The sequence below is a fragment of the Bos mutus genome, chromosome 21 (genome assembly GCF_027580195.1).
Source record: "Bos mutus isolate GX-2022 chromosome 21, NWIPB_WYAK_1.1, whole genome shotgun sequence".
In the NCBI taxonomy this organism is placed as follows: domain Eukaryota; kingdom Metazoa; phylum Chordata; class Mammalia; order Artiodactyla; family Bovidae; genus Bos; species Bos mutus.
In genome coordinates, this window is record NC_091637.1 from 44006599 (window position 1) to 44067546 (window position 60948).

The 60948-nt window shown below is 42.3% G+C and overlaps 3 protein-coding genes, 2 non-coding genes and 1 pseudogene across 5 annotated transcripts in view; 1 reads left to right on the top strand and 5 right to left on the bottom strand.

The window, feature by feature from the left end:
• The window catches only part of SPTSSA (serine palmitoyltransferase small subunit A), a 19225-nt gene extending 17409 nt beyond the window's left edge, over nucleotides 1-1816 (bottom strand). Inside the window, exon 1 of the mRNA XM_005910627.3 lies at nucleotides 1656-1816. Within this exon, the coding sequence (XP_005910689.1) occupies nucleotides 1656-1758 (103 nt within the window). The 5' untranslated portion in view covers nucleotides 1759-1816. The remainder of the gene's footprint in view (nucleotides 1-1655) is intronic.
• Nucleotides 1817-20886: 19070 nt separating this feature from the next.
• LOC106701603 (large ribosomal subunit protein uL23 pseudogene) lies at nucleotides 20887-21368 on the bottom strand (annotated as a pseudogene).
• Nucleotides 21369-32151: 10783 nt separating this feature from the next.
• On the bottom strand, nucleotides 32152-33125 carry LOC102266431 (small ribosomal subunit protein eS25-like). Its single transcript, XM_070358206.1, is given in 4 exon segments — nucleotides 32152-32409; nucleotides 32411-32434; nucleotides 32436-32588; nucleotides 33118-33125. Coding segments are annotated over 4 exon segments (399 nt in total). The 3' UTR covers nucleotides 32152-32195.
• A 3107-nt stretch (nucleotides 33126-36232) lies between these two features.
• On the bottom strand, nucleotides 36233-52452 carry EAPP (E2F associated phosphoprotein). Its single transcript, XM_005910628.3, has 6 exons — nucleotides 52294-52452; nucleotides 49137-49318; nucleotides 47950-48042; nucleotides 46541-46658; nucleotides 43806-43919; nucleotides 36233-38252 (listed from the first exon to the last, which is right to left on the bottom strand). The coding sequence occupies exons 1-6, from the start codon at nucleotides 52389-52391 to the stop codon at nucleotides 37976-37978; spliced, it is 882 nt and encodes a 293-aa protein (XP_005910690.1). The 5' UTR covers nucleotides 52392-52452; the 3' UTR covers nucleotides 36233-37975.
• A 3942-nt stretch (nucleotides 52453-56394) lies between these two features.
• Nucleotides 56395-56558, bottom strand: LOC138984467 (U1 spliceosomal RNA). The gene has a single exon (XR_011461762.1). It is a non-coding gene; the product is annotated as a U1 spliceosomal RNA (small nuclear RNA).
• Nucleotides 56559-60308: 3750 nt separating this feature from the next.
• On the top strand, nucleotides 60309-60472 carry LOC138984478 (U1 spliceosomal RNA). Its single transcript, XR_011461772.1, has one exon. It is a non-coding gene; the product is annotated as a U1 spliceosomal RNA (small nuclear RNA).
• Nucleotides 60473-60948: the final 476 nt, after the last annotated feature.

The window sequence follows — 60948 nt, forward strand, 5'->3', positions numbered from 1 at the left end:
TAATTTATTTCTCCACATCAAGCCCCCAAAGCCATCATGGAGCTATTTACAGGACATTGTTACTATTGCAACATAGTACAAAAAAGCCTTAACACCACTGACACTGTAGCATTTATCTATAGGCCAAAAAAGCCTTCAAGAGTAAAATCAAGAGTGTAGACTCTGATAGTGGGGCATTACATTCAACTTCTGATTTCTTAAAGAATTTAAATTTACCACAACACTGTTTAAACTCACTTTTTAGTCATTTTAACTAAGTCAAGAGATGGTCTCTATTTTACTATACACTTTACAAGGATGACCTCATGCACTCCAACCTACAGAACTTAGAGTGAAATTAAACTGCAAAAAAAAAAAAAAAAAAAAAAAACTAAACTACAGCTACAAGTAAATGGTTCAGGAAACTAGAGCATGCTTTACATTCAGATTTTACATCCAAAATATGCATTCTGGTTCTTAAATTCCAGGTTTGAAAAGAAATGCCAACAGTAATAAAACTAAATGTCCTTATAGAGCAGCTAAGATGCCTCAAAAGTGCTGAAACAGAAGACAGCTCTGAGTACAATCTTATGCTAGTTCAATACAAATAAACACTTTTAAGGCTTGGAATGAAATTATCTCACTCTACCACAATGCAACAATGTATTCGCAAAGTTGTTCTGAAGCTACTTCAACTAAAGCTCATTGAAGAGGAGCGGCCCTCCATGGGGCATGCATGCTTTGTAAAGTATTTGTCTCATATTGGTCCTCAAGTTCTTTTTTAAAAAGTTCTATCATTATTAATATTTATTCTGCAAGAATTATATCAAGGAATGTCCATACAGATTCAGGAACCCTTTCTTCACAATCATGAGTTATTCATTGTGGTTATTAAAGTTAAGATGAGTTAAGATACAGGAAAAGTGCTTAGCCCAGTTGTTTGGCTGGTAGTAAACGCCCAGTAGTCATTAACAAGTAGTTATTAGCTATCTACGAAAACACAGTTTCAAACACTATCTGCAAATAACCATAAATTCCTTTTCGGGCTCTACTGTTCCGGACTGTGCAAACAGAAAATTAATGAGTAAAACACACTTTTAAAACTAACCATCTTGAAGATCAAAAAAGGTACAATTAACAGAGCTGCTTTCAAAAACTGAATTGGGATGCCATAACACAAATTCACAATCTCACTTGAAGGCTGATAAACTAGTTAGCATTCTCATTAGGATCGAAGCCAGCTAAATCAGGGACAGTTAAAGGTCAAAAGCGCCCAAGCCGGGAGCGGTCTGTTTCACTACCCGGTCCCCGCCTCCCACAGGAACAGGAGACCGAACCGACGGCTGGCGCGACCGAAGAGCAGGCGAGGGCACACCCGGTAGACGTCTCCCTAGGGGATCTCCTCCAGTAATAAAGACGCCTCTATCTCGGGTCTGGAGACTCACCCGCGACCGCTGATCTCAAGAGTTCTCGCCCCCCCGGCCCGCTCCCAACCGCAGGAACGCCACCCGCGCAGCCCCCACACCTCGGCCCGCGTGTCCGTCGCGCAGAGGCTAGTCGGCGCGCAGCTCCCGCGGGGCCGGCCCTCCGCCCTTCCGCCTGCCAGGCCCGGAGCCCGAAAGGATGCCGCCCCGGCCCTCCGCGCCCCCACCGGCACCGCGGCCCGGGCAGGATACTGAACACAGTCCGCTCCCAGGGCTCCAGCATGTAGAGCGCCGTGACCAGCAGGTACTGGTAGTAGAACCAGGACATCTGCTTCCAGGCCCGCGCCAGCGCCATCCCCGCCACGCGCCTCCCGCGTTGCAGCCAAACGTCAGTCTGTCCGGCCGGCCTCCCGCTAGCGTCCTAGAGCCCCCCGGCCGTCAGGCCCGCCCGCCCGCCACCCCGCGCCCATTGGCCGGCCAGGCCCGGAGCGTCACCCGTGGGCACGCCCAGCCCCGCGCGCTCCCGGGCCGCCGCCAGCGAGCCCCGCCCGGCCGCGCTCATTGGCCAGGCCCAACCTCGCGCGGCTCCCGGCCCTCCGCGCTTCCCACTCCCGGCGCCGCGCCCACGCGAGCCCGGGAACTGTCCCCGCGAGCGCGCCCCGCCGGGCCTCGCCCTGAGGCCGTTGGTGGGCGGGACCGTACTGCCCGCCGGCTTGAGCGCGGGGGCGGGCGCCCCTACTAGGGCCCAGAAACGCCGGTTGCAGAAATATCTGTGGCATAGCAGTGACTCCTTAGGCGTCCTAATGGGCTCGGGCATTACAAGTTGAATAGAAACTTATTAGGGTGCTTAACTCGTGCAGTTTACGATCTAGAGAGGGAGACAGGCATTCATCACACCAATGCAATTAAAGCTGTGATCGGTGCTGCTGCTGCTACTGCTAAAGTCACTTCAGTCGTGTCCGACTCTGTGCGACCCCATAGATGGCAGCCCACCAGGCTCCCCCGTCCCTGGGATTCTCCAAGCAAGAACACTGGAGTGGGTTGCCATTTCCTTCTCAAATGCATGAAATCGAAAAGTGAAAGTGAAGTCGCTCAGTCGTGTCCGACTCTTAGCGACCCCATGGACTGCAACCTACTAGGCTCCTCCATCCATGGGATTTTCCAGGCAAGAGTACTGGAGTGGGGTGCCATGATCGGTGCAGAGGGAGAAAATAAGATGCTCCGAGAGAGTGTAGAGGCGAACATCCCCCACTCAAGGAGGTCATGAAAGGCATCTGTGAAGAAGTTGTCTGCCCACCTCTCTTAGTAGCTGTAGGTGCCCTGTAGGTCAAGGCCGGGAGAAGGACGGTGATCTGGTTGGTTCTGCAGATGACAGATTGCTTGAGATCCGTCGGTGGGGCAGATATTTCCTGGAGATGCGCTCTTAAATGTTCAGATTTTCCCACTAACAAATGGGCCCCGACGTCACACACACCTTCAGGAATGAAGATGCAGGATTAACATGTGACATGATACTATTAAATGGCCTGCTATTTAAATGTTAAAAGGTTTATATTAATAGGTTAAGTAGTTTTCTGCTACACTTTAAAGCTTTGATGGTTGACAACTATTTATTTAGAAATATTAAGTACTGTTCAAGAGCTAACTAGTGGGTATAGAAAGCCAGATAGACTGAGATCTGCCTTCATAAAGTACCCAGTAACTACCAGGGAAGAGAAGCAGGTTAATTGATTACAGTGAGATGTAGTAAAGGGTATTTTTATGTTTTGTGTAGGATGCTATGATAGCCCAGGAAAAATCACATTGGGATTGTAAAAGCCTTTGGGGAAATGGTGCTTGAGCTGAGTATTAAAGGACAAGTAGAAATGGGAGGATGAATGGGGTGGAGTGGATATTACAAACACTGGACTATGGATCCCCTATATGAATGCCTGGTGCTTTTAAAGAGCTGGAAGAACTTCCCTGAAAAGAGAAAAAAGAAAGGCTGAAAAGAAAAGGAAAATAGTGTAGATAGCAGCAAGAGGTAGATAGTAACCAGGGACTATAACCTAAAACACCTTGTTTGAGGAGCTAAAGAATTTTTAACTTACTGTCCAAAAGTTAAAATAACCAGTAGCTTAGTAAGATTTGCTTTTGGGATAAGACATGAGTATTAGCAGTAGACTGGAGGAAAAGAAGATCCAGTTGGAGACCGTAAGAGGTAGAAACTATAAAAGTATACTATAAACCACACTCACTTGGGGCCTCCTTATCCTTGAGAGATCTGAGTACTCTTGTCTCTCCCACTTCTGAATCTTCCTGTGTTGGGCTTCTCTCTCTCTCATCCTGAGCTATCTCTTCAGATCTGTTTGGGCAGGCAAACTCTGTTCCTTTCTCTTTAAGAACCCCAAGTATTTCAGCCCTTGGTGATGCTTGGTTAAGTTTATACAAAGTTGGAAGCATTATAGCTACCCTTCCCAATGCCAGGTCTCTAAGTGCCATTCCTACCATGTGGTCCTCCCTACTGTATGTAGCTCCCCAGTCCACTGCATCTCTTCAGGAGAGCAGCCCCAGCAAGCCAATTTCCATCCCTCAGCTTCCCCAGGATTCCAGTGAACATAACCCCCACCTCCACCCCATCTCTGTACAGTTGATGACTGACTAGAAGTGGTGAAAACAGGCTGGGATCCTGGATAATGATAATATTCACAAAGAGTCCAAGAGGAAAAGTCTGGCTGAAAAGACATGAATGCTGTTAGGAAGAGGCTGAATCTGAGGTACCTGAGAGACACTTAAATGGAGGTATACAGGGGGCAGTTGGGCACATGGGTCCGGAACTCAGTAGAGAAGCCTGAACAGAAGCTAGAGGCATGTGGATTTTCAGTACGTGCTGGTAATTGAAGCCATGACTGCAGACGGGGCAGCCAGGGAAAGCAATCAGAGTGAGAAGAGCAGACTGAAGCAACTCTGCGTTTAGGAGATGAAAGTCCAAAGGGACCCAATAAAGGGAACTCAGAAGGAGCTAACAGATTTGACAGCAGAGGACTAGCCAAATAGGCAAAGCCAAAGGAGGAAGGGACAACCAGCAGATCAAATAGCTCAGGGAGGACAAGAAAAAGAGGAAGGGACTTACCAATTTGTTTTGCCCACATGGGGCTCAACTGATGACTCATTGATTGTGGAGTGATAAGGGCAGAAACCAGATTAGAGAGGGAATGAGAGGTAACAAAAGAAGAGATAGGATCAGACTTATCTTTGCAGGAAGGAGAGAGAGGATGATGAGGGTTTTTTGTTTAGTTTGATTTTCAGATGGGAAAGTGTGAGGAAGTTTATGAGCTTAGAGTAAAGATACAAGTGAAAATGGTGGAATGGCGGGGGCAGGGAGGGGGGCACAAATCTACAGCCTTAATAAACAGGAATTGGTAGCTCTTTTCCTAAGAGAGGAAAAAGGGAGCCAGATGGACATGAACATGGAAGAGTAAGTTAAGGAACTCTCTACTTGACAGCCTCAGTCTCAATCAGGCAGAAAGGACTTCTTAGAGCCTTAAAGTAAGGCTTCTGTAAAGAGTGAGCAAGACGTTGAGGTAAACAGTTGGAAAAGGAAAAGGGGGAATGGGAGAAATTTCCTAAACCTGCGGAGGGATCATCGGACAGAAAAAGCACATCAGTTTCACCATCAAGCCACAGGACCCATGGATGGAACCAGAGAGGATGAATTAGGAGTCTTGCTCCAGGGTGGAGTCTGGCTGACGGAGTACAAGCGAGAGACAAGGAAGCAAGAAGGTTGGTGGGAAGGGCTGTGAGAATTGGATCAGAGATGGAAGTAAATGCAGAATAGTAAAAATTCGATTGTCAAGAGCTGTGCAAGGTTGGGAACTGTAGGAGTACACGGTGGGAGAGCTTCTGTCCTGGAGGAGACATCCTGCCGAATATCCTGCCAAAGCTTGAGATCATAGAGATGAGCCAGACAAGGCAAGGAGAGGCACGAGCTATAACCATGGGACAGGCAGCCAGAGTAGGGCGGAGGGGAAGGGACTGTCATCACCAACAGTGTTGGCAGGACTGGGCACACGAAAGTTGAAGTGGACACATGAGGTCCAGGATGGTGGCAGGACTAAGGACAGAGAGGAAAAAACTGGGCAAACATCAAAGACTTCAGGGAGTACAGAGAAAGCTCAGAGAGAAGTGAAATGGAGGGGGCAAAGCCCAGTGGCATGTGGTCTCTCTTAGGAAGCAGTAAGAAGGCCAACCCGCTCTGCCTCCAGTAGAGGGGAGATAGGCTCTTCCACAGAGGGCAGAAGAGAGGTGGAGTGCTCACGATGAGGTCAACAGTAGACTTTGTTTATATGCGAAAGGAGAACCTGGCCCAAGAGAGGGTTGGCAAGGAGGGCTCAGTGCAGGAATGTGTCTGGAAGAAAGAAATGTCAGAGCAGAATGGGAAGGTGGGAATTGGTACCCTAGGGAGGTAGTGCTAACAGCAACATGGGCCAGGCTAACCTCCAGATCTGGCTTCCAGAAACATCAGTGTGGACACAGCAGGACTGAAGTGGTGTTGAGGTACTTTGATCTCCAGGCCAGAAACTATGTACTAGTTTTAATACCCTTGTCTTCTCCCCTCCCCAAACCCCCAACTTCTCTCCCTAAGAGTAATATGGAATCATTCTACCAAGCATCTTTTTTTTTTTTCTTGAGGAGGGGTGGTAGGAGGTGGAGCTGCACAGCATGCGGGATCTTAGTTCCCCGATCAAGGAGTGATTTCCTGCCCTCTGCAGTGGAAGCTTGGAGGACTCACCCCTGAACCACCAGCAAAGTCCCCGTTTCAGTCCCAAGTATCTTAGATTTGCTTCCTTTGGTAGGATCTGCACACAGTCTCAGTCTTATGATGATGAGCTGGTCATTGTCATCCAAACTTTCCTTATCAACTACCATTGCCTACTTCGGCTTGAAAACTTTTCATTCTGAAAATACTTGCAGCCTATGAGAAGAGAATGGCAAGAGAAGAGAATTATCAAGAACTTGTTTGCATCCTGAAAGTTTTCACTTAAACCATCTTTTCAGTTAAAATGACTCGGTAGTTCACCAATCCATTCACTGACCGTCCATAATATGGCAGCTGTGCCAATTCTGGGTTACAGAAAGACCAATGCAATGTGACCTCTGCCCTCAAAGTTTATCATCTAGTGAGAAACATTTCCCTGTGCCCCATGGAAAGAATGTTACAATTTTGTTTAAAACTGCAGTGGGTGCTTTCTTCCCCAGGGGCTGTAGAGAGTGGCAGGGCAGGTCACCTAGAGCCACACATGGCAAGGAAATGTGGGATTCATCCTGCTTGCTAGGTTTTCACAGTATTTCTGGACCAGTAGCCACAGTAACTTCCATGTTCTGGACCCAAGCCCCTCCTCAGGGGCTGAGCAGAGCCTCTGGTGGCTGAGCTGTGCCAGGAGCAATGAGGTTATCATCTGTGCATGAAGGAGAAAGAAAATGAGAGGATGAGAAGCAGAGGCTCTGGGGTCAGCAAAGGTGAGAGCTGGTTCTGAGGGTAGAGAAAATGCTGGTCTGGTGGCTTGGTGCAGAGAGGAAAGGGGTCGAGCAAGGCTAGTCAATGAGTATAAACTAAGGAAAACCCTCCAAACATGTTGCACAATGTCTCAAAATACAGCAAGGGCTTGGTACAATTCTTGTGCATTTTCACTATGGCAAATACAGAGCAGCACAAAGCAGAAAGTTCACATTCACAATAGAATGACTACCAACACCTGCTCCATACACAATTTGTTCACATGGATTGTTTTTATGGAATAAGAACAGAGTTCAGCAAATTCATTTGCTTCCAAATGGGGTAGAATCCACTTCGGGTTTCCCTCAGGCCCTGGTGGCTCAGTGGTAAAGAATCTGCCTGCAATGCAGTAGACCTGGGTTCAATCCTTGGGTTGGAAAGATCCCCTGGAGAAGGGAATGGCTACCCACTCCAGTAGTCTGGGCAGGGAGAATTCCATGGACTGTACAGTCCATGGGGTTGCAAAGAGTCAGATACAACTGAGCAACTTTCACTTTCAGCAATGTTATATGTAAAGGCAAATACGCTTTACCAATTGGTTTAAATATGGCAAGTAATTTGATTCAACAGAAAGAAGCTACAAGAAAGCTGATTTAACCATGACATTTTTTCATTCATGCATACATTTGGCAAATCCTTATGGAATTCTTACTATGCACTAGGTATCAAAGACTGATTTCTAACACTCCCATCTTTTTTGGCACTAGTAATGCCAAGGAGAGGATGCAGTGGCCCTAGTAGATCAGGAACCCTGGCATTAGCCAACAGGAAGTCCAGAGCCAGCGCTCTCCGTGATTTCCTAGGAAATGAACAGCAGGAAGCGAGGGGCTTATTCCACAAACACAAAGGCTGCACCGTCAGCCCCATCCATCCCCACTATGACCTCAAGTCCTCAAGGAAACGAAAACCTGCTCTCTTTCAAAAGGCACACCTCTTGATGCTGTTGCAGGAAAGTGGGGTGCAAGAGGATGTTGGATGAGTCCTGGGATGGGCCATCAAGTGAGGGTCCTTGGCTTGTCACAGGAAAGAATTTAAAAGGGAGCCAATGTAAAGGGACAACAAGTTAATCTGTTAGACAGAAACACACTCCACAGGCAGAGTCTGGGCAGTCTCAGAAGGCCGAAGGTGTGGAGATGGTTAGTTTTTACGGGCTGGTTAATTTCATACTCTAATGAGTGGGAAGATTACTCCAACATTTTGGGGAAGGAGTAGGATTTCCAGGATTTGGGCCACTGTGCACTTTTTGGTCTTTTGTGGCTGGCCTAGGAACCGTCTTGGCACCTGTGTGTATGTATTTAGCTTATGCTAATATATTACAATGAGTGTATAATGAAGCTCAAGGTTTACTGGAAGTTGAATCTTCCACCATCTCGGTCTTAACCAGTTCTAACCAGTTTATGTTGTATTCTGTTCGTAATGGTTGTGTCATTCTTTTAATGGTTGTGCCTGCTCCCTTCCTTCCTGTCCCAGTGCTGTCCACAGGTTTGTGGGACTAGAAGGATGATACAATCTTACCTTCCTCCACCCAGAGGTCAAAGAGTTCATCCAAATACCCAGACCAACCAACCAATTGTGTGTCAGAACAGGTAGAAGGGGCCTGAGGGAAAGAGACCCAGACGGTGGAAGGAAATGACCTCAAAGGAGACTGCACCTTGAGAAGTTTGAGGCTGAGGAAGCAAGGAGACTGGGGATGTGGAGAAAGCTGAGGAGATGGAGGTACATAGGTTGCTGGAACACGAGAAAGGCAGGGAGCAGTGTCGAGCTGGAAGGGAGTGGTTCTGAAGGTAGATCCAAAAACAAGAGCCAAAAGTACTCTTTCGGCTGCCCAGTGTTGCAAACCTGCAAGTCTCTTGAGCAAATGAACGTAAACCAGAGGCCCTACTTAAGTCTCACATTAACAGTTCCTCAGTTCAGTTCAGTTGCTTAGTCTTGTCCCACTCTTTGCAAACCCATGGACTGCAGCACGCCAGGCTTCCCTGTCCATCACCAACCCCAGAACTTGCTCAAACTCATGTCCATCAAGTCGGTGATACCATCAAACCATCTCATTCTCTGTCTTCCCCTTCTCCTCCTGCCTTCAATCTTTCCCAGCATCAGGATCTTTTCCAATGAGTCAGTTCTTCGCATCAGGTGGCCAAAGTATTGGAGGTTCAGCTTTGGCATCGGCCCTTCCAATGAATATTCAGGACTGATTTCCTTTAGGATTGACTGGCTTGATCGCCTTGCAGTCCAAGGGATTCTCAAGAGTCTTCTTCAACACCACATTTCAAAAGCATCAATTCAGCACTAGACTTTCTTTATGGTCCAACTCTCACATCTATACATGACTACTGGAAAAACCATAGCTTTGACTAGATGGACCTTTGCTGGCAAAGTAATGCCTCTGGTTTTTAATATGCTGTCTAGGTTGGTCATAGCTTTTCTTCCAAGGAGCAAGTGTCTTTTAATTTCATGGCTGCAGTCACCATCTGCAGTGATTTTGAGCCCAAGAAAAGAGAGTTTCTCACTGTTTCCACTGTTTCCCCATCTATTTGCCATGAAGTGATGAGACCAGATGCCATGATCTTAGTTTTCTGAATGTTGAGTTTTAAGCCAGCTTTTTTGCTCTCCTCTTTCACTTCCATTAAGAGGCTCTTTAGTTCTTCTTCACTTTCTGGTATCATCTGCATGTCTGAGGTTATTGATATTTCTCCTGGCAATCTTGATTCCAGCTTGTGCTTCATCCAGCCCAGCATTTTGCATGATGTACTCTGCATATAAAGTAAATAAGCAGGGTGACAATACACAGCCTTGATGTACTCCTCTCCCAATTTGCAACCAGTCCATTTTTCCATGTCCAGTTCTAACTGTTGCTTCTTGACCTGCATACAGATTTCTCAGGAGGCAGGTCAGGTGGTCTAGTATTCCCATCTCTTTAAGAATTTTCCACAGTTTGTGTGATCTGCACAGTCAAAGGCTTTGGCATAATCAATAAGCAGAAGTAGATGTTTTTCTGGAATTTTCTTGCTTTTTCGATGATCTAGCGGATGTTGGCAATCTGATCTCTGGCTTTTCTGCCTTTTCTAAACCCAGCTTGGATATCTGAAAGTTCACAGTTCACATACTGTTGAAACCTGGCTTGGAGAATTTTGAGCATTACTTTGCTAGCGTGTGAGATGAGTGCAATTGTGTGGTAGTTTGAACATTCTTTGGCATTGCCCTTCTTTGGGATTGGGATGAAAACTGCCCTTTTCCAGTCCTGTGGCCACTGCTGAGTTTTCCAAATTTGCTGGCATATTGAATGCAGCACTTTCACAGCATCATCTTTTAGGATTTTAAATAACTCAACTGGAATTCCATCACCTCCACTAGCTTTGTTCGTAGTGATGCTTTCTAAGCTCCTACTTTCTCTAATCCAATCTACTTTCCAAGTACAAATAGAATAATGATTTCCCACTTAGTTTCCTTATATTGCAAATAAATATCCATCCTTGTCAGTGGTGTCATTCTATGTAGTCTTTATAATAACTCCCTATATAAATATAGAAATACAGTTTTAAAACCCTGCTGTATATATATGCATGCATACTAAGTCACTTCAGTTGTGTCTGACTCTTTGTGACCTTATGGACTGTAGCCCACCAGGTTCCTCTGTCTATGGGATTCTCCAGGCAAGAATATTGGAGTGGGTTGCCATGTCATGCTCCAGGGGATCTTCCTGATCCAGGGATGAAACCCTTGTCTCTTACATCTCCTGCATTGGCAGGCGGGTTCTTTACCACCTGGGAAGTGTGTGTGTGTGTGTGTGTGTGTGTGTGTGTGTGTGTGTATACACATATGTAAACAAACATAATTTTATTTCTTTCAAACTCCAATCCAGGGGGATCTGTCAAATCCTTTCGTGCTAGATGTGAGGTTACTTAATATCTTGGCCACATTCCAAGGTTTTCTTGTCATTTTTGTTTGTAGAAGAGTCTAAAACTGAATTATTTTGACAGGTGATCATCATTTTAGGGCCTGAAATTTTCAAGTCTAAAATTCACAGGCAGGGACTTCCCTGGTGGTCCAGTGGTTAAGACTGCATGCTTCCAATGCAGGAGGTGCAGGTTTGATCCCTGGTCAGAAAACTAAGAGCCCATATGCCACATGGCATGGCCAGAAAATAAAACTTTAAAAAAGTAATATTCACAGGCAAGATATTTGGCTACTTAGGGAGATATTTAAACTGACCAGCAGTTCACCTGTGAGGCAGAATTCTACAAAATAATCATTTTGTAAATCCCCCTTATATGACTCTGAAAATTGTCAAATAAGTTTTGAACTGTGCTGTTCATTCCAGACATAAATAAATCAACTTAAGGTCCTGGAAAAACTTGTCCAAAGCTTAAGGTGGATGAGGTTTCCAACTCTTTGCTTAAATTGCACATCTGCTCATTAAAACTAATTAGTATTTTCTGTCATTAATGCTAGAACATCAAGCTTCCTACTGATGAATTTCAATCCCATCTGGAACATATATCACACAGGCCAGGGATTCAGAAGCAGTTGCCCTGTATCATTATGTCACATTACATGTTATCTCATTACAATTTTATAAATTACATGTATAATAAAAGCTGGGTTGATAATCTGACACTGCCCTAACAAGTTCTAGGAATCGGTATCTCTGGTATTCTCCTAAAATAAATCTGCTAGCCAACTACTAATACTGAAATTCAACCAATGTCAACACACTCTGAAGACCTGTCAGAGTTCTCTCAGAGTCTTCAGATAAGCAGAGTAAGATAAGAAAAAAAAAATCTTTCTCCCAGTATTCAAAAATAAGAAAGGCTTCAGAGATTCATAAGAAATTTATTTTAAAAAATAATAAAATTTAGGATACTGATTTAGGGCTGTTGTATTTTTATGCAAGGGATGTGTTCCTAAAGATTTTATATAATTTAAAACATTAATTTAAGACAGAGCCTGACCAAGTGTAGCCTTTATTTTTGCTTATATCATAAAGAAGAAATGCCATGTAGCAATGCTTAAATTAAGTTTACAATTTACTAACTCCACTGAAACAGGGGGGAAGGGGCAGGGCACAACACTTAAAGAATGACATAGCTCTTGAGGATACAGCATATACTGGTTAGAAACCACTAAGCCCAGGGTAGTGGAAGATTCAGCTTCCAGTAGATCTTGAGCCTCATTACATGCTCATTGTGAACATTAGCATTTGCTAAATACACACCTACAGGTACCATGACAGTTCTGAGGCCAACTATAAAAGGCCAAAAAGTGGGCAGTTGCCCAAATCCTGCAGATCCAGCCTGTTCCCCAAAATAGTTGGAATAATCCTCCTACTTGTTAGCCTATGAAATTACCCAGCCCATAAAACTAAGCACTCCGTATTTTGGGGCCGCTCTCGCCTTTTGAGCAGGACAGCATTCTGTCCTTCTCAAATTTAATGATTCCCTGTTCTTTTAAAATGTAGTAACAGCTGCAGTGTGTGCCAGCCGCAGGACTCTTCACTTGATTTTTCTCTCACATTTTGGGTAACATCTTCACTCTGATCACTAAGAGTCCTCCCTAGCCCCTTTCCTTTCCCCACCATCCCAGCCTAATTCCCAGTCTTGCTCCCTCTCTACCTTGCCCCTCCAGGCCTTCCAGAGGCAATAATCCTGGCCCTGAACACCACCCTCACCTGGCTTTCATTTCACTTCTCCCTGGTGCCCACCTGTTGCTACTGCCAGGTGCCAAGAGGCTCAGCCCCCTGGCTGGGCCCCTTCACACAGCCTCCTCCTCGTGGGCTCTGGCTTCCAACCTTCCCAGGCAGATGTAATATTCATGACCACATTTCTGAATCCTCTATAATTCAACCAAATGGATTAAACTTCTGCTAAATCCAGGTGTGTGAATGATGGTGACTCGAAGGTGGGCAGGTGGGGCCTCCATTAAAAGAGTGCATGGTCTACTGGGGAAAACAGTGTGTAAGAGGCTGTGACTCTCCTGCGTGGGGTGTGAGGGTGTCAGGAAGGCAGAAGAGGTGACATTCCAGCTTGGCCTCGAAGGGTGTGTCTGACTCCCCAGTTAGAAATGGGGAGAAGGGTGACACATGGAGACATTCCAGGCAGAACACTGCCTGGGTCGGAGGCACGGAGGACATAAAAGGCTTTGGTCTCTTCAGAATACCAAGCACACCAGTGCTGTTAGAGACTGAGTTCTCACTAAATGTTTCCAATTATGAAATGTTTTCCCCATTCTAGGTAAGGGAAGAAAAGATTTTATAGGACAGAACTTGAGTGTGTGCTCACGCAGATCCTTACCAAGGGTAAACCTTATCCTTGAAAGTATTGAACAGATCCTTTTTGTAAATATCTCAAAGTCAATTTCAATCAGAGGACAATCCAGTCACTCATGTGGGTTATCAAACTGGTTCATGCTCTAGGGAAAAAGTAAAAATAGATGACCCAGTGAGTCTCTTTCATGCTCTACGGAGTAAAAAAGTAATGAAACTGATCTTCTTGGCCTCGTAAAGAGACCCAGAAGGCAATTTTAAAAGCTAGTGACCAAACTGGAAATATAGCAATTATCCTAGACCACTCCTTCAGCCTCTACCTTCACTGGAAATTACTAACCAAGATCTGTAATCATTTGCCTAACCACTGAATGACTCCATTGTCCTGGCCACCTTCCTCCTTTCCTTCTCAGCCCCTACCTCAGGTTAATTCTCACCTGATGGGCCAAAGGTGCACCGTGACTAACAGGTTATTTGATGGGGCAGTGATGGCGAAACCAGGTTGTCATTTTCTATCTTGATGAGAAATGTTCGACTGTTATGTTCCTGTAGAACATGCGGAACTGTGGGCTACATTTCAACATGCACACATACAGTTCATGTACTGGACAGTTACCACACTGCTGAGAGTTGTAAGTGTGTACAGGATACACACTACTGTATATAAAATAGATCGATAACGAGGTCCTACTCTATAGTACAGGGAACTATATCAATACCTTGTAATAACTTACAATGGGAAAGAATCACATATATATATAATTACGTGTATATATTTATGAACTGAATTACTATATTGTACACCTGAAACTAACACAACATTGTAAATCAAGAACACTTCAATTTAAAAAAGAAAAAGTGCCTCTAGTACCTCTAGGAACTCAGGGAGGAGGGGCATATTCCCTTGAGCACCTCCCACCTCACTGCCCAGTTTGTGCAGAGAAGTACATTAGCCTCACACCTCATCTTCCTGTTTTGTCCCGGAAGCCAGTCCTTCCTCACTACTGCCAGAATCCACTTTCCAAGAACCTTTCCACAACCTTCTTCACCTCAGCATGGTAGGCAAGGCTCCTCCCCACCCCCAGCCCCCTGAGCCATCCCTGCTCTCTGCGGCACTCTCTTCTCACTCCCTCCCTACATAAAAGCATTTTTATCTGCTCTGCCAGGAGGCATCTGAGCGCTCACTCCTGCCCCCCTGGCAAACTCCAGCTCACCATTCAGCGAGCAGCTCCACAGCTTCCTCCGGCAGGCGCCCTCACCGGCTCCTTCAGACCCCCAGCAGCCCTCTCGCCCCACAGGGAGCCAGCACTGTACTGCCCACCAGAGCACCTGCTACCTGAGCTCACTGTCCACCGATCAGTGAGCTCCTGGAGGACAGCCCTAGGCGTCTTCATCTTTAGGTGCCCAGCAGTGTTTGGGACAAAACAGATTCTCAACAAATGTTTGAGAAGGAATAAACAGAAGAATGAAGAGCTCTGAAAATATTTTAGCAACAACAGCATCAGAAAAACACACACACACGCACGCACAAACACAAAAAGACAGAGAGAGAAATAAGCACACAATTTCCCAAACTCAGTGCTATTAAGAATAAAATTATTTTAAAAGATAATGGCATGGCATACTTATATTGGATATTGCAGGCAGAAAGTCATGCTTTGACTTTTTTTTAATATAAAAGTTTCACTGATATCATCTCCTGATTTTAAAGATATTTAAAGTGTGTTATACTTAAATAAGGGCTTCCCTGGTGGCTCAGAGGTTAAAGCGTCTGCCCCCAATGCGGGAGACCCGGGTTTGATCCCTGGGTGGGGAAGATCCCCTGGAGAAGGAAATGGTAACCCACCCCAGTATTGTTGCCTGGAGAATCCCACGGATGGAGAATCCTGGTAGGCGACAGTCCATGGGGTCGTCGGACACGACTGAGCGACTTCACTCACTCACTCATACTTAAATACGTAATGTGCTCAGTTGTGCATGCTCAGTAGCTCAGTCGTGTCTGACACTTTGCAACCCCATGGACTGTAGCCCACAAGGTTCCTCTGTCCATAGGATTTCCCAGCAAGAACACTGGAGTGGGTTTCCATTTCTTTCCCAGGGGATCGTCCCAACCCAGGGATCGAACCTGCGTCTCTTGCATCTCCTGCATTGACAGGCAGATTCGTTACCTGGGATGCCCCTAAATATCTAATAGTCATGACTAATTAAGCCAGAAATGGTCACTTTCTTCTCCTTGTTCCAGCTTGAAATAAAGATATAAATCAGAAGATACAAAAATTTGGTGACTAGCAAATGCAAAAATCTGATGTACGGGTATCATTCTAAGTACTTAAAATATACATCAAATCAACCAACTACAAGGCATTTTTTGCCTTCTCTGCCAGCTTTTTCGCCTCCTTCTCAGGTCAGTCCAGCTAACAGCTCATGCAGTGAACTTCATCAATGTGTTGTGCGGGCACTGAGCTCGATGATCCCTACACCCACCCCTCCCCAAGTCTGAGGAACACTAGGTCTGGTCTGAAGACTTCCCTGGATGTAACTGCCCAGATGAAGGGCTCTTCCCATTCCAACCAAGAGCATCTTGCCATTTTCCTGGGCATGATTTGCCCATCCCCAACTTAGAGCCTCCATAAATGCTGTCCTCTGGAAAGCTTCTCTCCCAAGAAAGCCAATATATCCTCCTCCTGTCAGTCAGTGGTTCCCATTCAGGGGTGATTTTGCCCTCCAGGGAATATTTGGCAATATCTGGAGACATTTTTGGTTGTTAAAAGTGTTGCTCCTGGTATCTAGTGGGTAGAGGCCAGACATGCTGCAAAATATCCTACAATGCACAGGACACCCACATATACAGACAAAGAATTATCTGGCCCCAAAATGTCAAGAGTACTTAGACTAAGAATCTCTGCTCTAAGTTGAGCTTTAAATTCATCTGTTTGAATTAGGAAATATTCCCAAATTAACCACACCCAACTCTGACCATGCGCTTGTTTTGCATAACCACAGAATGTACAGAGTGATCTACAGTAACTTGGATGTGAGGTTGAGAATCATAGAGTCTCTGGATAGAATAGGACTTCAAAAGTCATACAGTCTAACCACTTCCTTGTCAACACTGCTTTGTAAACTCCATTTCAATTGCTGTCTTTCTTCAAAAAATTATAAGCAACTGCATTAAAAACTCCACGTCCATTCACTCTGCACGTCTTAAGCATCTGCTATGAAACAAGCACTATTCTAGGCACTGAGGACAGTGATAATTAGACATTATCTATGCTCTTGTGGATATTAACTTTGGCAGGATAGATATTTTTTTAATTATATAACTTCCATAGTGGTAAGTGCTCCAGTGGGAAGAACATGGTTTACCTGATAACAGGAGCTCCTTAAACTGATCTGTGACACCCGACAAGGCTTCCCTGAGGATGGCACATTTAAGCACCTGGTAGGCATTCAGTCAGTATTTGCTGAAAAAATAGAGGTGAAGCATGAAAGATGAATAGAAGTTATCCAGATAAAGTGTGCAGAGTTGGGAGGAAAGAGAAGGGGAGCTGAGTAGCCACAATGGGTTTAAGATGCCAATGAAACATCAAGATAGAGAAACCAGAGCCCAGATAGGAGGGGAGTTTGGGGGGAAATGGATAAATGTATATGGACGGCTGAGTCCCTTTGCTGTTCACCTGAAACTATCACAACCTTGTTAATCAGCTAAACCTCAATACAAAATAAAAAGTTTAAAAAGGAGAGAGAGAGAAACTGCTTGGTCTGTTGAACGTAATTGTCTGGAGCCCAGAAAAAAAGGCTGGGATCACAGCCAGGGGACCTCCAATCCAACATGTAGGTCAGGAAGAGGAGGAAAAATCAATGAAAGACTAGTAATGAGAGGCCAGAGACACAGGCAGAAAACCATGAAAGGCTGTGTCATAGAAGGAAACTTTTTAAGAAACTCAATGCTGGGTATTGAGCAGTCTGTCCTGACTATAACAAGCATCCTACAGGATGAACTAACCACTGTTTTTTATTTTGAATTAGCATAAAATCTCTTCCTGATGAATTTCTACTTCAAGTTTAAACATGTTGATCTGAGTAGCAATCAGAGTTCAATTTTGTGGGTGTTTTCATTTATGACACTCAAATTATTTAGACCTTAGGGTTACAATGCTCTCCCAGCTACAGTATCAAAGGGAAATAGTTTGGAGCCAGGATTTCAGTGGCTTAATAAACAAAAGATGTATCTAGCAACACACAATTAGATCTTGATTATCTGCGCCAGTGAGAGGTAGGAATATATGAATAAAATTAATGGAATCTAAAACCCCAAGTTCAACCTTTTTTGCAATTAAATCAGATCAGTCACTCAGTCGTGTCCGACTCTTTGAGACCCCATGAATCGCAGCACGCCAGGCCTCCCTGTCCATCACCAACTCCCGGAGTTCACTCAGACTCACATCCATCGAGTCAGTGATGCCATCCGGCCATCTCATCCTCTGTCGGTCCCCTTCTCCTCCTGCCCCCAATCCCTCCCAGCATCAGAGTCTTTTCCAATGAGTCAACTCTTTGCATGAGGTGGCCAAAGTACTGGAGTTTCAGCTTTAGCATCATTCCTTCCAAAGAAATCCCAGGGCTGATCTCCTTCAGAATGGACTGGTTGGATCTCCTTGGAGTCCAAGGGACTCTCAAGAGTCTTCTCCAACACCACAGTTCAAAAGCATCAATTCTTCAGCACTCAGCCTTCTTCACAGTCCAACTCTCACATCCATACATGACCACAGGAAAAACCATAGCCTTGACTAGATGAACCTTTTTGGCAAAGGAATGTCTCTGCTTTTGAATATGCTATCTAGGTTGGTCATAACTTTCCTTCCAAGGAGTAAGCGTCTTTTAATTTCATGGCTGCAGTCACCATCTGCAGTGATTTTGGAGCCCAGAAAAATAAAGTCTGACACTGTTTCCACTGTTTCCCCATCTATTTCCCATGAAGTGGTGGGACTGGATGCCATTATCTTCGTTTTCTGAATGTTGAGCTTTAAGCCAACATTTTCACTCTCCACTTTCACTTTCATCAAGAGGCTTTTTAGGGTATTCTTTCTGCCCCCTTCTGATGCCTATGTCAGAAGCTTTCTCTATCTCCTTTATACTTTAATAAAACTTTACTACACAAAAGCTCTGAGCGATCAAGCCTCGTCTCTGGCTCCGGATTGAATTCTTCTCCTCCGGGGGCCAAGAATCCCGGTGTATTCGCGTGATTCAACAACAACCTTTCATTGCCATCTCTTAATATTGTCTGCTTCTGTTAGGTCCATACCATTTCTGTCCTTTATTGTGCCCATTTTTGCATGACATGTTCCCTTGGTATCTCTAATTTTCTTGAAGAGATCTCTAGTCTTTCACATTCTATTGTTTTCCTCTTTCTTTGCGTTGATCACTGAGGAAGGCTTTCTTATCTTTCCTTGCTATTCTTTGGAACTCTGCATTCAAATGGGTATATCTGTCCTTTTCTCCTTTGCCTTTAGCTTCTCTTCTTTTCTCAGCTATTTGTAAGGCCTCCTCAGACAACCATTTTGCCTTTTTGCATTTTTTTTCTTGGGGATGGTCTTGATCACTGTCTCCTGTACAATGTCACAAACCTCCATCCATGGTTCTTCAGGCAGTCTGTCTTGATAGACTAGATCTAATCCCTTGATAGACTAGATCTAATCCCTTGAATCTATTTGTCATTTACACTGTATAATCGTAAGGGATTTGAATTTGTAAGGTCCAGTGGTTTGAATGGTCTAGTGGTTTTTCTTACTTTCTTCAATTTAAGTCTGAATTTTGCAATAAGGAGTTTATGATCTGAGCCACAGTCAGCCCTTGGTCTTGTTTTTGCTGAATGTATAGAGCTTCTTCATTTTCAACTGCAAAGAATATAATCAATCTGATTTCAGTATTGACCATCTGGTGATGTCCACATGTAGACTCTTCTCTTGTGTTGTTGGAAAAGGGTGTTTGCTATGACCAGTGCGTTCTCTTGGCGAAACTCTGTTAGCCTTTGCTCTGCTTCATTTTGTACTCCAAGGCCAAATTTGCCTGTTACTCCAGGTATCTCTTGACTTCCTACTTTTGCATTGCAGTCCCCTATAATGAAAAGGACATATTTTGAGGGTGTTAGTTCTAGAAGGTCTTAAGAAAAAAAAAAAAAAAGAGGCTTTTTAGTTCCTCTTCACTTTCTGCCATAAGGGTGGTGTCATCTGCATATCTGAGGTTATTGATATTTCTCCCGGCAATCTTGATTCCAGCTTGTGTTTCTTCCAGTCCAGCGTTTCTCATGATGTACTCTGCATATAAGTTAAATAAACAGGGTGACAATATACAGCCTTGACGAACTTCTTTTTCTATTTGGAACCAGTCTGTTGTTCCATGTCCAGTTCTAACTGTTGCTTCCTGACCTGCATACAAATTTCTTAAGAGGCAGATCAGGTGGTCTGGTATTCCCATCTCTTTCAGAATTTTCCACAGTTTATTGTGATCCACACAGTCAAAGGCTTTGGCATAGTCAATAAAGCAGAAATAGATGTTTTTCTGGAACTCTCTTGCTTTTTCTATGATCCAGCGGATGTTGGCAATTTGATCTCTGGTTCCTCTGCCTTTTCTAAAACCAGCTTGAACATCTGGAAGTTCACGATTCACATATTGCTGAAGCCTGGCTTGGAGAATTTTGAGCATTACTTTACTAGCGTGTGAGATGAGTGCAATTGTGTGGTAGTTTGAGCATTCTTTGGCATTGCCTTTCTTTGGGATTGGAATGAAAACTGCCCTTTTCCAGTCCTGTGGCCACTGCTGAGTTTTCCAAATTTGCTGGCATATTGAGTGCAGCACTTTCACAGCATCATCTTTCAGGATTTGGAATAGCTCAACTGGAATTCCATCACCTCCACTAGCTTTGTTCATAGTGATGTTTTCTAAGGCCCACTTGACTTCACATTCCAGGATATCTGGCTCCAGGTCAGTGATCACACCATTGTGATTATCTGGGTCGTGAAGATCTTTTTTGTAGTTCTTCTGTGTATTCTTGCCATCTTTTCTTAATATCTTCTGCTTCTGTTAGGTCCATACCATTTCTGTCCTTTATCAAGCTCATCTTTGCATGAAATGTTCCTTTGGTATCTCTGATTTTCTTGAAGAGATCCCTAGTCTTTCCCATTCTGTTGTTTTCCTCTATTTCTTTGCACTGATCACTGAAGAAGGCTTTCTTATCTCTTCTTGCTATTCTTTGGAACTCTGCATTCAGATGTTTATATCTTTCCTTTTCTCCTTTGCTTTTCGCTTCTCTTCTTTTCACAGCTATTTGTAAGGCCTCCCCAGACAGCCATTTTGCTTTTTTGCATTTCTTTTCTATGGGAATGGTCTTGATCCCTGTCTCCTGTACAATGTCACGAACCTCATTCCATAGTTCATCAGGCACTCTATCTATCAGATCTAGGCCCTTAAATCTATTTCTCACTTCCACTGTATAATCATAAGGGATTTGATTTAGGTCATACCTGAATGGTCTAGTGGTTTTCCCTACTTTCTTCAATTTAAGTCTGAATTTGGCAATAAGGAGTTCATGGTCTGAGCCACAGTTAGCTCCTGGTCTTGTTTTTTTGTTTTTTGTTTTTTTTTATTATAGTGAAAACTTTTATATTTGGAATTAGCCAGCTGGACTCAGTTTAGATGATGCCAATTTTGTTGGCAACATCCAAAGCATCATAGTCAGGAGCCAGTCAAACATATGCCTTCTTCTCTCCATCAGGCCTGATCAGAGTATTGACCTTAGCCACGTCAATGTCATAGAGCTTCTTCACAGCCTGTTTAATTTGGTGCTTGTTGGCCTTGACATCCACAATGAATACCAGTGTGTTGTTGTCTTCTTCATGGCTGACTCAGTGGTGAGGGGGAATTTGATGATGGCATAGTGGTCAAGTTTGTTTCTCCTAGGGGCGCTCTTCCAAGGATATTTGGGCTGCCTCCTGAGCCGCAGTGTTTTGGGCCGCCGGAAGGTGGGCGACGTCCGGATCTTCTTTTTTTTGTGGCTGTGGACACCTTTCAACACTGCTTTCTTGGCCTTCAAAGCCTTTGCTTTGGCTTCAGCTTTAGGAGGAACAGGGGCTTTCTTCTTCGCCTCCAGCGCCATCTTCACAAAAAGGCCCTGGTCTTGTTTTTGCTGACTGTATAGAGCTTCTCCATCTTTGGCTGCAGAGAATATAATCAATCTGATTTCGGTGTTGACCATCTGGTGATGTCCATGTATAGAGTCTTCTCTTGTGTTGTTGGAAGAGGGTGTTTGTTATGACCAGTGCATTTTCTTGGCAAAACTCTATTAGTCTTTGCCCTGCTTCATTCCGTATTCCAAGGCCAAATTTGCCTGTTACTCCAGGTGTTTCTTGACTTCCTACTTTTGCATTCCAGTCCCCTATAATGAAAAGGACATCTTTTTTGGGTGTTAGTTCTAAAAGGTCTTGTAGGTCTTCATAGAACCGTTCAACTTCAGCTTCTTCAGCATTACTGGTTGGGGCATAGACTTGGATTACTGTGATATTGAATGGTTTGCCTTGGAAATGAACAGAGATCATTCTATCGTTTTTGAGATTGCATCCAAGTACTGCATTTCGGACTCTCTTGTTGACCATGATGGCCACTCCATTTCTTCTGAGGGATTCCTGCCCGCAGTATACTTATTCTTTAAATTACTAAATAGCAGACAAGTTTAGAGTAATTTCACTGTCAGTTTCCTTTTACCCTGATCTGGAAGAGATGAAACCACTGAAAAGCCATCTAGATGAGAGTAAATTAATAACATGCCAGATAACCTAGAAATTGAAGAATCAACTCCTCAATAATGTTACCTCTTATTGTTTCAGGTTGGATCTCCAAAGAGTGCTTCTGTTTCTAATTTTTAATAAGCTATGATTGAATATTTACCTAAATCAGTACACATGCTAGAATTATGAAATAAAAAAGATATTGTCTTGCCCTGAGGGGTCTTAGATTCCACCAGTGAGACAACAGCTGCAATGCTGAACGTACTAAGTCTAACAGAATCACTGACAAAACGGCAGAGCACAGGGGGAGGGAATGACTTATGTTCCAACGTGAGTAGTGCCTGGGGAAGGAAGTGGATCAGGGAGGCATTCGTGGGACATGATGAGAAGTAAGGGTAGAACATTCAGCGTGAAAGAAGAGCAGGAACTGGACTTTCCAGTTACTCTGTAGGCCTGAGGTAAAACTCATGATCAAGCTGGCTGAAATGTGCAGGAGCATGAGGAAATGGTGGAACAGTGGGTAGGAGGATCTGTTACGGCCAAAACATGGAGGATCTTGAGGATGGACTGTATTTTTTCATGAAAATAGGAAAGCTTTCTGAGAACTGAAGTGCCAAGATGGGCTTTGTGAGTTAGAAAGAAAAGTGTGGCAAAAATATAAATCACAGTTTTAGGATAAAAGAGACTGGGGACAGGGAAAACCCCTTAGGCGGTTATTGAATGACCCAGTTCAGGGTTGCTCAATATGCTCCAAGGAACACTGGTATTCTCAAAAGAAAGGTGGGGGAGGACAGTCTTCTTGGGGAGTTATAATGCATAGTAGCTGTTCTTAGAAGTCCTGCAGTAAAAATCTAACTTTGCATAACCCAATGTATCCCAAACTCACTTGACCAAAGCATCTCTGTTGTGATAGATGTGTTGGTGGCTATAGAATATTTATTAATACTCAGCAAGATGCTAGGATTAAATAGGATATAATTGTGAAATGCAGTTCAGGTAGTAGATGACATTCTGAACTAGGATATAGCAGTATAAGATATAGCAATCACTCCTATATCCCCAGGAAGCTCAGTAACAAAGAATCCGCCTAACAATGCAGGAGACACGGCTTGATCCTTGGGTCAGGAAGATTCCCCCAGGGGGAAATGGCAACCCACTCCAGTATTCTTGCCTGGAAAATCCATGGACAGAGGAGCCTGGTGGGTTACAATGCATGGGTCACAAAGTCAGACACGGCTGAGTGACTAAGAATGCACATACACACCTATATTATCTGTTTAAAATCTTGCAGTAGTTTCAATATGATGATATATGCTATATATAAAAATGAAAGAAAGTGTAAGAAGGTGTTTTGCTCAGTCGTGTCCGACTCTTTGTGACCCCATGGATTACAGCTCACCAGGCTCCTCTGTCCATGGAATTTTCCAGGCAGGAATACTAGAATGGGTAACCGTACCCTTCTCCAGGGGATCTTCCCAGTCCAGGGATCAAACCCAGGTCTCACACGTTGCAGCCAGATTCCTTACTGTTTAGCCACCAGGGAAGTCCCATATCCTGTACATAGGAAAAGCCAAAGTTGAGAATTTGGGGTGGAGGGCAGAGGGAGTGAGATGAGAGGCTGGGGACAACAGAAATGGTTAAAAGGCTGCTTAAGAAGCTGTTTGGCACCAGGTCTCATCACCACCCTGAAAAGCCAAGTGACTTTCCCTTTCTCCCAACCCTGCAGGAAAGAGGAAGTAAAGGCAAAATATAACTTCAGGAAAAATACAATGTAGAAGAACTATAACCATCTTACACTGCTTACTTCAGCCATACTAATGTAATCATTTAATACTGACATTAAAAAGAAAGCCTGCACCACGTTCATACTGAGAGGTGGCAGGGTATGAGAGTTCTAGGTCCTTGCTGGCCAGAGAGAAAGTAAACAACATGATCTAAGGTTGATTAGTCAAGAATCCATGGTATAAGCATATTATGTAGATAGAAGTGAATAGCAGGAAAAAAACAGTTACATTAGAAAGAGATGTCTTTGGGTAGTAGCAGCATGGCTGGAGGCAGGGAACATGGTTTTTGTTGCATTTGAACACTATTTTATTCTTAAAATTAAAAAATTCTAACATCTGCTGTGATAAAGAGCAAAAGCTTTATGCGTTACCTAAAGATTAAGTTCATTCTTTTATTCAAGGCACACTGGCAAGAGGCACTTCTATACTAGGCTGGACCATCTGTGAAGAGCTCTCTTGAGATCCCCAGATAAAAGTTACTGAAGGCACAAGTTTTATTTTGTCAGTGATTCTCCCTATGAATTATTTATCATATTTTTATATAGTGGAAAACTACCTTGGCAACTGGTATATCATGATTACATTGTGGATACAGACAGTTAATAAGCAGGGACTGCTATATTTGATTCAACAAAATAATCCTCAACCAGAAGCAGAAGTTACTTTAGAAAGCAGCTTACCACAATAAAAAGAGAGAGGAAATCACTGTGGCCCGGGTACCTAGACCTTGTACAAGCTTCCATTTCCATGTGTGCACAGGAATCCCAGGTCTAGAACCAGGCAATTGAAAACCCAAGAGAAAGTGATTTAACTTGAAAGCCTTTAAGGAGACTCATATTAGCTACTCCTATGACAACACAGATGGATTACATACCAATGAAGTTAGTTTAGGAAGCTAAGAGTTCATTTTAATATGAGACTGCTCCCTTTAAACTCTGTGAGTTGAAGAATCCATGACTGTTGTGTACCTGTTGGCATTTTTTTTATATATAAGGATCTTCCAGAAAAGCATCAACTCAACAGCCTGTGCCTGGAGGGAACTTTGGTACCACACCTAAAGAAGGTGTTTTTTACATGCCTTGTTTGTAAAGGTGGGGCCAGAGAGTCTGCAAGAGGCTCAGAACAAGACTTGTGGCTCTGTGGAAGTCAGCTGATTTTAACATATATGCAAATGACTTCCCTGCCATTCTTCACTAACCAACCACACCAAGAGCCAAGAGCACTTTTCCAGTCCTAGGAACTCTAGGGACACACTGCTCAGGTGACAGGTAGTGCTTGCTACCTCCACCTTGGATGTGGCAGAGTGGCAGAGCAGTAAAAACTTAGGGGTGAGCAACCCTGATGACTCACGTGTGAATTCACTCAGCATCGTGGGCCAGAACTGGGAGGACAAAGGGAATCTTTGAAACGCCCGACACTCAAGATGCTCACAGCCCAGATTCATAAAGATGATTATATACCATTCTATTATAGAGGTACGCAGCTGATGCCAGGAGCAAGGAGGCCCACCAACCACTGGCTTCACAGAGGAGTGCCCCTCTTCATCAGACCCCTTTCTGCCTTTTGTCTACAGATCCTGCTTTATTATAATATGAGGACTGAAAAAGTCAAAATTTGGTAGGACCGAGAACATTTGAAACCTGTCTTGCCATTACCCAGGCTAGGCTAACAGACACAGTAAAAGGCAGCTGCAGAATAACAGAAGCATCTCTCCCCATGATACATTACAGTTGTAGAGTATCAAATAACCCCCATCTTTGTATGACTCCTGCTTTCTTACTCACTGGAAGCTTTTGTTCTCTAAAATTATTAATCAGAAGAAACTTTCCTATTTGAAATTAAACCCATAAAAATGAAATATTCCATTACTGACTGAACATCCAAGTCACTCTGACACAGAGAAGCAGCCTTTATTTACAACCCCGGTGTAAAGCCTCAGGAAAGGAGTTGTGGATGTAGTATTCCACAACTAAACTTTTAGTTTCCAAGGAAACATCACTCCTGAGCTCAGTCTAACAGTTTAAACCTGACACTGACCATGGGAGCCCTGTTTTGCTATCAGCCTGTCAAAATACTGTTTCATTCACATTTTATCTCCACGCTTCCCTCAAATCCTGTATTAACTCTATACTTTATCTGGTCCTCTAGTGTATAGCCTCCCTTATTGTAATGGGTTAATAAACCTGTTTGTCAGATTACTGGTCTGTGGATGGGCTAAGAGGGCATCATAATCTATCAGAGACTTGTTGATTTCCAGAATCTGATCATAACAATCTAGATACTATTGGGGATATGACTATACAACTGTGGTAAGGGGTTGTTCAGTCACTAAGTCGTGCCCAACTCTTTGCGACTCCATGGACTGCAGCACATCAGGCTTCCCTGTCCTTCACCAACTCCCAGAGTTTGCTTAAACTCATGGCCATTGAGTCAGTGATGTTATCTAACCATCTCATCCTCTGGGGGAAAGATTAACAGATTTATACTTGAAGTTTGGGCTTTCCAGGTGACTCAGTGAGTAAAGAAACTGCCTGCAATGCCGGAGATGCAGGTTTGAACCCTGGGTCAGGAGGATCTCCTGGAGGAGGGCATGGCAACCCACTTCAGTGTTCCTGCCTGGAGAATCCCATGGACAGAGGAGCCTGGCAGGGTACAGTCCATGGCGTCACAAAGAATCAGATATGACTGAAGATGAGCACACGTGCACAAACCTGGAGTTTAGTTTCTTAGTAAATCTAGCCATTTGTTAGCTTGAAATTTGATTCCATGCTGAATTAAAATGACTGAACTGTGAAAATAGCCCTCACAGAACCTTAAAGTCTCATACCAAAAAAATAGGATATATGGCAAGCATTTCGAGAAAAAAACTTTCCCAAATAAGTGTTTGATCTAACAGAGTTAGCAACCCCAGACGGCTAAATTCCTGGCCAATTCATACCAATTCTGTGAGACCCAGCTCAAGCCTTACCTCCTCTCCAGAGCTGTCCCGAGTCCTTCCTTTTCCATACTCTGGTGGCACCTGGTGTCACATCTGTGCTATGGCACACACCACACAATACCGTGATTGCTTGGTTACCTGTTTTCCCTGTTCATCTCAACGCGTTGAGAGTAGGTCCTTGTTCGTAAAGTCCTAGCACCTGACACAATCCCAGGCAGACAGGAGCTCAGTTAATGTTGATGAACCAACAAACGAAGAGACGGGGAACAAGAAAACCGGTTGGCAAGTGGTAGTAATGGTTCAAAAGGGATAGAAATGACCTGGACTCAGCGTGACTAGAAGGAAATGATAGATAAATGTGGGACATTTGAAAGGAAGATTAAAAAAAAAAAAAGATTTGTTAACTAAGTGGAAGTGGAAAACAAAGAAAAATTTTAAATCTTAAAACTACAACCGGAATAAAGGAATCCTAGACTATTTTGCTGAGCTTTTTTCGTTTTGATTTTTTTTCTTTTTTTGTCCTGTGCAGTATGTGGGATCTTAGTCTCCTGACTAAGGATGGAACCTGTGCCCCCTGCAGTGGAAGCTCAGAGCCTTAACCGTTGGACCTCCAGGGAAGTCCCTATTCAGCTTTAGAAAAGCACATTTCTCAAGGTCCTAGGACAGTCCAGGGTATTTCCAGACATTTAGAATTAGAGTCAAGGCTCAGAATACACTGGGAACCATTAACATTGAGGCAAACTTTAAAAAGTGGATGAACACTCCTCCGAGGAAGAGACTATGCACTGAATGGCTGAAGGACTGAAACTTGGAGAATGAAGAGTTCTAGAGGAAAATAAGCAAAAAAGACAACAGAAAGAACACATTCACAGTATCCTGGACACCAGTGCAGAAGGGCTGCCTACAGGTAACAGGACAACCCAAAAACCGTGACTGAAAAACCGTGACAACTTGAGGTTCATCACGGTAGCGAGTTATAAAATACAACAGTTGCTTACATCAGTGGTTTTCCTCCAGCTGCTACCTGTGAGAATATATAATGGACAAAAGATCCAATTTCAATGGCAAAAAACAAACAAAAATACCTGGTAGTAAACTTTTTTACTAATTTACAAAGACCAAGAGATTTTAATAACAAAGAGATGCAGTACATGGGAAACATGATAAAATGAAATGTTAGTGTCCTCCAAATGGACACATTAAATAACAATTTAAAGCCAGAATAAATTGCAAGTGGACCAATGAGGTATTTGAAAAACAAAGAAAAGCAGATAAAAGTAGCATAAATGGGGAGAAAGGGAGAACATTTTCTAGACATAATCCCCCAAAAGCAGGACTTAAAAAAAGAGGATTGACAGATAAGACTGTGAAAAAACCTGATCCTAGAGTCCAAGCCACACAGCTCAGGCCTTTAAAATGTCCTTTTCAGTCCTTGGATCTGTGATCATTACAATCCCCCGACCCTCACCCACCACAAACACACACTGCACCATCCCCACCGCCAACCCTGGCCTGAGCAGATGAACCATCTGTAAGGACTCACCAAGGATCTTCACAGTCCCATTCTAGCTAGATCAACACTGCAGATTTTCAACTTTCAAAACCACTCTCAAAGCCTGTGATACAGCTAGCCCTCAGCTCTGTCTGAGAAACAGGATCAAGAGGAAAAAACAACCAGGCCATGGCAGCTGCTGCTAAGTCAAAAGCCAAGATTTGACACCACGAGTGTTTGGGCTGAGGTTATTTTGGCCCTAGAAGTAACAGCAACACACCCTACTTGACCAAAAGTAGAGACCAAAAGCAGAAGAAAGACAGTAGCAAGTATAAAACCTAATAGGGTATATGTTCAAATGTTCTCTGGCTTGTTTTTTCCTTGACTTAAAAAAAAAAACAACAACAGTCTATCATAGTGGTTCTCAAACTTCAGAGTACATCAGAATCACCTGGAAGGCTTTTGTAAAAAGATGGCTGGGTACCACCCGCCCCCTCCAAGTTTCTGACTTAGTTGGTCTGGAGTGGGACCAGAAGGTCTGTATGTCTACAGATGAATTAAATAAAATTCTAAAACAAGTCAACAAGTGACTTCCCTAATGGTCTAGTGGCTAAGACTCCATGCTCTCATTGGAGGGGGCCAGGGTTCAATCCCTGGTCAGGGAACTAGATCCCACACGCCACAACTGAAAAAGGTCCAGAATGCTACAACTAAGAGCTGGCACAGCCAAATAAATAAATATTAAAAAAAAAAAAAGACATGGAGGAAAGCTATGTGCACATGTGTCTGTTTAAATAATCACTTTATATTAAATCAATGATCCTGGAAGTGCTTTTCAGGTACTTAGCCCTATGGTAGGTAGTATCTTTTTCAGGTAGATCTAAATTTATTATGACTAAATAGAGGAATTCCTTGGTGGCCCAGTGGCTAGGACTCTGCTCTCACTGCCAAGGGCCCGGGTTCTATCCGTGGTTGGGAAACTAAGATCACAAAAGCCCCACAGGGTGGTCAAAATAAAGAAATAAATAGAGTTACAAATATTTCATATAAGTGTGTGAATTTTAATTGTCTAGTTATAACTATAATGTATATCATAGAGATATCATTTATATATGTCTCAAATCTTATTGGAGAAGGAAATGGCAACCCACTCCAGTGTTCTTACCTGGAGAATCCCAGGGACAGGGGAGCCTGGTGGGCTGCCGTCTATGGGGTCGCAAAGAGTCAGACACGACCGGTGACTTAGCATAGCATAGCAAATCTTATTAACCAATAAAAATTAATAATACTGGGACTTCCCTGGCAGTCCAGTGGTTAAGACTCCACATTTCCACTACAGGGGGCGAGTTTGATCCCTGGTCAGAGAACATGGCCATGTGCCATGTGCCGTGGCCAAAATGCAAAATAATAATACCTAGCTTAGTTTACTATGCTTTATAAAACCATAGATATTAACACAAAAAAAGCAATTCAGAATTATGATTAAAGTGGGCATTTGCTTTTATATTTAAAAAGCAATTGCTCCTTCAATAGCTGAATGACTAAACAAACTGAATACATCCAGAAAATGAAATAAAAAAGGAATGACCTACTGACACATGCAGTGATTTGGATGGATCTCAGGGCATTTATACCGAGTGAAAAAAAAAATTCTCAGAAGACTATGTATTGTATGAGTCCATTTAGATAAATTCCTCAAAATGATAAAATTACAGATATGGAGAATAGATTATTAACTACCAGGGTCTAAAAATAATACTCGAATGCCGGGTAGGTAGATCCATAAATGGGCAGCATGAGGGAGAGCTTTGTGGTAATGGAATAGATGTTTCTTGATAGCATTGATGGTTACAGGAATCCACACACTTGACAAAATGACACAGAACTATACATATATGTTGCACCAATGTCCATTTCTTGGCTTTGATACTGTACTATATCCACATAAGACAGAACCATTGGGAAACTGGGTAGAGTACATGGAACTCTCCGTACTATTTTTACACCTTCCTATGAATCTACAATTGTATAAAAATTAAAGTTAAGAAAAAAAAAAAAAAGTCGGGAATTCCCTGGCAGTCTCATGGTTTGGACTTGGCACTTTAACTGCCATGGCCCAGGGTTCAATCCTTGGTAGGGAACTAAGATCCTGCAAGCCACATGGTATGGCAAAAAAAAAAAAAAAGAGAGAGAGAGAAAAAAGTTAAAAAGCAGTCGCCTATCTATATAACAAAGTTAGAAAGCAATTTTTTTAAAGAGACAATTTAGGGGCTTCCCTGGTGGCTCAGTGGTGAAGAATCACCTGCCAATGCAGGAGACATGGGTTTGATCCCTGGTCCAGGAGAATCCCACATGCCTTGGAGCAACTAAGCCTGTGCGCCACAACTACTGAGCCTATGCTCTAGAGCCCAGAAACTGCAACTACTGAACCCATGTATCCCAGAGCCCAGGCCCCACAAGAGAAGCCACTACAGTGAGAAGCCCCCACACTGCAACAGAGCAGCCCCTGTTCACCACAAGTAGAGAAAAGCCAGCACAACGAAGACCCAGCACAGCCAAAAATAGACCATTTAAATAAATAATAAAAATCATTAGTTACCTAGGAATTGTTCAGTCACTAAACAGTGTCCGACTCTTTGCTTCCCCACGGACTGCAGCACATCAGACTCCCCCGTCCTCCCAGAGTTTGGTCAGATTCATGTCTATTGAGTCAGTGATGCTATCTGACCATCTCAACCTCTGCTGCCCGCTTCTCCTTTTACCTTCAATCTTTACCAGCATCAGGGTCTTTTCCAAGAGTACCTGGAGCTGACTGTGGCTCAGATCATGAGCTCCTTATAACCTACAAAATAAATCTTTTTAAAAGGTATTCATGAGTGGCATGTAAAAAATTATAAAACTTCATTGAAATGTAAGTGGAGCAATATCATGTTCATTGATAGCAAGATTCAATATTGTAAAGATGTCATTTTCTTTAAAAATGACCTAAAGATTAAATGAATTTCCAATTAAGATCTCAAATAGGTTTACAGAACTTTTACTGGTTGCTTCTAAAATGTAATAGCATGACTTACCATAAAGCCACAGAAATGAACATGGTACACTGTGCTGGTACAAAACAACCAACCAATAAAACAGAATGGAGAGCCCAGAAGCAGATCCATGCACACTTGGAAATTTGATAAGACAGAGATGCCGTTTAGGTCACTGGAGAAAGAATGGACTTTTCAATAAAGAGTGCTAAGTATCCACAAGGAAAAAAGGAATCAGTGATAGATAAAATAATTAGATATGAGTACATATTTTAGAAACATTTCAAAGAAAATAGAGAATTATCTGTGACCTCAGGGTTAGGAGAGAGCTATTAAACAAGACACAAAAAGTGTTAACCATAAAATGACAAATTCGACCATCTTAAAAAAACTTTATTAAAAGAAACCATGAGGAAGGTGAAATGAGAGCCACAAAATGAGAGAAAATATTTGCAATATATCACTCACAAAAATCTGCTACCCACAATGTATTTTTAAATTTATTTTAAAAAGTAAAATAAAAAAACAGATAATAATCAGGAAAATAAAATTAAAATTGCAATGAAAAATTGGTAAAAATACATATTTAGATTGGTAAAAATTAAATTTGTGAAGTACTGACAAGAATGAAAATTCTTATGGGAAGTTTGGGAGATTCTCAAATAGAATTTCTCTGTTTTTTTTTTAATGAACCCTGGCTCTGAGTTTTTTTTTTTTTTTGGTTGTGTTGGATCTTCATTGCTGCACAGGCTTCTCTCTCATTTTGGTGAGCAGTGCGGCTACTCTTTAGTTGCAGGCTTCTCATTGCAGTGGCTTTTCTTATTTTTGTTTTTTTATTTAATAAAGTTTTTTTGTGTGTGTGTAATAAAGTTTTATTAAAGTATAAAGGAGATAGAGAAAGCTTCTGACATAGCTATCAGAAGGGGATAATAAAGTTTTATTTTTCAAAATCTACAGTTGGTGGGACCTGTTCATGCATCTTCACCAGCAGCTGGGACATTTCCACCCTTGGTGTGTCTGATGTAAATCACTTGAGCTCTGTGTTTTGAAACCAGTTTAATAAGTCCTTTACTAAGGAGTTCCTGAAGGGCTGCCCTGGCCAGGGAACCACGAATCTTCAGACTCTCAGAGACAACAGCTGGAGTTATAAGTTTAGAGTTGGGAACTTCTTTACAGAGTCTGTCATGTTGCTTTGTCAAACAAGACTAGTATTGAGCTTGTCCTGAACTTTGCCTTTGGACCACTTCTTTTTGGCCCCAGATTTGTTCACTGGATCTTTGTCTTTCTTGGTCGACTTTCTGGCATCTTTCTTCTTCTTGTCATCCTTGGGCGGCACAGCGAAGCCCGGAGAGCAGCTGCAACAACTGCCGCCTCACTATGATGCCGGACAAAAAGGCTGCGGTGGCTTCTCTCACTGCAGAGCACGGGCTCTGGGCACATGGGCTCAGTAGTTGATGCTCCCAGGCTCCAGAGCACAGACAGGCTCAACTGCGGCACATGGGCTTAGCTGCTCCTCGCCATGTGGGATCTTTCCAGATCAGGGATTGAACCCATGTCTCCTGCACTGGCAGGTGGATTCACCACTGAGCCACCAGGGGAGCCTATTAAATGGAATTTCTTTTGTTTCCTTCGTGGATGTAAATTGGTATAAATATTGTGGAAAATGATTCAGCACCATCCTGAAAACTAAACATTCACATACAGAATAACATACAATTAACACTCCTAGATTTAACCTTAAAATTCTTGGAAATATCCATCAAGAAATGTGTGTAAGAATGTTCAAAGCATCAATGTTTTTAACAGCAAAATAAATAGGAAGAAAAACAACGCAAATATCCATCTGCAGGAAAGTAACTCTTCTTCTCAATGGGGAGGTTTCACCTCAAATACCACTTCATTAGGCCTTCTCCAAGCTCTATTTAAATTTAAAACACACATTCTCTTATAGTAGCTACCCCCTTGCTTTCACATCAAATCACAACTCTCAGTTACCATCTAAAGTCAGTGCATTTTTTTTAAAGGTCATCTTCCCACACTGGACAGTAAACTTCACGAAAAGAACATGTATTTCTTCTTACTCTGTATGTCTAGGCCTTTGCACACAGTAACACCGAAAATAAAAAGGAAGGTGAAAGAGAAATAAAAAAAAGACAGGGATAAGTGAGGTGGTAGAAGAGTTCATTGAAAACTTACCTACCAAAACGGAAACAGACTCGCAGACATACAGAACTGACTTGTGGTTGTTAAGGAGAGGGGGAAGGGGGAAGGATGGGTTGGGGTTAGCAAACACAACTATTATATATAGAATAAACAAGGTCCTACTGTACAACACAGGGAACTATATCCAATATTCTATAATAAACCATATGGATAAGAATACCTATCTATATATCTGAATCACACTGCTACAGAGCAGAGTACAGTATTGTAAATCAACTCTACTTCCATAAAATTAGGTTTTTTTTTTTTAAAACAGTTCATTGAGATCTCGGACAAAAGGGGAAAGGGAAGCCAAGTTATAGAATCTTCCACATGAAATGGAGCAACTCTGTATCTGGAAGGTATGCTCATCATTTGAAGAAGGACTGAAGACAATATAAAGAAAAGACTTGGTAAAACAGCAAGAATAAAATCAAAATTGCGGGGGTAGGATCTGGAGAGTACAGAGTAATTCAAAATTGTTTCTGCTTTTGAGCTTAAGGTCTTACTCTTGCTATCGATATGTTTCACTGAGGGGTGGGAGGGCAGTATATTCCCATTGGAAGACAGTAGGAAAACAGATTTACCTTAATTGAAGTGTGCTTTATCATCAAGTTTGCTACTACATAAAATAAAAGATGACAATTGTTATGGGCTTAATTTTATCTTCTCAACAAGCATATGTTGAAATCCGAACCCCTGGTGCATCATAACATGACTGTGCTTGGAGACAGGATCTGTAGTGAGGTAATTACAATAAAGTGAGGTCACATAGGTAGGCCCTAATCCATTGTAACTGCTTTCCTTATTAAGAAGAGATGAGGACAGACCTGCATACACACAGAGAAAAGTCATGTGAAAACACAGCAAGGTGGCCTTCTGCTAGTCAGGCAAAGAAGACTCAAGACAAAAACAAAAAACCAAACCTGCTGACCTTGATCTTGGGCTTTCCACCTCCTGAGCTGTCAGAAAATACATTTGTTGTTTAAGCCACCTAGTTTGTGGTATTTTGTTGTGGCAGCCCTGGCAATATATCACTCTAAATAAATACTACTCTGCCTAGAACTGCTTTAATGCAAAAGAAATTTTCCTGTGCTTCCCTAGGTCCCATTAGCTAATACCTATTAAAAGATAATAAAATCTGTCATGCTATTAAGAATTACTGAAATTGCTTAATTACCTGAAATTACAAGATGCTTACTCCTTGGAAGGAAAGTTATGACCAATCTAGATAGCATATTCAAAAGCAGAGATATTACTTTGCCAACAAAGGTTCGTCTAGTCAAGGCTATTGCTTTTCCTGTGGTCATGTATGGATGTGAGAGTTGGACTGTGAAGAAAGCAGAGAGCCGAAGAATTGATGCTTTTGAACTGTGGTGTTGGAGAAGACTCTTGAGAGTCCCTTGGACTGTGAAGAGATCCAACCAGTCCATTCTGAAGGAGATCAGTCCTGGGTGTTCATTGGAAGGACTGATGCTGAAGCTAAAACTCCAATACTTCGGCCACCTCATGCAAAGAGTTGACTCATTGGAAAAGACCCTGATGCTGGGGGGGATTGGGGGCAGGAGGAGAAGGGGATGACAGACGATGAGATGGCTGGATGGCATCACCGACTCGATGAACGTGAGTTTGAGTGAACTCCGGGAATTGGTGATGGACAGGGAGGCCTGTCGTGCTGCGATTCATGGGGTCTCAAAGAGTCGGACATGACTGAGTGACTGAACTGAACTGAACTGATGGGATGTTGATAAAACTACTGCCAACTTTTTGTTCCCTTACTGATCCCTTCCTATAGGAAGACTTGATGAAATCCAATTTGTCCATTTCACACTGTAGGCAGGAAGCCCAGGGCCTGCAAACTTTTCCAGAAATGAAAACATACAAGAAAATGCCTGAGATCTAGGCATGAAAAGGGCAGACACCAATTTAAGAAAATTAAACTACAAAATTTTAAAATGTTCCATTAAATTCATATATAAACTTAATTTTTCATTTTAAAACATATGAATTTCCTTACATTTGAAAATAATTAGCACATTAGAGTTTTACATTTCTCAAGAATTCTGACATATCCATGACTGCTTAAAATGCGTATCAAATCATTAATGAGTCAACACAGTCAATTAATTTCCAAAACCAGGATAATCCATTCAGAAAATTTTTTGAGAAAAGATATTCAACATTGGATATGCGTGTATCTTAATATTTGATGACATGGGGTAGGGTCTCCCTTTTCTCCCTCCATTCCCTAACTGCCTGCCTCCTTCATTTCCAAATTACATAACAGTTCAGAGGTGGGTGGCAGTGACTCCTGCAAGGGAGGGCTAGGGAATTGTGAGGACAAAACATTTAGGGGTAAGGAGGATAAGGGGCTTAGAAAAGAAGAAATCACAGGAACTTCCTCGGTGATCCAGTGGTTAAGAAACTGCAACGCTTCCAATGCAGGGGACAAAGGGTTCATGAATGATACACATGAAAACACAAAACAGAAGCATAGATACATCCTGGCAGGAGGCTTCTAGAGAGCAGCACCTGGCTTACATCCAGCTAGAAAACAGCAACCTCAGTCCCACAACCTCACAATGTGCAGTAGCTTGGAAGTGCAGCAGTTAGTGAAATCTTCCCTGGGCAAGTCTTCACATGAAAATACAACCTGGCCAACAACTGGATTACAACCTTTTTGGACCCTCAGTAGAAGATACTGCTAAGCCATGCCCAGACTCCTGACACAATGATAGTAAGACAGAAAAAGATCTTATAAAGCTACAGTAAGACAAATACAAGGTTAAAATAAGTAGACTAGTAGTATTATTTTGTAATGTATTATCTGGCAATATGTTGAAACATAAAAGTATATCAGATCAGATCAGTCGCTCAGTCGACTGAAACATTTAAAAGCATATATATTGAAACATTTAAAAGTATACATATTTCTTTCAACTGGATTTTTGTTGCTCAGTCCTGTCCGACTCCTTGCAACCTCTCCTTGCAACCTCACAGACTGCAATATGCCAGGCTTCCCTATCTTTCACTATCTCCCGGAGTTTGCTCAAACTCATGTCCACTGAGTCAATGATGCCATCCAACCATTTGATCCCGTCACCCCTTCTCCTCCTGCCCTCAATCTTTCCCAGCATGAGGGTCTTTTCAAATGAGTCAGCTCTTTGCATCAGGTGGCCAAAGTATTGGAGTTTCAGCTTCAACCTCAGTCCTTCCAATGAATATTCACGGTTGATGTACTTTAGGGTTGACTGCTTTGATCTCCGTGCAATCCAAGGGACTCTCAAGAGTCTTCTCCAGCACAATTCAACTGGATAGATATCAGCATATCACAAAAATGATCAACTATGATATTAAGACACTGGAAATTTCCTAGAAGCAAATTCTTTATCATTCTTCTGCCTCCATCCAATTCCTACAAATACCACACTATCACTGGTTCCAGTTCACCTTATGTGTAGCCTTTTAGAAAGTGCAAAAGGCAGGGAGGTGGAAAGGATATGTTTTCCCTCCTGGATGTATATCGTTCTCTGAGGAAGAAAGCAGAAGTCCCACTCAAGCTCTGTTGAGCCCTGACCTCTGTGGAAAATCACTGCTCTTTTCTAATCTTTTCATTTTATAGATGAGAAAACTGGAGCTCACAGGAACAGACTTGCCAAAGATTAGCATGATAGAGCCTGAATTAAAACCTATTTCCTGATTTTTTTTCATTCTATCACATCTCTATTAAAATAACAAGAGGACCCTGAGCTTCCTAATGTTGTTTTTGGAAAGAGTCCAGTCATATTTTTTTAAAAAAGCTAAAATGTACACATGCCTACACTGCAATTTCCTTCAAGCTGCCACTAATGATTTTTCTATTATTAAGAGCAAAAACAAAATAACCTTGGTTGCTTGCAACAGCAATTCTGAAATAAATGGCAGCACAAGAGAGAGCAACAGAATTTTTAAGTCTAAAGCTAGAGGGTTAGTTTGCTCTTCCTTCCCACAACTTTCTATTTTACTATGTTAATTCATTAAGTCTAGAATACTTGTAACTACCATCCTTCTAAGGGAAGACCTATGTTAATTACCCAAGGCACCCCCATACTAACTCTACCTAATTTTAACAGTTACTAAATACTGTTCACTCTATCCTATGGGGGAGAAGAGAAATAAACATTCTTCTAAGCAGAAACAATATAGTTTAAGTACACCAAGGGTATATCCAAAACAGAAAATAAAAGTAATACTCTGAAACAAAAGTTACCTGTAACTCTAGAACATTTTAATTCTACAGAGCTTTAATAAATAAAAGGCCCCAGCTTCCAAATATCTATCCAAAAAAGGAATGAATAATGAATCCCATCAGAACTGGGGAAATTTTCTTTTTCTTTAAAGGAAGTGGGGGAATGAGAGCAGATAACCATTTTCTTTCAAAAAGATAAAGATAAAACACTGCTTCCTCAAATAACCACTCAGACTGTCATTGAGATGAGTAGGCAAGAAGAACATAAATGTGTATTTGCCTTGTGTACAGTATTGGGCAATTAAATGCCAGCATGGCTATTTAGGAATGGCTTGCTAAAACGTTGAAAAAATGAAAGACTTCATCCTTGTCATAGACTGCCACTTCAGTGGAACATTCGGTGCACATGACTGGGTGATAGATTTCTTCCACATCTGTCTCTGCCTCCTCCGCAGCACCTTCTTGGTTAGACCTCATCTTCTTATGGCCTCGCCTTTTCTTCCTGTTCTCTGGGGGTTTGTATCTCAGAATCTCTTCCTTGTTGACAGAACAATTCATTACAAACATTGCTCTGTATTGGGTTTTATATGATTCATGCCTAAGAGGAAAATGAAATGGAGAATTTGGATGTATGTTCTATTTTAATAGTTACACATTTAGATAAAAATTTAAGACTATCAAAAACTTACTGAAATACCAAACAAAGTTAAAACATGAGAACAAAACAAGAAATTCAAAAACTTTTAAGAGTTATTTTAAGAACAGGAAGGGACCTGTTACAAAAATAGATAATAAAGAATGAATATATTCTACTGCTCTAAAACTAACTTTTACATCAGTAGAAAAAGTTTTTGATTTGCTCTTCCAACACAGAAAGACAAGAAAAGTTGTTGGAAACTTGAGAGGTAATGTTTAAAAATTCTTTGACTGCATCTTTTCCTATTGTGGCCTGAGACTCTGCCCTCCTCTCATTACAGGTGGTGCCATTCTGGTCACTATTTTAGTAAAAGCTACAATTTTAAATGCTTAAAGAGCACCTGACTTTATTATGTCCATTCTTGGCTTCACTCCAATAGTCTAAAGAATAAATAATGCTTTCTTTGTTCTCCTCAAATAACTTTTTTAATGTTTTTTCCTACTTTTCTTGACTTAGTAATTACTGTTACTTTTCTTTTCTCTGCCTTAAAGCTCATGCAACAGAAATATCTATTTGGCTAAAAACAGTGAAGTCAAGTTATGCCTCCACTGGTTCTAAACTCTGATCTTTTCCTCTTCCACCAACCACCAGGCTGGTGCTTCTCTAGGTGAGACCATAAAAATTACATTTATACTCCACCATATTGGAATCCTGTATTCATATGGAACACAATTTTTACCAAGACCAATTTCTACTGTTAGATCTTGAAGCAACTTCTTTTGGGTATAGGAATCCTGTAACACAGCAGTATGGTTTAATTTAAAAGAGAAGCAACTTAAATACAAAGGTACTTTACTTTTTCTTTATTTCCCACTCTAGGTGTCAATTTATATACAAAAAACTTAAGAGTTCAAATGGAGACTACAAAAATTCATTGTTGCAGATGATCAGAAACCTCAAGTTAGCTAGTAAGAGTAAAACCACATCTGGCTACTCAGTGACTAGAACAAATCTACCACCTGCATCATCATTTAGTTTCAGTTAACCTGATTTAGAACACGGACTAAGTTAGACGTTTATAAGGCTACTGGCAAAAAAAGGAGGAAAAAGGCAAGAGTATATTTGGATTAATAGAATGACGGGGATAAAAAAATACATGATCTTCTCAATTGATGCATAAAAAGCATTTGAAAAATTCAACACTCTTTCATAATAAAAAATACCCAAAAACTAATATAAGGAACTCAATATAATAAAGGCCATATATGAAAAATTTATAGCTAACATCATACTCAATGATGAAAGACAAAACTTTTCCTCTAAGACAAGGGAACAAGACAAAAAATACCTGATTTTACCACTTCTATCCAACTTGAAAGTTATAATAAGTGCAATGAGGTAAGGAAAAGAAATAAAAGGCATCCAAACCGGAAAGGAAGAAGTAAAATCTTCTCTGTTCACAGATGACATGATATTATGTTTAAAGTTCTATAAAGATTACACAAAAAACTATCAGAGCTAATAAATTAAGGCAGCAAAGTTGCAGAGTGCAAAATGAAGACATAAAAATCTGCTGTTTCTATACACTAGCAAAGAACAATCCAAAAGGAAAGTAGAATAGAGATTACCAGAGGCTGGGATAGGTACAGATGGAGAATGGTGACTTACTGTCTACTGGGGAAACAGTTCCTAAATGGAGTGATGAACAAGTTCTGGAAATGGAGAGTCATGATGGCTGTACCATTGTACTGTAGTTCATGTCACTTAAATGTACACTGGAAGGTCAGGTGCACACTGCTATATTTAACATGGATAACCAACAAGGACCTATTGTATATAGCACAGGAAACTCTGCTCAACGTTATGTGCAAGGATGGGAAGGGGTTTGGGGGAGAATGGATAAATATATATATATGGCTGAGTCCCTTTGCTATTCATCTGAAACTACCACAACATCGTCAATCGGCTATACCCCAAAACAAAATAAAAAGTTTAAAGTTAAAAAAAAAAAGGTTAAAACAGGCAACAAGATAAGAGTGTCCATTCTCACCACTCCTATTCAATATATTTCTAGAAATCTTAGTCAAAGCAATCAGGTTAAAAAAAAGAAAAGGTAACCAAACAGAAAAGAAAGAAGTAAAAGTATCCCTGTTTCCAGATGACATGATCTTATGTATACAAAACTCTAAAGATTCCAAAAAGAAAATGTTAGAACTAATGAATTCAGCAAAGATTCAGGATACACAAGCAATCAACAAAAATCTGTTGCATTTTCACTAACAACAAACTGAGAAATTAAGAAAACAATCTCATTCACAATAACATAAAAATAATGAAATACTTAGGAATAAATTTAACCAAGGAGGTGAAGGATCTATACACTGAAAACTATGACAGTGATGAAAGAAATTGAAGAAAACACAAATAAATGTAAAGATATCCCAAGCTCAGAGACTGCTACAATGTCCGTGCTACCCAAAGCCATTTTATAGAGTCAATGCAACCTTCATCAAAATTCCAGTGGCATTTTTCATAGAAACATAAAAAATTCTAAAGTTTGTATGGAACCATAAAAGACCTCAAATAACCAAAACGATCTTGAGAAACAAGAACAAAGCTAGAGGCATCGCACTTCCTGATTTCTAACTATGCTGCGAAGCTACAGTAATCAAAACAGTATGGGATTGGCATAAAAAACCAGACTCTTTGATCAACAGAACAGAACCAAGAGCCCAGAAATAAACCCATGCATGTACCATAAACTAATATTTGGGAAGGAGTCAAGAATATTCAATGGGGAAAAGACAATCTCTTCAATAACTGGTATTGGGAAAACTAGATATTCATAGGCAAAAAAATGAAATTGGACCCTTAACTTACACCACTCACAAAAATTAATTTGAAATAAAGACTACAACTTAAAATTTGAAATCGTACAACTCCTAAAAGAAAACCTAAAAAAAAGCTCCTTAACACTGGTCTTGGCAATGTTTTGGAGCTGACACCTAAGGCACAAGCAACAAAAGCAAAAATAAACAAATGGGAACTCCATCAAACTAAAAAGCTTCTGCGCAGCAAAGAAACAATCAACAAAATAAAAAGGCAACCTATGGAATGGGAAAAAATATTTGCAAATTATATATCTCATAGAGGGTTAATCTCCAAAATATATAAGGAACTCAATATAAAAAAATCCAATTAATAAGTGGGCAAAGAAGTTGAATAGACATTTTTACAAATAAGACATACAAATGGCTAACGGGTATACAAAAAGGTACTCAATATTATCAGGGAACTACATATCAAAACTACTGTAAGATCATCACCTCAAAACTACAGTAAGATATCACCTCATAGAATAGATATGATCAAAAAGTCAAAAGATAACAAAAGTGAACCCTTGTGTACTACTGGTAGGAATGTAAATTGGTACAGCCACCATGGAAAACAGTACAGAGGAGCCTCAAAAAGAGAACCGTCATATGATCTAGCAATCCCACTGTTGGGAATGTATACAAAGGAATGAAAATACTCTCTCAAAGAGACATCTGAGCCCTCACCTTAGCCAGGTGATCAAGGTCAACATTAATAGCCATAAATCATGTTGATAGCTTGTTGCCTATGATATAATGTGATGAAAATGGCACTTTACTTCAGTGGTCTTCCTCCCAAAAACCCATTACAGCATTTACAACAGCCAAGATGTGGAAACAACATACATGTCCATCGACTGATGAATAAATAAAGAAAATATGGTATATACACACAATAGAATATTATTCAGCCACTAAAAAAAAAAAAAAAAAAATCCTGCCATTTGTAACAACATGGATGGAGCTTGAAGGAATTATGCTAAGTGAAATAAGTCAGAAAGAGAAAGACAAAGAGTGTATGATCTCACTTATATGTGAAATCCAAAAAAAAAAAGAAACCAAACAACTGAACTCATAAAGTTGGTGGGGGAGACAATGTTCATCGCAACACTGTTTATAATAGCCAGGGCATGGAAGCAACCTAGATGTCCATCAGCAGATGAATTAATAAGAAAGCTGTGGTACATATGCACAATGGAGTATTACTCAGCCATTAAAAATAATACATTTGAATCAGTTCTAATGAGATGGATGAAACTGGAGCCTATTATACAGACTGAAGTAAGCCAGAAAGAAAAACACCAATACAGTATACTAACACATATATATGGAATTTAGAAAGATGGTAACGATAACCCTGTATTGTGAGACAGCAAAAGAGACACTGATGTATAGAACAGTCTTTTGGACTCTGTGGGAGAGGGCGAGGGTGGGATGATTTGGGAGAATGGCATTGAAACATGTATAATATCATATGTGAAATGGATCGCCAGTCCAGGTTGGATGCATGATACAGGATGCTCGGGGCTGGTGCACTGGGATGACCCAGAGGGATGGTATGGGGAGGGAGGTGGGAGAGGGGTTCAGGATGGGGAACACGTGTATACCCGTGGCAGATTCATGTTGATGTATGGCAAAACCAATACAATATTGTAAAGTAATTAGCCTCCAATTAAAATAAATAAATTTATATTAAAAAAAAAGTTGGTGGGGGAGGGTAGGTGGATGAAGGTGGTCAAAAGATACAAACTTCCAGTTATAATGATTAAGCTCTGGAGATGCATGTATAGCATGATGACTATAGTTAACAATGTGCTGTGCTTAGTTGTGTGTGTGTGTGTGTGTGTGTGTGTGTGTGTGTGTGTGTGTGTGCTTAGTTGCTCAGTCGTGTCTGACTCTTTGCAATTGCATGGACTGTAACCCACCAGGCTCCTCTGTCCATAGGGATTCTCCAGGTAAGAACACTGAGTGGGTTGCCATGACCTCCTCCTGGGGATCTTCCCAACCCAGGGATCAAACCCAAGCCTCCCGCTGTATCACATACTTGAAAAATGCTGAGAGTAGATCTTAAAAGTTTTCACTACCCAAAAAAAGGAACTATGTAAGGTGATGGCTGTGTTAACTAACCTTATTGTGGTAATCATCCTGCAATATATTTGAATATCTAATCATTACACTGTATACTGTATACCTAAAGCTTATACAATGGTATATGTCAATTACATCTCAATAAAGCTGGGAAAAGATTTAATTCTTAAATGGTCTAGCTAACAATAAATTGAATATTCAAATGAAATACTCTTACAGCAACATTTTTAAATGCTTAAAATAGTAAATTTTATGTTATCACAATAGAAAAAAAGAATGAGTCTATTTGAGAGATTTCATCATCTTAAAATATATATGCAGTTTTACTGAATCCTTATCAGCACTGGCAAGTACTTATTAGAAAACCTAGTTAGACCACATATAATCAAAATTATTTCTATAAAGATTAGTCGTGCAGCACAAGGGATATATGAGGACAGAACTTTATCAGAATTCCTAAGTACCTCAAAAGTCTATTTAAACAAGGACCACCAAGTGGTTTTATTTTCATGCGTGTGTGTGTATGTGTGTGTTGTTACTCTTTATCAGTTACCTTTGGCAATCAAGACATAGTGTAGTCATGCAGGCAGGGCAATTCAAGACAGCATCGCTATTCGGAACAGGCTGCTGTTGTTGACGTGGTCGCTGTATTCCAAAACCATGGTAGCTAGAACAGAAAGAGGAAGGGTGAAGCACATTAAAGCCAGATCTTCCTTTCTAAGGCCACTTTCCAATAAAAGAAATCAGTACCCTTTAGAAAAATGGTTAATTCTAGGAATGGGGCACATAAGGTAGACCTGGAACATCCTGTAGTGCCAGAAAGTAAGGCGGTACTCAAAAAGAAAAAACAAAACCAAAAATCCATGAGACAGTATGTTAAAGGGGCACAGGAGTCAACTCAAAGAGCCCCTGATGACTGAAATTAAAACAATTAGAGCACTGAAATAAAACAGTGTTAAATTATAAGCAAAGTATAAATAAATACCCATGACTCTATGCTGATATAAATGACTTAATATGTAAATAAAGGGAGAACAGACACATCTCCCATATGTAAGAACTACAAATAATTTATGAAGATACTCTCCCCTAAAGGAGATGGAACATGACTCCTTAAGTCTAGGCTAAATATAATAACATCCTTCCAAATAGAAGGTACAGAAAGGTGTGGAAAGAGGAACTTTACAGCTGAGAAACTAAATCATGCTTGATAGTATGTGCCCTTGATACAAAGTGATGAAAACGGCACTTGACGTCTATGGTCTTTCGCCCCAAAACCTCTAATTCCAGTCTGATCATGAGAAAAGCATTAGATAAATTCCAATAGAGGACCCTCCCACAATATTCCTGACCCATGCTCCTCAAAACTGTTAAAGTCATAAAAACCAAGGAAAGTCTGAGAAACTCATAGCCAAGAAAAGCCTCAGTAGACATGACAACTAAATGTAACATGGTATCCCAGATGGGCTCTTGGAAGAGAATATAGATATTAGGATAAAAACTAAGGAAATCTGGGGGGATTCCCTGGCAGTCCAGTGGTCAGGTCGTCTTGCTGTTGGTTGCAGGGAGTAATAAGGAAATTCTCTGTATTACCAGCTGAATTTTTCTGTACCTCTAAAATTATTCTAAAAAAGTCTACTAATTAAACACACACACATCAATAAAGCTACTTTTAAAAAGCAAGCATTGTAAGCTCTAAGTGTCTAAGAATCTTAGTCTGTTTTGTTCCCTTTTGTATTTCAAGAGTCTGGAACAGTGTTTTGCGTATAGTAAGTGCTCAACAAATATGTGCTGATTGAAAAAATAAAGTATGAATTTACTTACAAAGACACTAAAGTATAAAAGGATATATTCTTAAAAGGGGCTTATAGATGTTACTTCTCAAGATTACATAACAATGAAAATACATTCCATCTTAAGTCACTGACAACTTCTGTTACCGGAATCAGGAGCTAGATCTTAAGCTCCTTAATTATTTCAACAGCGCTCATAGCACTTAAAATGTTCATCTCACACTGTAGGTGTGAAAACTACTCATCACAGCTGTAAGTGGTGCACGGATGAAACTGAGAGAGGAAAAAAGAACAAAGTGGAAGAGTGGAAGCTAAAAGGTGGTACACAAAGACCCACACAGCATCACATTCCCTCTGGACTGGACAACTATAGATTCCTGGGCCCCACCCTCGATGAATCGAAACTTCCTGGAGTAGGACTCAAGGGTTTGCATTTCACTCTCACCAGTGATTCTGAAGCTCAGGCAGGCTAGGGTAACATTAGGTAACAGTGATAAGCTTTCAGCTTTCATTTTTATGATAAATCGATCTTCATCAAATCAAATTTGAAATAGAGTGTGGAGTTTCCTCTTGAAATGATGGAAATGACTTGAAACAACATAGGAAGTGGTTGCACACACCCCTGTGAACACACTAAATGCCACTGAACTGCTAACTTCAAAATGGTTAACATTACGTCATGTGAATTTTACCTCAACTTTAAAAAGTCAAATTTGTAAACATGATTCAAGTATTCAAATAGAAAACATAACATCCACTCTTAATCCACATAAACTCTTTTACTTTTGGCCATGCTGAGGCATGCGGGATTTTAGTTCTCCAACCAGGAATCGAACCTGAGCACCTTGCAGTGGAAACGTGGAGTCCTAACCACTGGACCCCCAGGGAATTTCCCATATAAACTTTTAATCTCTAAGTAATTTTATACTGCTTATTTGAAAGAAGTCAGCTTTGTTTCTTGAAGGGAGAGACTTGACTAACTACAGCAGTTTGAATTCAACAACAGTTTTTAAAAAATAAATGGTCTAAAGAATGTATATATGTATATAACTGAGTCACTTTGCTGTACAGCAGACATTGGCACGACATTGTTAATCAACTATGCTGTTGCTCTTCAGTCACTGAGTCGTGTCCAGCTCTTTGTGACCCCATGGACTCCAGCACACCAGGCTTCCCTGTCTTTCACTATTGCCCAGAGTTTGCTCAGATTCATGTCCATTGAGTCCATGATGCTATATTTCAAATAAAAATAAATAAATAACCAATGGCCTGACTGAAATTTGCTTTTCATTTTCAAAATATTCAGTAGTTTTTTTTCTCAAACTTTCTTTATGCATGACCCGGGTCTCCTGCATTACAGGCAGATCCCTCACCATCTTAGCCACCAGCAAAGTCTCTATAAACATACACACATACACTCAAAACCTAAGTACAGTGAAAATCATCTTTTAATCATTTTCCCTAAAGATTTGAAATATTAAATTTAAGTTCTTACCCTCTTCTCTGTGCGTCAACCCAGGCCTGATCTCTGTTATCTTTTTCAGGATCATATAGTAATTCATCATTTGTTGGAATTCTGTGTTGTTTCTTCTTTTTTTTCTTGGTCACTTGTGCTAATTTTGAAAATGTTAAGAATATGGCTAAGTAGCATGTCTAAAATTCACACCTTCTTTTACACAAAATGAAGAATCCTATTTCCTAAGGTATACATTTTTTCTATCTTCCTAAAAAAATTTTTTTAAACTATTCCTCCAAATAAAGTTCAGAACCGAGTTCAAATAATGAGAAGTCAGAGTCTCAAAAAAGCCACCCAAATCAAGTCAAGAACAGACACTAATTTTTTTTTTTTTGGTTGCACTGCTCGGCTTGCAGAATCTTAGCTCCCCAGACCAGGGATCAAACCCAGACTTCCAGAAGTGGAACCATGGAGTCTCAACCACTGGACCACCAGGGAATTCCTTAGAAACTATTTTTGATGTCTTAAATTTTCCATAAGTTCTCATACATTAAATGCGACTGATTTCAGAACAAAAATGAGTGGAACACTATGATCATATACATATACTAGACCAACTTGAACAAGTCAATATTTATGCAACAATATATAAAAATATAAAATCATTTCTTTACCTTATAAATATGTTATGTATGTATTCCATCATAACTACTGATATAATTTAGTTTTAGCTCTTGTCATTATGCTCAACTTTGCTCAAAATTTACACAAAATCAGGGGCTTCCCTGGTGGTCCAGTGGTTAAGAATCTGCCTTGCAATGCAAGAGACACCACTTCCATCCCTTGTCTGGGAAGATCCCACATGCCGCAGAGCAACTACAGCCTCAGCCCGGTGCCTAGAGCCTATGCTCCACAACGAGAGAAGCCACTGCAATAAGAAGCCCACGACTGCAACCAAGAGTAGCCCCTGCTCGCCGCAACTAGAGGAAGCCTGCACGCAGCAATGAAGACTCACTACAGCCAAAAAAAATTCTAATTTATACAAAATCAATTTCAAAGAACAGAGAGGTTGATTTTTTTTTAAAAAGCAACAACTTAGGGAAAATTCTACAAGAGAGTAAAACCTAGAAACTGTCTGCAGTCGTGAAAGCAAATGCTGCTGTGCTAAAGAACCCTGAAGGAAAAAGAGGCCGAGAGCCTTGAGCAGAGAGCTACTGAGTCAGGACTCTCCTCCTCTCCCCAGATGCGCCTCTGCACGCTGCCCTAGTCCCAGGCCCTCAGGTGTGTGTGCTTCCATCTGTTCTACGCACAATCCTGCTTTTGTTTTCACATCAACCGCCTGCAATTTCTTAAAAGATAAAACTCAAAGGGAAAACCTAATATCAAATTGCTAGGTAAAACTTCTTTCATAAAATATAGCTGCTAAACCTGGTAAACATGTTCCTTACCTGCTTTGTCTTCATCTTCAGAATCAGAATCAAAATATATATTGTCATAGTACTTTGTCGGAGCTGTTCCAACTATCCCATCTCCTGAAGACCCTAGTCAAACCATAAAGGAAGTTTAAAGACTAAAAAATACAGAATTGACAAGATAAAAAACTCCATACATTCTTCCATCACTTCAAACTGCTATCGGCTCATTCCCAATTTCATTTCAGTGGAAAAATACTTTCACATCAATGACTTATTGGAGTCAATGACTTACTGTATTTCTGTGCCCTATGCAATTACAGAGAACTTCTCGTCCTCGAATATGTGTTCCAAATCATGAGAAAATTATTCTTTCTCTCTTGCCAGAAAGAGACTGAAAGCACATATGATAATGATAAAAGCACATCTAATTAAACAAAATAGCCATATTTTCAAGTTACCAGCATATATATCTCTACCTTTCAGCCATGCAGTATACTGTAGAGAACAGGAAATAAACATCTTGTTTTAAGGGACTTTAGAAAAAAGAGGATAAGAGCTCTATAAAGAGTCAGGAGGAATGAGTCAAGGACATGTTCTTCCTCTCCTCAGTAGTGCCCAGTGCCGTGACATTACCTATACTTCTGTCATCATATGCGTACATCCCTAATTCTTCCTCTTAATTAATATCTGCCTTTGCTTTGATCATTATCATATATTCTTTCAATTCTTAATAGTTAATATATAGCATAACAATATGGAAACCAATGCTGAGGAGTCCTACTTTCACAAAAGTTTTCAAGGCAGGTACATTTTACATAACAGACCATGCACCAGAATTAAGTATATTTCATTACTTACTAAAATAAGACAAGAATTCGTGGTGACACATTGCTCAATCTGCTATATCAGTGTTACATAACCTAAAAAGTACTTCTATAAGCTAATGTGTCTTTCTTTCTTTATCCTAGGGTAAAAAGTACAAAAGGAAATCATATAAGTAAACAACGCTTAACAGCCTCTTTCCAGCACCGCAGGAAAAGTCTGCACTAGCAATGAAAGAAAAGCACGCTCAGGTTGCCAAGTACATTTATTCATTCACTCAAGACGTGTTTACTGGGCACGGACTGAAAGTGCTGGGGACACAACAGAACGCAAATAAGGGTCTCTGCCGTTATGGAGCTTAGAAAAATATCTATGTGAGAATCGAACTAAAAGTTTACCTGTTTCTAGAGAAGATAACTTGTCCTCCATTGTTTTTATGGTAGAATTTAATTCAGCTTCCATTTCTTTTTCAAATTCATCTTCACTAGAGGATTCACTTTCCCCAGTAAGGCATTCTCTGATAAGTTTTCGTTTTTGGTCAGGAGTTCCATGTAAAAGCACATCCACCTCATCTTCAGAACTAGAACACATTTAAATCACAAAGAACATGAATATTAAAGTATTAAAATAACTTGAACACCTATCATCCCATTGCCCAACAATTTTAAGTTTCATAAGGTTGCACTGGATTCAGCTGTCATTACATACAGCTCTTCTGACTTCAACCATTTCTGCATATTTCCAAACATATTTTTTAATGTCTGCATACCATTTCCTCTTGCAGATGCTGTATAGTTATTTGTCCTTGCTATTAAACACATACAATGAATAGCTCTGGATATATAATTTTGTTTCTGTTGATTTCCTTAGGTTAAATGTCTAAAATTAGACATAAACATCCTTCTGACTTCTGGAATTATCACACTACTTTTCAAGTGTATTGCACCAATTCGTAATTCTATCAGCAATGAAAATTTTACTGGGCGTTTGTTTCAAAGTCTGGACACTTAAATAAAACTTAATATATGTAACAGACAGCCAATATATCCACACAAAATGTTAACAGACAGTAAATAAATATCACAGTTTAAAAGGCACAGTGCTACAGGGAACTATAAAAAGAGAGAGAGACCTAAAGTATATTCCAAATTCTCCTGAGCAATGTATGCCGATTTGCCCTTCTGTGCCTGGGTTTCCCCATCAATAGCAGTATGGAATTAAACCAGGTATCAGAAGAAATGAAATGTTATCCAGATGAAATGCCTAAGACATTTCTAATTCAGTCAACAGTACATATATCATGTTCAATTATTCATGGTCTGATGAACAGTTACAGACTATTCACGGGTTTTGCTTCACTATTTTTCTCTTCTATTAATACACCAGAAGAAGGTAAATAAGAATAATACAACTCATGCCAATCAATTTTGCTAATGACAGAGGCCTTATCCAGATTTTACTCCCAAGAAAATTCCCCATCCTGATCAGCATGCTCCCTTTTTTCATCACCTCTATATTCACTCAGGTTCTCTTATCTCTGCCTGTACCATCAAGGCCTAATGATCTCCAGGTCTCAAAACTCTTCTGCTTCCTTCCACCCTGAACCCTGAGGCCAGCATATTATTCCTAAAGAACTGTTATCACATCACTACCCAAATCCAAAAGAAAATCATCCATGACCAAAACTCCGAGTACAGCATTCAAAAGAATCTTCCACAATCTGGTTTCAACTTATCTTTTCAGGCTTATCTTTCACTGTTACCCTTGAACTATCACAGTACTCTTCAACTGGGGGCAATTTTGCCTCCTAGGGAACATATGGCACAGCTAGAGATATTTTTGATTGTCACAACTGGGATGTGGGAGGAGGGGTTACTGGCATCTAGTGGCATATTTACTGCCTGCTGTAAAAGGTGCATTCTCCAAGCCCAAGTGGTCCTCAGCTATGATACCAACCCACTGAACACCTAGCAGCCATGTGGGCCTCTCCAAGTAACTCCTATAGATGGGAGTTGGAAGCAAGAGCAACCAACACAAACGGGATGCTCAGACTGCTTGCTCTACTGTGAGGTGTCTCTTACTCGGGAGACTCATGTGTTCTGCCAGCTTCCATGAAACAGTAACAGGCGATAAAGGAGTCACTTCTAGATAGAGTAAAATCAAATCCTGACAGACACCTCTTAAACACCTCTCTAACACAATTTCCCTTTCCAAAACAAGCATTGGATTCAGCAGGCAATACTGCCTAAAACACTGTTTTGTTTTCAAAGTATTTACAGTTACCTTACCAGTGGCAACCATCACAGGAATATAAAGTCTCCTTACAAATATTTAACTACATGGGAATTCCCTGGTGATCCAGTGGTTAGGACTCTGTGCTTCCACTGCTGGGGGCCCAGGTTCAATCCCCCGTTAGGGAACTAAGATCCCACAAACTGTGAGCCAAAAAAAAAAGGCATTTAACTACAAAAATGTAAACTGACTTAAAGAAAAATATTAAATGAATAATAACAAGGGTGAATATGGGAATGATAATGGAAGAATAACTCAAGTTCAGGAAACACTGAAACCAATCAAACTGAATTACTAATTGAGACCTACTTTCACAGACTGGGCCCCTAAGTGAAACTCTTCATAAGGGAATCCTGGAATCCATCCTCATTTCCCACAACAGAAATCCTCACAGCAGTCTGATCTCCCATCCTATAAACCTTCCTCAGGATAGTATGAGGAAGCACTGTGATTAAGAGAAAAACGGTTTCACAGAAAACTAGTCGGACAGAATGTTTTTAAGTTTATGAACAGGATCTGCTGACAGCTTTAAAAATGGCTAAACTTGCCTGGAAATACCTAGTCAACATAATTGCAAGTTTCCCCCAGGTAGGATTAATCCCTCCCTTCTGGAAATTCCCGTGGAACTTCATCTGTAACTATCCCAGGTCATCTTTTTCTACAGCGCTCTTCTGCAATACACGTTTATTTCCAAGACCTGTATCTCGCAAGATACTTATCTATCTTATGTCCCCTACTTTACCGTTAAACCTGTCGAAGACAAAAAATCTTATGTCTGATCTCTGTAGCCCAGAGCAAGCATACAATAGCCTAATTTCTGTTTATGGCAATTTAATCTTCATGATGTTCAATTCACAGTTAAGTCCCAAGTGCCTCACAACAAACTCGAGATGTTTATTATACTTCCTTTTTACAAACGAGAAACCGACGATAAGAGACTGGCCCTCAGTCACAGTGCTGGTAAGCTGCAGAAGCAGGATTCGACCTCACGGCTTTTGAATCTTACGCTTAATTCCAGAATATGGACTATGGCCCTTCCCTGCGCCAATTTCGATCCTGCCTCCCCCGTGACTGCAAGACCTCACCAGAACCCCCGGCGGAGTCCCACAGACGACAGCGGGGTGCGACAGGGTCCCGAACCGCTGGCCGGAGTATCCGAAAGGGCCGGGAAAGCGCAGCAAGTCGGGAGGCTGAGGTCCGACCTTGGTCCGAAGCCTCGGGGGCCGGGGAGAGGCAGGGGGACGGGGCGGGCCAGGGGCCCACCTGCTCAAAGCCGGCTCCTCGTCGCTAGGCTCCTCAACTGCGTACGGGTCATAGTCGTCTTGGAGGCGGTTCATAGTGACTAGCCCCTCCGATACCATCCACAGGCGTCTGCCGAATGACTGTTTACTCCGCAGGTCCCTTCCCTAAAGTGCTCCGACACAACTTCCGCCCGCACTTCCGAGTCCTTAATACGCGCCTGCGCGGTTATTCCCAGCGAAGGGCTGGTACGGCAGGCGGGTCCCAAAGACCTGCTGCTACCCTTCGCAACAGGAATATGTTCCTATTTGGAACATAGGAAGCCGCTACCTTATTACTGGAAGTTGCAGTCAGCACCCTCATAAGTGGCAGTATGTGAGATAAACACTCCACTTGCCGTGTTTCACGTTGTGACATGAAAAACCAGAAATCTATATGCTGAGGGACTTGTAGCCTTAGATCAGGGCCAGTAGGTCTCCAGACACTAGCATTCGACGTCCCTCCAGCCTCGTCGCCTGAAACACTTCTGCCTTTTTTTCTCGCGCTACTGCCTTGGTTTCACAGTTCTCCCTTCTCAGTCTGACTTCCGCCCTCTTCTGTCTTCCAAAAAGTTGCTAAGCTGTCATTCAATTCAGTTCAGTTCAGTCGCTCAGTCGTGTCCGACTCTTTGAGACCCCATGAACCGCAGCACGCCAGGCCTCCCTGTCCTTCACCAACTCCCGGAGTTTACCCAAACCCGTGTCCATCGAGTCGGTGATGCCATCCAGCCATCTCATCCTCTGTCATCCCCTTCTCCTTCTGCCCCCAATCCCTCCCAGCATCAGAGTCTTTTCCAGTGAGTCAACTCTTCGCGTGAGGTGGCCAAAATATTGGAATTTCAGCTTCAGCATCAGTCCTTCCAATGAACACTCAGGACTGATCTCCTTTAGGATGGACTGGTTGGATCTCCTTGCAGTTCAAGGGACTTTCAAGAGTCTTCTCCAACACCACAGTTCAAAAGCACCAACCTGTCATTACTTCCTAATTTGCCTTTCTTGACCTCTTCTTGCTGCTAAGTCACTTCAGTCGTGTCCGACTCTGTGCGACCCCACAGACGGCAGCCCACCAGGCTCCCTCGTCCCTGGGATTCTCCAGGCAAGAACACTGGAGTGGGTTGCCATTTCCTTCTCCAATGCAGGAAAGTGAAAAGTGAAAGTGAACTTGCTGAGTCGTGTCCGACTCTAGCGACCCCATGGACTGCAGCCCACCAGGCTCCTTGGGATTTTCCAGGCAAGAGTACTGCAGTGGGGGTGCCATTGCCTTCTCCATGACCTCTTCTTAGTCCCAATCTTTTCTCAGCCCTTACCTTACACATCCACTGGATATGTCAGATGAGACAGATGACAGCGTCTCGACTGTAAGACCGATTCTTCTGTTTCTTTACCAGCCTATATTCAAGCGTCTGCCCCCTTAGGGACAAGTGACCCCTCTTAATGATCCAATTCAGATGACTACTCTGTCTTATTTAATCCTTGCCCTTTCCTCTGATACTTTGTCGAATTTCCTCTTGCTTGGCTAGATACCTCCACCTGTTGCAATTCAATCAATGTAGCCCCAAACCGGCACAGCATCTTTCACCCCATTCCTATGCCTCAGCCAATAGCTACTTTTGACTCAATTTCTGCTCTTACCACTTCCTGACATCCTTAGAGTTGCCATAGACTGAAAGTCTTGGAATCGATTGGACTCCTTTGTCCCTTCTTTGCCAACAAAGGGCTGTCTAGTCAAAGCTGTGGTTTTTCCAGTAGTCATGTATATGGATATGAGAGTTGAACCCTAAAGAAAGCTGAGCGCCAAAGAATTGATGCTTTTGAACTGTGGTGTTGGAGAAGACTCTTGAGAGTCCCTTGGACTGCAAGGAGGTCCAGCCAGTCCATCCTAAAGGAAATCAGTCCTGGGTGTTCATTGGAAGGACTGATGCTGAAGCTGAAACTCCAATACTTTGGCCACCTGATGCGAAGAGCTGACTCATTGGAAAAGACCCTGATGCTGGGAAAGATTGAAGGCAGGAGGAAGAGCAGTGACAGAGGATGATGAGCTAGTTGGATGGCATCACCGACTCAATGCACATGAGTTTGAGCAACCCTGGGAGACTGTGAAGGACAGGTAAGCCTGGCATGCTGCAGTCCATGTGGTCGCAGAGTCAGGCACGACTGAAACAGTAAGTGATTTTACAGATATTATATTTGTCTTCATCTGATCTGCTTAGTATAGCCTCTAACACCTATTCAGTTCAGTTCGGTTCAGTCGCTCAGTCGTGTCTGACTCTTTGGGACCCCATGGACTGCAGCACGCCAGATCTCCCTGTCCAACTCCCGGAGTTTACTCAAACTCCGTGTCCATTGAGTCGGTGATGCCATCCAACCATCTCATCCTCTGTCGTCCCCTTCTCCTCCCGCCTTCAGTCGTTCCCAGCATCAGGGTCTTCTCCAATGAGTCAGTTGTTCACATCAGGTGGCCAAAATATTGCAGTTTCAGCTTCAGCATCAGTCCTTCCAATGAATATTCAGGACTGATCTTCTTTAGGATGGACTGGTTGGATCTCCTTGCAGTCCAAGGGACTCTCAAGAGTCTCCCCAACGCCACAGTTAAATTCTTCAGTGCTCAGCTTTCTTTATAGTCCAACTCTCACATCCATACATGACTATTGGAAAAACCATGGCTTTGACTAGAGGGACCTTTGTTGGCAAAGTAATGTCTCTGCTTTTTAATATGCTGTCTGGTTGGTCATAACTTTTCTTCCAAGGAGCAAGCGTCTTTCAATTTCATCGCTGCAGTCACCATCTGCAGTGACTTTGAGCCCCCAAAATACAGCCTGTCACTGTTTCCATTGTTTCCCCATCTATTTGCCATGAAGTGATGGGACCAGATGCCACGATCTTAGTTTTCTGAATGTTTAGTTCTAAGCGAACTTTTTCTCTCCTCTTTCACTATCATCAAGAGGCTCTTTAGTTCTTCTTCGCTTTCTGCCATAAGGGTGGTGTCATCTGCATATCTGAGGTCATTGATACCTCTCTCTTCCTTTCCCGATTTGGAACCAGTCTGTTGTTCCATGTCCAGGTCTAACTGTTGCTTCCTGACCTGCGTATGGCTGACCTCAAGAGGCAGGTCAGGTGGTCTGATATTCCCATCTCTAAGAATTTTCCAGAGTTCGTTTGTGATCCACACAGTCAAAGGCTTTGGCATAGTCAATGAAGCAGAAGTTTTCCTGGAACTCTTGCTTTTTCCGATGACCCAACGGATGTCGGCAATCTGATCTCGGTTCCTCTGCCTTTTCTAAATCCACCTTGAAGAGCTGGAAGTTCAGGGTTCACGTACTGCTGAAGCCTGATTTGGAGAATTTTGAGCATTATTTTACTAGCGTGTGAGATGAGTGCACTTGTGCGGTAGTGTGAGCATTCTTTGGCATTGCCTTCCTTTGGGGTTGGAATGCAGACTGACCTCTTCCAGTCCTGTGGCCACTGCTGAGTTTTCCACATTCAGCACGTTCACAGCATCTTTTAGGATTATGAAATAGCTCACCTGGAATCCCATCAACTCCACTAGTGAAGGTCCTAAGGCCCACCCACTTCACTTCGCATTCCCGGATCTCTGGCTCTAGTTGAGTGATCACTGCTGCTGCTGCTAAGTCGCTTCAGGCGTGTCCGGCTGTGTGCGACCCCACAGACGGCAGCCCACCAGGTCTCCCTCCTCCCTTGGATGCTGCAGGCAAGAACACTGACTGGAGTGGGTTGCCATTGCCTTCTCTGAGTTGAGTGATCACACCACCTTCACTACTTTCTGTATAACACCTATTATTCAAAGTGTTGTAAACTTAACAGAGACCCTTTCCCAAATGGGGAAAGTGACAAGCGTTCATAAAGGGTTACAACTGGAGATACAACTGAGAAGATTCCGTGGTTTGAACGATTAATCACATCACACTCAGCGCAGAGAACAACTTTCTGTGCATCATCCGTACAAGTAACGAAACACACTGCATAATGCCGAAGTGATAGGACCTTTATTAAAAATACGCAGCTACCGCCGAAAGAGCAGACTACGTAGCCACTATAAGCTCGTCTATTCTTCATAAACCACGTTGATCAGGGGAAAGCGCGAACGCAGTCCCCCACTACCACAAATTATGCAGTCGAGTTTCCCACATTTGGGGAAATCGCAGGGGTCAGCACATCCGGAGTGCAATGGATAAGCCTCGCCCTGGGAAAACCACCTTCGTGATCATGGTATCTCCCCTGCCAGGTAAGTATGAGTTGATGCCCACCCACCGCCCAACACCCTCGAGCTCGCCCCACTCTGCACGCACGGTCACTTCCCTCGCACCATCTCCGCACACTCAGCTCCTGCTCGTCCCTCGGCCCGGCCTCGCCCACCCGGGGAACAACCTCAGGAACCTCCGCGTGTGCACACGCAGGACACCGAGGCCCGGGAGGAGCGGGACCAGCAGCCTCCGCGCGCCGCTCATCTACATACGCCACGCCCCCATACCGGTTGTGTGACCAACCAATCCCCAACCTAGACAAGTTGCCTTGAGGTTTCTGGGCCCGCAGCGAGAAGACGCGACCTGGAGGGGGAGCCCGGGAAAACAGGAGTTCTGGGCGGCCGGAACCCCGCATTTGAGAGTGAGGGTGTGAGTCGCGGCTCCGTTCTAGTCTCACCTTCCGATTTTGTTTTCACAGCCAGACCGAACTCATCCCCACTGGGCATGGTTATTATGAGGACCTTTCCCTCCCCGACCCCCGTTAAATATTTAAGTAATAAGATTTCCGCAGTCAATTTAAAAGCGATCGCTTTATTCGTAGTGTCTTCCTGAGTTAGCATCTCCATCAACTACTTCAACACATATCTGCTTCAAGATACACACTAAACCAAGTGAAAGTTAGAGGGGAAAAAAGTCAAGAATCTAACCTTGAAGAAAGTAAACCAGGGCAAGGTACAAACTTCTTCCACTTTGCAAAGAATACGGTGCTTGAGTCAAGTATATAGTACTGGCAAATACAAAGTTTTAAATTTTATTTTGGCCGTTGCCCTGCGATTTGCAGGATCTAAGTTTCCCCACCAGCGACTGAGCCTCTGCTCCCTGCAGCGCAAGCACAGAGTCCTAGCAACTGGACCGTCAGGGAATTCCAAACAATTTTTAGAGAGTAAATGAGACATTTTATATCCCAGCTACTCTGCCCACTTAGAGTCTACCCTTCCCCTGGAATCCCAGTAACTAGGCTGACCAATAGAATGAGGCCCAAGTGATTTTCAGGGGATTCTGAGGCTAGGTCAGCAGAAGCCTTGCATCTTCCTCTGTGTCTCTGAGAACCTTGTGTGGCCGACTTGAGCTGTGAATAAGAAGGCTGACAACACTGGGGCTGCCATGTTGCGAGGAAGCTGCTGCTTCAGAACCTGACTCTTCTCCCTCCCTAAGGAGAGAGTAAAGATAGAGGTGCTGCTGCGTGACTTTTAGTCGTGTCCGACTCTGTGCGACCCCATAGACGGCAGCCCACCAGGCTTCCCCGGCCCTGGGATTCTCCAGGCAAGAACACTGGAGTGGGTTGCCATTTCCTTCTCCAATGCAGGAAAGTGAAAAGTGAAAGTGCAGTCGCTCAGTCGTGTCCAACTCTTAGAGACCCCATGGACTGCAGCCCACCAGGCTCCTCCATCCATGGGATTTTCCAGGCAAAAATACTGGAGTGGGGTGCCGTTGCTTTCTCTAAGATAGAGGTAGGCCACCGTAAGTTGGTAGATGGCAGGTCCAAGAAGCATAGGAACTTACTAAAATTGTCTTGGGTGGCTGAAAGAGGAGTAGCTCTCTACCCCTACCTGCCAAATCTTAAAAGTTATAAAAAGGCCTTAACTGGGTTGTCAAGTATACTGTTCAGACGATCTCAACAACGCCTTACTTCCTCAAGGTTTTTTCCTTGGGATAGCTCCCACTGTGGGAGTAGTAGGCAGAGGGTACATTCCAAGGACAGGGGAATGGTTGCCTGAGTCTAGCTCAAAGACCAGTGGTCACAGCCTACCGATCATCTTCTTCAACAGAAGACCAAAGTTTTGTCTCCAATCTGTTCCTGGTTGGAGAAGTAAGATCCCACAAGCCAAGAGCCATACATGGAAAAGGGACACACTCAGGTTTCAGCCCCAAACTGTGACCCCAGACATTGGGGAAGAGAGAAATCCCTTCCCAAACTGCAGATTTGGATGAAAATAGATGAGTGGTTTTGTTTCAAAGCTCTTAACTTTGGGGGTGTTTTTTTTGGGGGGTGGGGGTGATATTTTTGTGCAACAATAGAGAAATGGAAGAGGGATACAGAAGTAAGCAAACAAGTAACATGAAGTAGAAGGGGGAAACGTGGGTTAAGGGACAGAGAAGACACGACGGAGAGCGGGGGTTGGGGTGAGGGCTTACAGTGTTTGACAAGGGGGTCAGGGAAAGCCTCTCTGTTTCAGTTTGCTACATACTCCTGCTTCCCTTTGCTTGCTTGTCATTAGCACATGTAACCACCAAAAATCGACAGGCTCAGCCCCTGAGTTTACTTGTTCTGTCCTAAAATCAAAGTCCTAGTCCTAGAATCAAAACCAACTCGTTAGCATTTCCAATTCTTAGTTTTAAATTTATGGGAGTAAATAAGTAATGACTTAACTTTGTGGATCAGAATGAATATGGATGTAATTGTGGCCCTGACCAGGGCCACAATTCTCAGAAAAAGAAAAATGGGTTTCCTAACAGGTGTCTCTTTCATGTCATTGTTACTCACGGGAGAGTATTGTACCTCCCAAGAAAGCTGGGTGGAACAATAGTTGAAAACCAAGGAAGGGAGTTCCCTGGCAGTCCAGTAGGACTCCTCCCTTTTAGGGCAGTGGGTCTGGGCTCAGTCCCTGGTTGGAAAACTAGGATCCCACAAGCCAAGAGGCACAGTCTAGAAACAAACAAAACCACAGAAATATATAGCATATGAGTGGTACATTATCCTACAAGATTTCAAAGCATAGAAAGAGCACAAGCAGAGGGAGAATCTGAAAAGGTATCACAGCAATCATACAGTTGGAGTAACCATAGGTGCAGCATCTCGTGGCTGAAAGGAATCCTAAAGGATCTTTCTATCTAGTAACTGAGCCACCCATTGCTTGCAGATGGATTTTGAAAGACAGGTAGGGTTTGGATGGTGCTTGCGCTGCAGGGAGCAGAGGCTCAGTCGCTGGTGGGGAAACTTAGATCCTGCAAATCGCAGGGCAACGGCCAAAATAAAATTTAAAACTTTGTATTTGCCAGTACTATATACTTGACTCAAGCACCGTATTCTTTGCAAAGTGGAAGAAGTTTGTACCTTGCCCTGGTTTACTTTCTTCAAGGTTAGATTCTTGACTTTTTTCCCCTCTAACTTTCACTTGGTTTAGTGTGTATCTTGAAGCAGATATGTGTTGAAGTAGTTGATGGAGATGCTAACTCAGGAAGACACTACGAATAAAGCGATCGCTTTTAAATTGACTGCGGAAATCTTATTACTTAAATATTTAACGGGGGTCGGGGGAGGGAAAGGTCCTCATAATAACCATGCCCAGTGGGGATGAGTTCGGTCTGGCTGTGAAAACAAAATCGGAAGGTGAGACTAGAACGGAGCCGCGACTCACACCCTCACTCTCAAATGCGGGGTTCCGGCCGCCCAGAACTCCTGTTTTCCCGGGCTCCCCCTCCAGGTCGCGTCTTCTCGCTGCGGGCCCAGAAACCTCAAGGCAACTTGTCTAGGTTGGGGATTGGTTGGTCACACAACCGGTATGGGGGCGTGGCGTATGTAGATGAGCGGCGCGCGGAGGCTGCTGGTCCCGCTCCTCCCGGGCCTCGGTGTCCTGCGTGTGCACACGCGGAGGTTCCTGAGGTTGTTCCCCGGGTGGGCGAGGCCGGGCCGAGGGACGAGCAGGAGCTGAGTGTGCGGAGATGGTGCGAGGGAAGTGACCGTGCGTGCAGAGTGGGGCGAGCTCGAGGGTGTTGGGCGGTGGGTGGGCATCAACTCATACTTACCTGGCAGGGGAGATACCATGATCACGAAGGTGGTTTTCCCAGGGCGAGGCTTATCCATTGCACTCCGGATGTGCTGACCCCTGCGATTTCCCCAAATGTGGGAAACTCGACTGCATAATTTGTGGTAGTGGGGGACTGCGTTCGCGCTTTCCCCTGATCAACGTGGTTTATGAAGAATAGACGAGCTTATAGTGGCTACGTAGTCTGCTCTTTCGGCGGTAGCTGCGTATTTTTAATAAAGGTCCTATCACTTCGGCATTATGCAGTGTGTTTCGTTACTTGTACGGATGATGCACAGAAAGTTGTTCTTTGCGCTGCGCTGAGTGTGATGTGCTTAATCGTTCAAGCCACGGAATTTTCTCAGTTGTATCTCCAGTTGTAACCCTTCTTATGAACGCTTGTCACTTTCCCCATTTGGGGAAAGGGTCTCTGTTAAGTTTACAACACTTTGAATAATAGGTGTTATACAGAAAGTAGTGAAGGTGGTGTGATCACTCAACTCAGAGAAGGCAATGGCAACCCACTCCAGTCAGTGTTCTTGCCTGCAGCATCCAAGGGAGGAGGGAGACCTGGTGGGCTGCCGTCTGTGGGGTCGCACACAGCCGGACACGCCTGAAGCGACTTAGCAGCAG

Bases quoted from the DNA above. Each gene is read 5' to 3' on its own strand.
- EAPP (XM_005910628.3), bottom strand. From the start codon at position 52,391: ATGGTATCGGAGGGGCTAGTCACTATGAACCGCCTCCAAGACGACTAT. The intron at 49,319-52,293 runs GTGGGCCCCTGG...AATGTGTTCTAG, and splicing joins GAGGAGCCGGCTTTGAGCAG to TTCTGAAGATGAGGTGGATG. The intron at 38,253-43,805 runs GTAACTGATAAA...TTTTCCTCTTAG, and splicing joins CTATGTCTTGATTGCCAAAG to GCATGAATCATATAAAACCC.